Source organism: Mastacembelus armatus, chromosome 15 (genome assembly GCF_900324485.2).
Source record: "Mastacembelus armatus chromosome 15, fMasArm1.2, whole genome shotgun sequence".
NCBI lineage: Eukaryota > Metazoa > Chordata > Actinopteri > Synbranchiformes > Mastacembelidae > Mastacembelus > Mastacembelus armatus.
In genome coordinates, this window is record NC_046647.1 from 5,759,418 (window position 1) to 5,831,506 (window position 72,089).

Consider the following 72,089-nt stretch of genomic DNA (forward strand, 5'->3'; position numbering starts at 1 on the left):
AAATATCGATGAAGGAGGGATTCTCAAACCAGGAATGGGTATGTGGGCGATGGTAGAGTTTTAAAAAAGACAGAGGAAGGAGGGATTAGTGTTAGTAGCCCTGCAGGGAGGGAAGGGGTTAAGAAATCGGGGGACACACAAATTTACACAAGACATTGATTATAGCTGGTCCATACCTCACATGGTAAGAACAGACATCAAACAGACTCTTCCAAGCCTGTAAAACCACACAACTGGGGCGTTATCCGCCTCTTGATGTGCATGTGTGTGTGTGTGTGTGTGTGTGTGTGCATCTTGTCTGTGTATGTGTGTGTTGTTGGGCAGACCAGATATCTCTACGCTTCCCCAGTTACTCAAACAAGGGGATGGCTGCTAGGCAACCAAGCCACATCACATCACATCAGGAGAGAGCGAGAGACCTAGAGAGACATGAGAGGAGAGGGAGAGAGAGAGAGAGAGAGAGCTAGGAGGAGGGAGTTTGGAGGCAGAAAACTGTGCTGGCAGTATTACATAAGCCAGCAGCCCAGTCCCACTGCTCACATTAATGTGATTAGGCACTCGGAAGCGATGTCCATTAGTCACAAGTGACAAGGCAGGTGAAGATGCGGCATCCAGCAGAGATTTTTTTTTAAAACATTCTTATTTATAATGGACAGCATCATGAAATAAACACAGATCATGAGCCGATGAGTCGCCTACTGTACCATACTAACAGAACAATAGAACAGAGACTGATAATGCACCAGAGCAATTGTTTACAGACAGGGAAACTCTATGAAAACAAAGACACAAACATAGATAATAATTAAATATGTAATGATATGTGAATGTCCCTGTTAGAAAATATATGAGCTCTCAGCTGGAAAGGAGATGGTGCAACATCAAATCATCAAAGATACATCACACATAAACTGCTGATAGCCTATAGATAATACTGTATATTATGTCTACCTTTACATAACACATAACAGAACAGTACAATAGAACATACAGTCTAGCTCAAGATGTAGCCAGCACATCTCAGTGATTTATGAACCATGAATATATCCAGTGACTTGGGTTATTAAAAATATTACTACCATAGCTAATTAAAAGAAAAATATTACTTCTGTACTATTAACTCCATAGGAGAAGTACAATGATATAACACTTTTCCATGCAGCCTGAAGTCATGTTACCTTTTTTGCACTAATGGCACTAATATTAGTGCTGCTGTTTTCAAGTTCATGTTCAACACTAGCAGAAATGATGGCGTGTTGAGAATGGATGCTGGGAATGTTCACCTATAGTCTAAATGTTTTGAGAAAATTAGAGGGTGATAATACAATCACAACTTCTTTTTTGATTGAACAATATCAGTGAAAATGAAAAGTAACTTGACATGTGTTGTCACTGAAAACTTATATTTTTGATTATGAGAAGAAAGCTTGCTTGCTTGCAGAGTTCGATGGAAGAATTGATTGCATTCTTGTACTATTTCTTGCGCATAGCTAAGACTGCTTTTCACTGTATCATCCAACCCATCTAACCTAAACTTCTATTCCAGCCCAGACCCCTTAAAGCTCCCTGGGTATGACAGTGAAGGGCCGGATGGGACAGGAAGCTTCCAGCTCCAGGGCTGTAAGGAAACAGTCAGGGGCCTGGCTGGAGCCCCGAGACTGGAGGGCCTCACCCAGGCCACTCCATGCCTCGTGGGAGGTGCTGTGGAGCTGAACTGCATCGCGCATGATCTTCTCCCCAAGATGGACACGCCCGGTTTTCACCAGCAATCGGCCCTGGATAGACAGAGGGATAGAAGGTTGAAAATGAAGCAAAATGTAAGAATTCAATTTGTAAATGGAAAAAAATTGTATTGTCCCACCTACAGCTAAAACAGCAATAAAGATCACCTACAATATGACAGAAAATATGTTAAGTCAGCGTTCCAAGGACCCATTTACAACTCTGATATACATACAATAACTCAAAAGCACATTGTGATTAAGGTGATTTTTATAGCTGTAGAAGTGCTTGGTGATTAAACAGATGTGGTTTAAGTGGAGCAAAATGTTATGTCTTTAGAGATAATCTATTTTCTGAATTTTCTAAAACTTAATCAACTCCACTTAGAAAAGAATTTATAGACAGTTTACAGAATTAACAGTTGACCTATGGCGTGCTCTAATTTTCACAGTAGAGAATGGTGATATTACATTTCACTTCTGTAACTTGCCCCTAATATATTTTATCCAAAATATCTACCATTAAAACATTTTTCATGGTAGGATAAGAACAACTAAGCAGATGGTGGCTTTAAGAATAAAAAAAAAAATAATAATAGTAATGGATTGTAAAGCCTGCTGTCATGTGGACTGGTTTAGTATGAAAAAAAAATCAAAAAAGATAGCAACAGCAACTGTACTGCATTTATACAAAAGTCACGCTGGACTGGGATTGTAGAACTGAAAGCTGAAGGGGGAAAATCCACAAATCATGAGATATGGAGCAGTCCTCTTCAGAAAGATGATGCAATATGTTACGGATTGGCACAAACACACACACCTTCACACACAAGAGTGATGAAGCTGATGCTATGTTTAACCTGTCTGGATCAGAGAAGAGACTCCATGGTCAAAGGGACTATATAAGTCTATATGTATATGTAGACTTTACATCAATGATGATTAGTTGCCAGTGTTGCAGAATAACCTGAATCCTACTGACTTAGCCAGTCCATCACACTGCACTCATAACAAAAGCAAAGCAAGAAGGGAAAACTCAAACGCAGAAGAAAATGACGAATGATCTTCTTCTTCTTTTCCTTTCGGCTGCTCCCTTCAGGGGTCACCACAGCCAATCATCTGCCTCCATTTAACCCTATCCTCTGTATCCTCCTCACCCACACCAACTATCCTCATGTCCTCCTTCACTACATCCAAGAACCTCCTCTTTGGTCTTCCTCTGGACCTCCTTCCTGGCAGCTCTAACCTCAGCAGCCTTTTACCAATGTATTCACTGTCCCTCCTCTGAACATGTCCAAACCATCTCAATCTGGCTTCCCTGGCTTTTTCTCCAAAACATCTAACATGAGCTGTCCCTCTGATGTCCTCATTCCTGATCCTATCCATCCTCGTCACTCCCAGAGAGGACCTCAACATCTTCAGCTCTGCTACCTCCAGCTCTGCCTCCTGTCTTTTTCTCAGTGCCACTGTCTCTAAACCAGACAACATGGCTGGTCTCACCACTGTCTTGTCCACCTTTCCTTTCATTCTTGCTGACACTCTTTTGTCACACATCACACCTGACACTTTCCTCCACCTGTTCCAACCTGCTTGCACACGTCTCTTCACTTCTTTTCCACACTCTCCGTTGCTCTGGACTGTTGACCCTAGGTCCTTAAAATCCTCCACCTACTTCAACCCCTACTCCCTGTAACCTCACCATTCTACTTGAGTCCCTCTCATTTACACACATGTACTCTGTTTTACTGCGGCTAACCTTCATTCCTCTCCTTTCCAGAGCAAACCTCCACCTCTAGATTTTCCTCCACCTGCTCCCTGCTCTCACTACAGATGACAATGTCATCTGCAAACATCATGGTCCACAGAGATTCCTGTCAGCAAACAAGAAGGGGCTCAAAGCCGATCCTTGGTGCAGTCCCACCTCCACCTTGAACTCCTCTGTCACCCCTACAGCACACCTCACCACTGTCTTACAGCTCTCATACATGTCCTGCACCACTCGAACATACTTCTCTGCCACTCCAGACTTCCTCATACAAAACCACAGCTCCTCTCTCGGCACCCTGACACAAAGACACAATGCAGCTCCTTCTGGCCTTCTCTGTACTTCTCCATCAGCATTCTCAAAGCAAATATTGCATCTGTGGTTCTCTTTCTTGGCATGAAACCATATTGCTGCTCACAAATGCTCACTTCTGACCTCAGCCTAGCCTCCACTACTCTTTCCCATAACTTCATTGTGTGACTCATCAGCTTTATTCCTCTGTAGTTTCCACAACTCTGCATGTCTCCCTTGTTCTTAAAGATGGGCACCAGTACACTTCTTCTCCATTCCTCAGGCATCCTCTCACTCTCCAAGATCTTGTTAAGTAGCCCAGTCAAAAACTCTACTGCCACCTCTCCTAAACACTTCCATACCTCTACAGGTATGTCATCAGGACCAACTGCCTTTCCACTCTTCATCCTCTTCAACGCCTTCCTCACTTCATCCTTACTGATCTTTGCTACTTCCTGCTCCACAACAGTCACCTCTTCTACTCTGTGCTCTCTAACAAAGTATTTCTTCAAAGTATTCCTTCCATCTTTCTATCAGACTTGTGGCACTTGTCAACACATTTCCATCCCTGTCCTTAATCACCCTAACCTGCTGCACATCCTTCCAAGATAATAACAAATGACGGATGCCTTAAAACAGTTTGGATTGTAATTAGTTCACGTTTGCAATATTGCTCAATACTGATCACTACCCATCTCAAGCAAGTTTCAAAATGGAATTTAAGCAGTAGAGACAGAAGGCAGAAGATGATTAAAAAGGATCTAAAATGTTGGAAACTAATTGTGAATTTCAACTAAATTCAGTGACATTGGTACTTTGCTGTAGATGATTTTTCAAAGTGCTCCTGGAATGCTAGGCATGTTCCACCCAGGGCTCTGCCAGAAAGAGTGGTGGACATGCATCCAATTTCTACATTCACTGGTTGTTCAAATCATTGTATGGACATATATACTGTATATATGTTTTTCCATTTGTGGTAGAAAAAGCAGAGGAAGGAAGGACTGAAAAATGTATAACTGGCATTTCATGTATACATTTTTTCTGTCAGTGTTTGTCTAAAGAAAACTAAAGTGTATGTAAGAAGGAGAAGGATATTTTGGATGACATCTGTTGTCACCATGTTAAAGGTCAAGCAGAACCTTGTGTGTTTGTGTTCTGTGTGTTCAGAGCTCAGTTCAGTTGGGGTGTGGTGTGTTTGAGAGCCTAGGAGAAAAAGGGCGTCACGCAACTGACCAACAGAATGGAGTCAAGTTTGTTTCACACACAAGCATACTGCACACGCACCCACCCACACACGTGCAAGCTACACTGTCACATACACACACTCAAGGTGACAGCAGGCAGCCTCTCTTCCACAGTATCATCCGCTTCCTTACATTGACTATTACACACACACACCACACACACATAGAGTTGGCCTGAGGTCAGACAGACGAGTCTTGTTATTCCGTCTTTGCTCACAAGCTCCAGATTAATTGGGCTGAAATTCACATAGCTGTCTAGGGGCTCTGATGCAACTTTCAATGAGAGAACACACACACACACACACACACACACACACACACACACACACACACACACACACACACACACACACACACACACACACACACACTCTCTCTCTCTCTTCCTCTGTGTTTTCTTCACTGGTGCTGTGAGGAAAACACAGGAAGATTGAAACTCTGGAGTATGGTGAAAACCTGTCACAGGATATACACAGATTTTCCATCTTGTGTGTGGTGACTATCTGAGTGTGTATATGCATGCACAAGTGTGTGTGGGTGTACACTCAGTGTATGATGTATTCCTTGCAGCTAGTTTGGCCACTCGCTTCCACATCTTACTGTCAGTGCTCTTGTCTCTAGACTCAGAGAGGTTACATTATTCCAGTGTTTCCAGCATAAACACAGTCACCTACCACACTAAAACACACATACACACACACGCACACACACACACACACACACACACACACCATCTGTGCTGTGTGTCAGTTATGCTGGTAACCATGGAAAATTGATCGTTCTAGGTCAGCAGCTCAGTCAAATAAACGTTTCTCTATATAACATGGTCTGATATAAACACAGGAAAGGATAAACAGTAGCTGAAAAGAAAAAAGCACGTAACACCACAATACACACACACATAGGCTACACATAGACCATTGTTTGCAAACAAAACATTTACAGGAAAAGTTAAAGATTTTAGGAAATTAGTATTTGTTTATGAGAATGAGATGGGTTGAATGATCTGTGCTGTGTTCAGTGCATGTTGGAGGTGTAAGAAATGTAAGTAATGGTGCCAAATATAAACAATCAACATAGCTGACCATGAAAAACTCGTCTTATCATAGTTGTATGGCAGGGAGCATGTGGACATTAGCAGTGTCAATGGAGCTTCATAGAACATCAACAAGACACAGAAAGATAAGCTACACATAAAGATATAGGCTGTCACAAAATGTTTCATATCATCTGTTTACTCAGAGTATTACATATGATAAGGATTTCAAATATATTCACTAATATAGGGAAATTGGGGTGCAGTCAGAGAATTTGGTGAAGTCAGAGCTCCGACTTCTAGAGCTGTTCCATCATACTTTTTCACGAAGGAGGTTAGAAACATTGAAGTTGCCTGGAGTGTAGCATAAATAAAGAGCTGATTATGGGATGTAGTTAGCTTAGCTTGATGTCTGATGCACATGAAATCAATGTTCTAGCCTCACTCTAAGAGAAGAAAGCTTTTTTTTTCTAGAATGGCGCCTGTTAGGTGGCAGCCAGTTACAGCAGCTCCTGTTTGTTTTTGTTTTTGCAAGTTTTTTACTGAATTATCATCTGTTAATCCAAGTCAAGTCAAGATTTCTCTCTGATAACGAATGAAAGTGGATGAATTGGGATCTTCTAATTCCTGTGGAGAGACATATGGAGATTATGGAAACTGCGTCAGAAAATATAAGTTTCTGTGGCAACAGCATCTATACAAGGGAGCAACTGTTAGCTCTCAAGGGAACAAGTCTGCTTCTTGGTATAAAACCTGAAATCCCCCAAGACCTGAGCAGGCGTTGGAGGGGCTGCAGAGCAGGAGTGAAGCATCGAGATTTAAACCATTTCTCCCAGAAATTATTATGGGGAATGTGAGGTCACTCTGCAACAAAGTGGATGAACTTACTGCTTTAGCTAGCAGCCAGCGAGAGTACAGAGAGTGTAGCTTGCTTTGCTTCACCGAGACCTGACTGCATGAAAATATACTGGACAGCTCTAATGAACTGTTCTCACTAGTGTGAGTGGACAGAGGGAAACAGAGCAGCAAGAAAAGAGGAGGTGGTCTCTCTGTTTTTGTTAACTCTAAATGGTGCAACCCTGGACATGTAACAGTGAAGGACTGCATCTGCACTCCAGACATTGAGCTGTTGGTGGTTGGACTGAGGCCATACTACCTGCCCCGTGAGTTTTCACATGCCATTGTTGTGACTGTTTACATTCCTCCATCAGCTGCAGCACAGAGTGCATGTGACATCATCCACACAGTTGTCGCTGGTCTCCAGACAAAACACCCCAATGCTCTTATTGTAATTAATGGGGATTTTAACCATGTCAGTATTTCGGGAACTCTGACCAACTTCAAACAGTATGTGGACTGTGCAACACGAGAAAATAAGATTCTTGATCTCCTTTATGCCAATGTGAAGGAGGCATACAGCTCTTCAGCCCTCCCCCCCCCACTTGGTGGATCAGACCACAACTTAATATGTCTAGTACCAACATACAAGCCCGTAGTAAGACAACACTCAGATACCAAGAGGTATGTGAAGGTTTGGTCAAAGGATGCTGAGGAGGCCCTGCAGGAGTGCTTCAGGGTTACAAACTGGGACCTTTTCACGGACGCTCATGGTGAGGACATCGAAGGCATCTCTCACTGCATCACAGATTACATCCATTTCTGTGAGGACAATGTTGTTCCATCCAAAAATGTTCGTTGTTTCCCCAATAATAAGCCATGGATAAATAAGGACATTAAAGGCCTCCTCAACAAGAAGAAGAGGGCGTTCATGGCACGAGACAGGGAGGAACTCTGGGCTGTGCAGAAGGAACTCAAGAGGAAGCTGAGGGAGGCAAAGTAGCTCTATAGAGACAGAGTAGAGCACAAGTTGAGACAGAACAATATCAAAGAGGTGTGGAATGGGATGAAAATAATGACTGGCTATAAGAAGTTACACACTGCTGTGGAAGGAGACTCAAAGTTTGCTAATGAACTTAACCTGTTCTTTAATAGATTTGACACCACCTCTGCTTCTTACTCCGACCCAGTGTCCTCACACACCATCTCTTCTCCCTCCACCACCTTAGCTGATGCCTTGGGGTCTCTTCACATCCCTCCACCCAACATCTCTGCCAATGCTGCCTCCCCATTGCCCACTGATGCCATCTCCTCTATCAGCAGCCATACAACATTGAAGTATACCTCACCTCCAATACTTCTAATAATATTGTTGATTGGTGTAACAACAACTGTCTAAAGCTCAATATCAAGAAAACCAGAGAACTGGTGGTGGACTTTAGGAGGAGCAGGAACACCCCAGTCCCTGTCTCCATCCTTGGAGACGAAGTAGAGATTGTGGACTCCTACAAATACCTTGGAGTCCACATTAACAACAAACTGGACTGGTCAAATAATACAGATGCACTCTTCAAGAAAGGATAGAGCAGAATGTTCTCCCTCAGGAGACTCTGTTCCGTTGTGTGCTGGGGAGGTGGCATCAAGACTGGTGGCAAAATCAGTTTTTGGACTGGAACTGGGCAGTCTGGAGGCTGTGGCAGAGAGGAGGATGGTGGACAAAATAAACTCCATTCTAGACAATCCTGCCCACCCACTTCATGAGGAACTTAATAAAGTACTTCTTCTTCTTCTTCTTTTCAAATATAAAAAAATATTGATCTATTCTTATTGATTTCCAAGAAAGACAAACATAATAGATTTCCAGGGGATTTGAGAAAGTGTCTCATATCAGTACGAGAACAGAAAACAAGACATGGGTCATCCAATATCCACAAGGCTGGTGGTCTCCAGCTCCTTCTGTGTAGTGTGAGCATGAAGGGATGAATGAGGGAAATTCCAGTGTGGTTTGGATAAATCCATATATAAATGCAACCACATAGATAGTGACTGAGGGTGTAGGGGACTGAACAGACAGAAAAGGAAGTGAGTGAACAAATGTGTGTTCATGAACATTTAGATTGCTACCAAGGGTTTCTGGCAATACACTGATAACACTGGTATCTATTGGTTTTAATTACTCCCAACCATCTGTCTGCAGTTTTACCTCAGCTGATCCCATCAAGCTTGGCAGCACAGGTTTATTTCTTGTCGTGCCATTAAAACACAACTGAACTGAGCTGAGTTAAGCTGAGCGAGTGGGCAGTAGTTTTTCATCTATTTTTAAAGCTACAGTTTAAGCAAACTTTTGAAATACTGCAACAACACATCTGATAAAATGTATTAAAATCATCATGACTGAAGAGAATGAAGAAAACCTCTGGATGTCACAAATACACCAAACAGAGATTTGTTTATAGAATTGATTAGAATTGGGTAAATAAATTTTTGTTCTTCAGTTTCAGCTGATATTATTCATATTTCCTATTGTGCAGAGACAAAAAACGTACTTGGTAGCTGAAGAGCTGTGACTGGTCCAACACACCGAAAAATAAGAGCAAGGCAAAACAAAAAAGAATGCTTAGGTACAAGGTTAGGAAATTGTAGTCAAGAATGAGTCAGGTCCATAATGCAGTGTGGCAGCCAGAGGCCTTCTTGTCACACACTAACCCCTGTGGGCAAACATGTAATACACACATAGTGTACATGCAGGGTGACCTAGTGGCTTAATGCCCTGACACTGAACCAGGAAGAGAGCTGAACCTTTAATCTCATCAGTACTAATGTGTGGGTAGACTGGGACAGGTGAGCTGAGTCTGCTGTATTTACCTCAATGGGGTTGGCTTCAACTTTCCTTAAGCTCCTTATTAATCCCACAATGTACGAATTATTTCTTTTTCCTATTCCATATAAACAATAGTTTGAGATTTTGGGAACCAAGTGTATTGTCTTTGTTGTTCTGTTGTTCTTTGAGTTACATGAGAATATTAAAATTACTCTCACAAATGTCACAATTTCACAAATGTAAAATATGAATCACAGAACAGTCAGCAAGTTATTAGCTTAGCATAAAGACTGGAAACAGAATGTCTTCATTAAAACATTAATGTTTAAGGAGGTACAGTATAATGAGATAAATGGAGTCAGGATAGCTGCTCCTACTGTGTCTTTATGCCAAGTTAACCTAATTGTCTAAAAGCTGGAGCTTTATATTCAGCAAACAGTCACAAGAGTGGTATTGTAAACTATTGGTAAACTAGTTTTTAAAGTGGCTGCCACAGACCAGAGATGATGCAGATGACACTACTCTCTACATGAATTAAGTATTTACTGTATATCCATTGACAATTTTAAACCCAAGTGTAATTCAAATAGACATGTCATGGATGGTTTGATTGTTTACCTTCAGCTTGTTATTTATATCTTTGTAATCAAAATGAAGGTCTCTGTATTTGAACAGTGTGTAATAACTTAGCCATCAACTGCTCATAGGGAGAGTTTACACCACTTTAAAACACTTTCACTGAGCCACAGTGTGTTTTGTTTTTTGTCAGCATGATATGATGACCATGCCGACCTTTTACATGTTACACATCTCCATCAGAGTTTGCACCTGGATGGCATATTTCCATGGCAAACACATGTATGTGTGTGTACCTGTTGTTGTAGAGTGCGCCTCAATTAAAAAGTGCATTTTCTCCTGATACATAAAGATATAAACAATAAAACTAAAAAAAAGTAAAGTATAAAAGCGAACAGGGCAGCGCGGTGGATTAGTGGTTAGCACTGTTGCCTCACAGCAAGAAGATCCTGGGTTCGCAACCCGGCCTTTCTATGTGGAGTTTGCATGTTCTCCCTGTGCTTGTGTGGGTTTTCTCCAGGTACTCTGGTTTCCTCCCACAGTCCAAAAACATATATGTCAGGTTGATTGGTGACTCTAAATTGCCCATAGGAGTGAGTGTGAGTGTGTGAGGTTGTTTGTCTCTATGTGGCCCTGTGATGGACTGGTGACCTGTCCAGGGTGTACCCCTGCCTTTCACCCAAAGAGAGCTGGGATAGGCTCCAGCAGATCCCCATCACCCTGGTTAAGGAACAAGCAGGTATAGATGATAGATGGATGGATGGATAAAAGTGAACACACGAACACACACACATACACACACACACACACACACTTGCACATACAAACATTCTCATGTAAAGGTAGCAGCAAGAGGGGAAAACAGAAGGAAGAAGGACTGGAGCGTGAACTAGTGAGAAATAGCTAAACTGGGACCAATGAATCAAGAAAGAGGAGCTGCAGAAAAAAAGACAGAGGCGACAAAAAATAAGTGAGGCCAGATAAGCCATACATAGCAATGGAGGCACCAGCCAAATCCCAGTCATCTCTCTGTGTGCCCCCTTTCTTTTCATCCTCTTTTTCTTACACACTTGCTTTCTCTCCCTATGGTTATCAGAGGTCTAGCTCAATAGAATATATTTCCCTGGTTGCTAGGCAATCCCATAAAGCGGTGAGAACAAGCAAAGTGTTATAAATAATGTATTTGCATTATCTAATCAGCTGACAACCACCCCCAACCACACAGAGAGGACAGAAGAGCGAGATAGCAAGGGAGAGAGAGACAGAGAGAGAGAGAGAGAGAGAGACAGAGGCAGAAAGGGAGAGAGATGGAGGGGCATTTGATAATTGGAACGCGATTAATTCAATGAACACAAGTCCTCATCCTTGAGGATGCATGTGAAGCTGTGCATGAATATGCTTCTGCTGGAGAGGAGGAAAAGTAAAGTGTGTGCTGAGTGTGGGCTAAGTGTGTGTGTGTGTGTGTGTGTGTGTGTGGCTGACTCAGAGGAGGCTACACTACAGAACAGGAGGGATGTGGAGGATGGTGGGAATGGGTCAGATTCATTTCATGCCATTGCCGGAAGCAAAGCTCGGCCGTGTTTCAGGATGAGCTACCCATGAGAACACACATGCCATAAATTCATACACGTCAACCAAGACTTACCTTAGTGAGGTTAACAGCACAGACAGACAAATGAATAATAACATGATAAGCAAACAGAAAAGAGGCTTAGATTTACCCTGTGAAGTGTAAATCAAAATATCAAACTGTGAACTTTAAGCTTACCATTAGCACACACACACACACACACACACAGCATACCATTACCCTTTTACTGGTTTCCCTCACTACCACACCCTCACCCATCCAAAAATACCAGCAGCTGACCAGCACTGTGAGTCACTGTCTGATCACTGCACCCCATACACACACACACACATATACGCACACACACACACACACGCACACACGCACGCACGCACGCACGCACGCACGCACGCACGCACGCACACACACACACACACACACACACACACACATGCTCAAAAACCATGTGGACATGACTGATGGTAATATGTAGATGTGGAGTGAGTAAAGTGGTGTGTGGTAAATAGGGGAACACAGTGGTAGTGTGTTATTATAACCCACACCACGGGACTGGTGAGCTTCTGAGCAGTTATGGGTTTCCCTTACTCACATCTCCATTTTCCATCAACTGCAGCTACTGTGGAGAAATTACTACTCTCTTCTCTGATTGGCTTGGGTGTAGCTATGCAAAGGTGTCTTAAATTTCAGAAAAGCTCCTTTTGTTTCCTTGCTGTTTTTGCTCTTATTAGAGTAAATGTAAATTGTTGCTGTCTATTAAAATGCTCTGAAATCACACGGAAATTTGGTTATAGTATTAAAGGAATGAATCCAGACTTAGCAGTTTAGCTTAGAGTAAAGTCTGGAGACAGGGAAAACAAGTAGCTACATCAAACATTCAGTTTGGCTGGACCAGTTTTTGTAGCAGGCAAGGTCAATACAGCAATTTTCCCCTAAATGAATAAAATATAATAGAGTTATTTGAATATATTAAATACTTTCTCATATGTATGAATGTAAAATAATATATAAATAAAAATAGCACTTATTACATGTTGTTGGCATGGACAATTAGGAAACAATACTGTCTAATGGATCTACATACAGTGATTTTATATCAATGAAAAGTAAAACTATATGTATAAAAAAAAATTTACTTTTACTTTTACATTTTTTACTTACTATAAAATAAAAATGAGGGAAATATGACACAAATAAATAGCTAAAATAAATGTTGTATTCAGATTTCTGTAAAAAGGTCATTTTTGGGTTCCATTGGTCTACTGGGATGGATGGCCAGATACATCAAATATAATGGATATCTCTCTTGATTTGACTCTGGAATAATAACATGAATAAAATTTCATTTACAAAGATGTTTTAGAGATATTGGTAGATATTGTGCAAACTCTTCAACACTGAAAACAATAGAATTTCATTGTGAAGCCACACTATGGGTATATCTTTTCTATCTCAACCCCTAATAACTAAAAAACACCTGGAGAAAGATCTTAAGGACATTCAAGGAAAGTACAGTATGTACTTTTGCAGAATAAAAGCTCGAGTGTAAGGATATGAACCAAGAATATAATCAGAATTCCCCTTAAGGCAGAGCAGAATAAGTGGGCCACCGGCACACAACGTGTCCACAGCAGATACAGTATAAAAATAAATGCATGAAGCCAGAGCCACAGAGTAGCAGCAACTGTAGGCTGTACTCTGGCCGGCTGATGCAAGCTAGAAATATGGGCAGTGCTCCAAATTAAATGTCCCACACAATGTCCCACTTAGGCTCAATCACAATGCAAGGATGTAACAATTTACCACATGCTCTATTAGCATGTATGTAGCTCCATATAGAAGTCTGTACAGCAGTATTTTGTATGTGCCTACTACAACATGTGCCCTGATCTAAATACAACCATACAAAAAATGCAAAAGGAGTCCACATGTGCACCAAATCCATAGAGGGAGGCAGCCATACACACACAGTCATGCCTAACCACATCTATATCCGCACAAACTATACACACAGACTGAGAACACATCTGCCCTGTAAGAGACCCAGAGTAGGACACTGCCAGCTGGCTTTGTTTCAACTTTTCACCCCCTGGGATTGGTTCTCCCACAGGCCAAATATGGAAGAGCCATGTACCTCTGTCTGCCCCCAATGGGACTACACTATTATACACACACATACACACAGCCACACTAAAGTGCACAGTAGGAGCTAAAGCATTAGCCTTATGTGGTCACAAGGTGGTCAGTCAAAGAGCTATCAGGGAGCACATCTATGATCACTATGGAGACCACAGCCATTGTGTGTGCGTTTGCGTGAGTGTCAGGGAGTACAAGTCATGGATTTGATGAATATCCCTTTCTGATCTTTTCGCATTGACAACAGAGAAAGTTCAAAGGTCAGAGCAGCTGTGGTTAATCCTGTGGATCATCTGGAGGATAGACCGGGAGAGAGATTGAGCGAGGGAGTGGGTAAGAGAGGATCTTTATAGTGTGGAAGTGAGTGAGTGAGGATCTGCACAAATGAAATAAATGCGGGGAGTGATCAGGAGAGAGTATTTCTCATTTGCTGGTTATGGACTAAATTTGTTTCTATTTAGAAGTTTCCCAGCAACAAATTAATGTCTCAGACTATGACTGAGCTATAATGTGATAATACAAACTATAACAACCACAAACCCATACAGCACTGCATGCAGGGAAAAAGGATGATGATTATGAGCAGCTGACATCACTATTGCTAGCATTAAGGCTAGCAATAACTGCTGTTGAACTACGAATGAAAACAGCAGCTATAGCAACATTTATGTTTCTTATAATAGAAGCTACAACCTTTTGAAAAAGAAGAGATTTGTTCAGTTCAAAACAGTAGTGATTGTAAACAGCTGTCGTGGCTGCTACCAGCTTGCACTACATTTACAGTATAGCTGAGAGTTTGAGGAGAACACACTGCAAAGCCTTTGAAGAAGGAGAAATTATTATGCTCCACCACCAACACACCTAATTCACCCTAATGAGGTATTGATTAGATACTGATTAAACATGCCAGGCTGCATTAAAAATGTGATGAAGAATCCCATATATTGTGATATTGACTGTTGAGTCCTTTAAGAGCAAAAACATTATGTGTTTGTAATTTATTCATAAAAATGTTTAGTTTGTATTATTCAGTTTATAATAGCGTGTGAATAAAATTTTCAATGGTATTATAACCACGGTGCCATGACTTTAACAGGACAGTATGCCTGTTTACTTAACTGTGGCCATGAAGATGATATAAATAAATCATAGCAGTGGAATGTCATCGATTTCTTATTGTGCTGGGTTTGAATCTGTTGAGCTGCGATGACTTGGTGTGTACAGGCATAACGATCTTGTGAGACGATGTGCATGTGGAACTACGTGCTGATGGGTATGTGTATTCCAATTATGTCTTTACATGTTAAGGAGCAGTGACTGAATTGAATTTTGTGTAATTTAGTAGACTTGAGATAAATGTTTAAGTTCACATACATATAGAGCATGTGTGAGTCTGACTTGATTCTGAAGTACTTGTGTGTACCTATAGTAACATAACATAGTGTAACATAATTTAGTGAACTCCAGTAAAGAATTTAAAGTGTGTGTATAGATGCCCATGAGTCCACTTGTTTGTTAGAGTGCATACTTGAGTATATAAAAAAAGGAGAAAGGGTTTGTTCCTATGCAGGTTTACATGTACAAGGAATTTGTCTTGGTGTATACTTATGTTCAGCTTGCATCATACAATAATGGTAACTATAACTGTGTATTTGTGTGTGCGATGCTTAACAGAGCAGAATGTTAATTTAGCAGCATCAAAAAGAATTAACTGTTTCTCACCATGGACACCAGTATGTGCTCTCCTGTGGGGTGGATCGCCAGGGTATCGTCATACAGGCCTTTGGCTTCATCTAGTTGGCCCCGGAGCTCAGCAAGGCGACCCCGCTGCAGCAGTACTGAGTGCGAGTTGGGGAAGAGCGAGCTGGCCTCAGCTATGCAGAACTGAGCCTCTTTAAGACGACCATCCACCATGAACAACTCCCCTGCAGAAAGAGATGGGGAGAGTGAGAGGAGGGAGGAAGAAGTGTGAGGCAGGTGAGAGGTAAGCGCAATAGGTAGTTAGAATGAAAGAAGAAGGAGGTGAAAGAGGAGGAAAAGAAAGGGGAGGTATAGGAAAAAGAATAATGAAGATAAGGATAATGGAGCAAGTAAGAAAGTAAGAGAGGACACAGGAGTTAGGGTAGGAAAGATGTGGATGAAGAAAAGATGGACAGTCAGAGAAGAACAGTAGAGAGGAAAGATTAGTGACAGAGAAGACTTGACTGTGAGTTTAGGAACATCAACTATAATGTGCTCAAATACAAAACAGAACACTGCATTTGGATGGATGCGTACAAAGACACGCAGAGTATGAAAGAGAGAGTGGGAGCAATGTAGTGCCTGGAAAGTCATGAAAGTCTTGCCTAAATATGGCCATTGCATACTAAAGCTGTCTACCTCCTTTCTTTGCTTCTGCTGGAAAGATGAGAACAAACCTCTGACACACACACACACACACACACGCACGCGTGCACAATCACTCCTACAAGCACTGTATTGTCCAATAAGACCTCGAACACAGACCTGACCAGAGGACCTGCCCCCTGAGGCTGAAGCAGACCAATGCGTGGACGGCATGCTGGAGCAGGGAGCTGTCAATCATCGTCATGAGCAAATGCTGGGTCAACACCCAGAGAAACCCTGGGAAAAAAACCCTTCAGCTCTAAGCACTGACAGGCCTCTGTGTGTGCACACTGTAGAGAGATAGTCAACTGTGCTGTGCAAATGTATTGTACGCGCAGTGTGCTCCTGAGCACTGTGTGAACCTATGTGTGTATTTGGTAGCAGATGTTTTGTTTGTTTACCTGTGTCTCATAGATGAACAGATGGGAAATACTTAGTGCTGGCATGCTACCTCTCTGTGATAAAAAGAGCCAGCCTTGGGGTTCCATTTCATAGGTTCGTTTTGGGGAAAAACGATTCAGTAAGCAGTTATGTAAGGCCTTTTCCTGCACCTCACCTGAGCTCTCAGAAAAAATAGAACTATTAAAATGCATGTATACAGTCCATTTAATTTCAGTAATGTGTATTTGTGAGTCTATATACAGCTAAGTGTATTCATTTAAAAGCGCACTCTGTATGTTATTCAATGTGGCTGATGAGAATGTGAGATTGATAGAGGAAGTGACCGATGAGAAGAGGAATGCTGGGAAGGCAAGGGGTATGGCTGGCTTAGCCTTGAGTGAGGGGACACATGCCTGTTCTCTCTCTCTCTCTCTCATACACTCACACACACTCAGTTTAGCAAGCATTTTCTCAGCAGAGGAACAAGCACGGTTTGAAGCTGGGACATTGAAAATAACCTTCAAATTGCACAGGAACACAGGGGACGTGACCTCCTCAGCTCCTCTACTCATTTCATCCTGTACTACAACACACTGGTATGCTGGTTGCATCACTGCCTTCACTTGGTTGCTGTATGGATTCCCATATCTTATCCACTCCAGCTGAGTGGGGAGAGATGGAGTGTTGTTTGTTTGGAGAATCACAGTACTCCTCTGGTTTCCTTTCCTGCTAAACCTCTGCTCCCCTGTGAACTTCAATAGGCAGATTGAAGTCTGAAGGAGTGGAAGTCATAGCAGTATGCATTACTGCCAGTGATAACAGTGGTCACATGTATGTGGGTACAGCGTGCACTCCTACACAAGATATGCAGTATTTAATGGTATTGAAATGTCTCTGACCACTAAATTAACATTTGGTTGGTTGCCATTGTTTGTGATGGCAAGGTAATAGAAAATTGCGCAGTATTCACACAAAAGTATGTGGCTTAGAATAAGGTTGCAAATATGCCATCTCTGGCTGAAATTGCTTTGCTGTACATCTTTGTCTATCCAATTATGTCAGAACATAAAGTTATTAACTTTTTTATTTGTGGGTGACCCGGAGTGAATTTCTGTGACTGCAGTGCTCAAAATGAAAAAATACTCTCCTAATTTCAAGTGCATAAACAATATCTCACTCCCCAGAGAAACTGAAATTAACCTGTGTTCGAAAGCAGGTCAGTAAGCCATGCAAGACAGTCATAGTACTATCTGCACAGCACACTGAGGAAGATTTTTATTTCAAATTCTCTTAAGATATTTAGATTTTTATTTCAGTATATCAAAATTTGTATATACTGTGGTCTTTACCATGATATCAACTACAGTATATAGTATGCTCAATATGTGTGGTCTGAGAATAGATCCCTGAGGCACACCACATGTTCCCTCTCTACCTGCTGAGATAATACCACAACTTCCCTTTATGTCCCCTCAGAATAAATTGTGTGTGATCTTGAGTGGTTTGATGAGTTTCATTTAACACAATCCAGTAAAATTCAAATGCCTGCAAAAGTAATGACACTGGCGTCAGTCTCATTTGTACTTTTTAGTTCTAATTAGCAAATATTAGCATGGTGACATCCACCCTTTAGCATGTTAGCATGATTACATTAGCATTTAGCTGAATGCAACACTGTGTGTAAGTACAGTCTCACAGAGCAGCTTGGCTGTGGACTCTTAGTCTTAGATATTTATTGCTGTGTGCTTTAAAATAAAACTTAAGAACTGGTAAGCTTTAATTGTCTAAAGTCAATTCTGCACTTGTCAGTGGGATTATTATGTATAAAACTCAATTAACTAATGCAAAACAGTGGAATCTGATTACTGTCAATCACTATTTTCCATCAGAAGTTTTTTCCTAGCCAACTTTTTTTGTAGTTCACAGCCATTGAATATATTGGCAGAGATTCCCTGTTCTCACAGTTCAACAGCAGGTATTTGTCTGACTCTGCACCCAAAACAAGACAGATAAGAAATTACTTGTTGACAGATCAAACTTTTAATTGAATTTGAAAAATAGTGTGTATCGCTGCCATACCAGCCTGCAGCCAAATGCGTTCCAATGTGGTCCAGATGTAGGTAGGTCCTTGGCGACGGCCAGAGCTGATGTCCGACACCTCAGACAGTGCTGCTTCCAGACGAGAAGCTGCAACTGACGAAGGGCTCAGCGAACCTGACAAAAGTGAAGAGACAAGAACTATCACAGAATGATATATGTGATGTGATCCTTGTCACCACTGATAAAAATTATACCAGCAATTGCACAAATTATTGGACTATCTTGACAGATTGTACAACACCACATCTTTGGTTGGCATACTGAATAATCTTTCACACAATCTTTTAAAAAGTGAAACCATGCTAATGCATTTCAAAATCCTGCGCATAATAAGACTGATAATCTGTTCATTTTCAGGGCATCCAGAAAATAAATGTGAATTCATGAAAAAATTTATAGAGCCTCGATCCTGCTAGAAACAGAAGGTGAGTCAGATCATCGATATTTGAACAACACATGACAGGCAAACATAGTTTTAATCCAGAGTAGGTCAAATGCTTGGGGATTTAGTCTGACCTACACGTTCACTTTTCTCACTGGTGTTTACTCAACGCCAAAGAAAAATGAGACTGTGTTTAACATAAACTCATCAATCCAGCATGCTGCAAACCAAATATGTACAGAGACAGTTCCCTATTAAAAAGATTTTAACCAGTAAGAGAGCGGACCAGTGGAGGCGTCCTGGAAGTCAGGCAGGGTGAGGTGTATGGAGAGTTTCCTGGCTCCAGGGCTGACCTCTGGTCTCTCAGCCATTGGTATACTGCTGCTGTCATCTGTCTCACTGCAACACATATGCGCACACCAATGACAACAAGTGTAAGTAAGAAAAGCAAAAATAAATTAAAATATGATCTTCCCTTTTTAATCTGCTATCACTCTTGCTTCTTGAGTTTGTCTTCTGCATTATAACAAAGAAAGAGTAAGTTTTTCATGAAAATCATTATTTTCTTCCTCATTTAGTGTGAACCTCAAAGCATAAAATGAGTGCACAAGGATCTGGAAGCCACCCATTCAACAAAACCTGATCTGAAATGTTACAATTTTGATATTACATATTTATTATAAGAACTGTTTCTGTTGATGAATAATAGAAATGTTTATTACTGTATATCAGTTTTGATCAAAGGCAAAAACTCATTATCTCAAAACTACTCAGACTGCTGATTAAACCTTCCATGAGGGCATGAACAGTATAATATATAAAATAATTATAAACAATCCAAGAGCAGCAGCTTTGTCATAACAATAATAAACACTTGGTGAGATACAGCTCATTCTCCAGCACATGAAAGCAAAGTACTATTCACCTGGTGCGGCTGACGTCATAGCGGCTTTGCCAGTGCTGCAACATCTCTTCACAGGTCTGCAGGCCTGCAGCTGGGCCAAACAGGACCTCTTCAAGCTTCACCTTTGTGAAGAGCAAACTGTACCACAAAACACACACACACAGATACTTTACTAATCTGTGTTTAATCTTAATGTGTGAGTAAATTAGCCTAAAGGAACAATTAGTTAGTCAAACTGAAACACAATCAAGCTTGTTTTTATTGTCACTGATCACATTAGTTTATCCAGATAAAGTAGAACTGCAGGATTGGAAGATTTCAATCCCTCAGTACCCACTAATGAAAAAGTAGATCTCTGCAAACTACTCTATAGATTAGCAGCAGAAACTAGCTGATTCGCTTATAAAAATAAAGAAGCTTGTAAATACCCATTTATATACACTAATACAGTATCTTAGGGTAAGTGTGTGAGCTTTTACAGAAGCTGGGTGACTGCAGAGAACCCATCTCAGTGATTGTGGGTTAAGGGATGCATGGATCAATAACACTAACACAAATAACATGCTCTCAGAGTGTGGGTGTATGTGGGTGTGTATGTGTGTGTGCGCATGTGTGTGTGTTGTGGTGAATTGAAAAGCTGTTAAGTAGAGACCATAGAGTGTTTCCGCCTGGCCCTTTTAGTTGAAGACAACTGTTTAAGTGACACAAGAGTCTCTTGTGTATGTATGTGTGTGTGTGTGTGTGTGTGTGTGTGTTTGTCTGTAGTAATTGCCAGAAGGGGCTCTCAGAGGATGCAGTCTGTTATGGGCATCACTCATCCATCAGTGTGAGGCGAGAGGGAGCGTGAGAGAGACAGTGAGACTACGGTGTTCACTACATCTGATGCCTGCCTGACTAACTGTCCACTGACCCCCTGTTGGTGAAGTCTCCTCCAAGTCTACTCTGTGCTCTCCTGTTAGAGGATGCGAAGGGGCTTAGAAGGAAGAAGAAAGAGAAGGATGAAGAGGTGGATAGGGGGGAAGAGGAAGAGTGAGGCTCTATAGCAGAACGGAACGAGCTGATGTCAGGGGAAAAACTCTGGGTGAAATCTAGTTTAAAAAGAAAAAATGAAAGTGTTTGTGTGGGAGGAAAAGGGTTGGATTCTCTGACATGCCGATGGCAAGCGCTGCTTAGGGACGTTGTGTTAAGGATATGCTTGCCAGTAGGGGTCCATTGGAGTGTGTGTGTGTGTGTGTGTGTGTGCGTGTGTGTGTGTGTGTGTGTGTGTGTGTGTGTGTGTGTGTATCATCAACAGTGTGGCAAAGCGTTTAGAAGCATTGTGGCGATGTAAACCCATCATAGTGCTGAAAGGTGACAAAGTCTGGGTGTTTATTATATGCACAAAAAACACGTTCTCCCTGAACCATCAAAATTAAGTTGACTGTAAATTCTCATAATATACTACAATTATTCAAATAAATGGCAGCATCTCAATTAATGTCTAGTTGTGTCTCTCACTTCCTGCAGAAGTTTCACATTAAACATCTAACACAGAAAAACTGATTTGATTTAAAGGAAGAATTCATATGTTCAAAAAAATGTGTTTTAAAAACTGTTTAAATAGTGAAAAATGTGCATCACATGTGTCCTCTATTGTCATTTAGACATTACATAGACATTACATAATAGCTTGAATAAAGGGTTAATTAGTGTCACATAATTTCTTATTTATGGGAGGGCCCCAATTTTTTGTTTGTATATACAGGTATAGCCATTTTTTTTGTTCACAATAATATTTGACATATTTGACCTTGTAGGTGGAAATTCTGCATCATTATCTTGTTGCATGATGAAGGATCTCTCAATTAGTTTGGTTCCATCTTTCTTTAAATTGTCAGACAAAATGTTTCTGTAGACTTCTAAGTTCATTTTGCTGCATCATGGGTTACATCATCAAAGAAGATTAATGAGCCCGTCCCAGAAGAAGTCATGCAAGCCCAAGCCATGACATTACCTCCATTGTTTCACAGATGTGCTTATATGTTTGGGATCATGAGCAGATCCTTTCTTTCTCCGAACTTTAGCTTTTCCATCACTTTACTAAAGGTTCATCTTATTCTCAGCAGTCCATAAAAATTTGTTGCTAATGAGTGGTTCGCATCTTCGGGTGTAGCCGCTGTACTTTTGTTCATGAAGTCTTTTGGTAGATTTTAATACCTTTACTCCTGCCCTCTGGAGGTTGTTGCTGAAGTCACTAACAGTTGTTTTAGGACCTTTCTTAACAGCTCTCACAATGTTTCTGTCGTCAAAAGCTGCTGTTTTCCAAAGTCTGTCACTTAGTACACCAGTGGTTTCTTTCTTCAGGACCTTCCAAATGGTTGTACTGGCTATGGCCAATGTTTGTGCTATGGCTCTGGTTGATTTTTCATCTTCTCTCAGCTTCACAACTGCTTGTTTTTCACCCATAGACAGCTCTGTGGTTTTCATGTTGGTAACACCTCTAACTATAAATGCAGTCTGCACAGGCAAAACCGAATTTGAAACTGAGCGTAGACATTCAGCACTCTTTATTGTTTGAATAGTGAGTGTAATAGGACACACCTGGACAACAAAACACACCTGTCAGCCACATGTTCCAATACTTTTTGTCACATGAAAAATAGGTGGGTTCAAACAAATAATGCAATCTTCTAAGTTATGTATCAGACCTAGATGTAAATACTTGGAAATACAGTGGGTACGGAAAGTATTCAGACCCCTTTAAATTTTTCACTCTTTGTGTCATTGCAGCCATTTGCCTAAATCAAAAAAGTTCATTTTATTTCTCATTAATGTACACTCAGCACCCCATCTTGACAGAAAAAAACAGAAATGTAGAAATTTTTGCAAATTTATTAAAAAAGAAAAACGGAAATATCACATGGTCATAAGTATTCAGACCCTTTGCAGTGACACTCATATTTAACTCACATGCTGTCCATTTCTTCTGATCCTCCTTGAGATGGTTCTGCTCCTTCATTGGAGTCCAGCTGTGTTTAATTAAACTGATTGGACTTGATTAGGAAAGGCACACACCTGTCTATATAAGACCTTACAGCTCACAGTGCATGTCAGAGCAAATCAGAATCATGAGGTCGAAGGAACTGCCCAAGGAGCTCAGAGACAGAACTGTGGCAAGGCACAGATCTGGCCAAGGTTACAAAAGAATTTCTGCAGCACTCAAGGTTCCTAAGAGCACAGTGGCCCCCATAATCCTCAAATGGAAAAAGTTTGGGACGACCAGAACTCTTCCTAGACCTGGCCGTCCAGCCAAACTGAGCAATCGTGGGAGAAGAGCCTTGGTGAGAGAGGTAAAGAAGAACCCAAAGATCACTGTGGCTGAGCTCCAGAGATGCAGTAGGGAGATGGGAGAAAGTTCCACAAAGTCAACTATCACTGCAGCCCTCCACCAGTCAGGGCTTTATGGCAGAGTGGCCCCACGGAAGCCTCTCCTCAGTGCAAGACACATGAAAGCCTGCATAGAGTTTGCCAAAAAACACATGAAGGACTCCCAGACTATGAGAAATAAGATTCTCTGGTCTGATGAGACCAAGATTGAACTTTTTGGCGTTAATTCTAAGCGGTATGTGTGGAGAAAACCAGGCACTGCTCATCACCTGCCCAATACAATCCCAACAGTGAAACATGGTGGTGGGAGCATCATGTTGTGGGGGTGTTTTTCAGCTGCAGGGACAGGACGACTGGTTGCAATTGAAGGAAAGATGAATGCGGCCAAGTACAGAGATATCCTGGAAGAAAACCTCTTCCAGAGTGCTCAGGACCTCAGACTGGGCCGAAGGTTCACCTTTCAACAGGACAATGACCCTAAGCACACAGCTAAAATAACAAAGGAGTGGCTTCGGAACAACTCTGTGACCGTTCTTGACTGGCCCAGCCAGAGCCCTGACCTAAACCCAATTGAGCATCTCTGGAGAGACCTGAAAATGGCTGTCCACCAACGTTCACCATCCAACCTGACAGAACTGGAGAGGATCTGCAAGGAAGAATGGCAGAGGATCCCCAAATCCAGGTGTGAAAAACTTGTTGCATCATTCCCAAGAAGACTCATGGCTGTACTAGCTCAAAAGGGTGCTTCTACTCAATACTGAGCACAGGGTCTGAATACTTATGACCATGTGATATTTCAGTTTTTCTTTTTTAATAAATTTGCAAAAATTTCTACATTTCTGTCAAGATGGGGTGCTGAGTGTACATTAATGAGAAATAAAATGAACTTTTTTGATTTTGGCAAATGGCTGCAATGACTCAAAGAGTGAAAAATTTAAAGGGGTATGAATACTTTCCGTACCCACTGTAAAAGCTAAAATGTTGATCTCTTGTCTCATATTCATCTTTTGATATCCAATACTTTTGGAGGGAAATGTATATATACATATATGTGTGTGTGTGTGTGTGTGTGTGTGGATGCTATACTATATAGCAAGTAATATCAAACTGTACTAAGTCAGCCAAGGACAGAGTATTTTCAACTTTGTTATGCACCACTCGACTCACACAGTAGTTCTCCTACAAAGCTAGATTTTTATTAAGATTACAGCACTCAAAACTACACAGCAGATTGCAAAGGCTGTCATTTCCAGTCTCTTGGAAATGAACCTGGTGTATGCAAAGTGTAGCGCTTGAGGACGGATGGCTGTGAACAGTGTAGCTCAGTGTAAATGCTTGGTGGTGGCCAGGTAAGAGTAACTAATAATATTCCCTTGGAAAAGTGGTGTATCTACAGTATTACTCACTTTCCAACCCCAAATATCAGCATGTGTTCCCTCTCTGTCTCTGTATATGTTATCTATCTATCTATCTATCTATCTGTCTGTCTGTCTGTCTGTCTGTCTGTGTCTGTCTATCTATCTATCTATCTATCTATCTCTCTCTCTCTCTCTCTCTCTCTCTCTCTCTCTCTCTCTCTCTCTCTCTCTCTCTCTCTTTATTTATATATATATATATATATATATATATATATATATATATTTACTTGTGTGCATTGATGCAGATTAACACACACGTGGCTGTGCAGACAGCTTGCTTTGTGTAGCAAAGCATAAGCCAGGCATGCATGTGCACATTAATACACACATACAGATGCACAAATGTCACACTTGCTCATGCTGTAAGATCCTCGTTAGATGAATGCAGAATCAAAGGCTGGGATTAATCATTCTCTTTAATACAAACTGTGAGACCACGATCACTCTCTCTCTCCCTGTCTCTCACACACACAATCCTCTCCTCTCTCTCCTCAGCTCGCTCAATCTGTGGCAGAATCCCAATTCACATTGAAATACATGCCTGTTTACTGATTAAAATTTCAAAGAAAAGGGAGAAATAGAGATGTTAGATAAAAAAGATGAGAGGAAAGAAGTGAAAGAGAGGGTTAGAAAAAAAGAAGAGATGGCGAAAGAGAGAAGCCGGGGAAAAGGATGTGGGAGAAAAAGAGGAAGGAGAAATAATTCGGAATGCTACAGCATTCTGCTGTGGTGCAGAGAGGCAGTGCTAACAAGAATCACACACATTAAGGCGAGCGTGCGCACACACACACACACACACACACACACACACACACACACACACACACACACACACACGCACACACACACACACACACACACACACACAATGACACACAAGCATGCATGTACAAGATTACAATCTTATAAACACACATACATAAAGCGACCCTAAGACTCAAGTGCACACAGGCATACACACAAGCGTCGTGGAATGACCGGCACCGTGCACGACACAAGCTTTAATCTCTGATGCTCGCTCACACATCCAAAGCAAACGATTCAATGAGCTTGTTAAAGAGAAAACACCTCTCTCTCTCTCTCTCTCTCTCTCTCTCTCTCTCTCTGCCAGAAGCTTTTTTTATGCACATTTTTGAATTTGTACGTATGAGACCTTGATAAAAAAAACACTGAAAGGTATTATCACAAAAAAAGTTTCACTAAATTAAAACAACTGCAAGTGGAAAAAAGACTTATGATGCACATGCAGCATGGTACTTTAAAGTTCACTAAGAAAAAAAAGAAATGGCATCAATCCAAAACAAATCAATTATTCCCATTTTCTCTTACACATTTTTTAAAAGTTGGATATATTGGTGTCTCAGCTAAACCAGTCCCAAGGGTATTGCTACATCTTTGCTGGATTTAGCTCTATTTCTATTATCGTATTGCAGGTTTGGGTTTAGGGCAAAAGTACTGTTGATTATCAAACTTTAGAATCAAGAAAAGCCTTTACTATTACAGCTACAATGATGCATGATTTTCACAAAATCCCAAACCGTTCTTGACAACAGGTCAAAAGGTGCTTCTTGGTTGTATGATAGATAATTATTCAAGAAGACCATGGAGATGTCAGTCCCCAATTTGTTCTCTATGCTTTGAGAAAATAGCCAGTTGGCAAATATTTAGGAAACCTTTGTGCAACATTTACAGTTTTATAGTGATGATTTAAAGTGGTATTAAATGTTAATGGCTCATATTTAGGAAAATTTTGACTTTTCACAAAACAGCAGTTACAGAAGAACATTAACACAAATTTTAGAGTTGTTTCTCTGTCAGCTGATGTAAGTCCAATATCTCCTCTTCTTTTGGCTCTGTTTTGTTCTCCACCAGCTCCTGAGGGACAAATCTGACTCTTGAACTGCAAAATGTTCCATTATCCACTGTCAGACTGGACAAAACATTAAAGTAGAGTAAAACACCTAGAGCTAAAGGAGCTGAAAGATGCAAAAATGTTCCGAGGAGAGTTTGTCACTCATACTGTCAATTGCCATTTAATGTAAACATATTTATGTGCTTTAAGAGCCTGCAACCACATTGTTATTATTGACTTTACAACCTATTAGCAAGTATCTACATAATATTTCCATTAACATTTAAGTTGGTTATTGTTAGATATTATTATGCACAAATTGCTATAGCAGCAGATCACATGAGGTGGTTGTTATTTTGCTATACTCACACTAGGCTAGTCCTTAATTTTGATAGCAAAATGGAAGACTTAAAAAATATAGCTGTTGCTCCCAGGCTAGGTTTGGATCGAAAGCCATACGACAAGGTCAGGTTAGGGCAGAGCTGTCAGAGTACTCCTGTTGATATTTTGCTCCAGCTCTTAGCTGGTTCAGTTCAGGTATGTTTTACTGGCATGCCAATGTAATAAAACGATCATTTGAAATATGGATCATAAATCTTAGAGGTAGTAATACAGTTAATGGAAATCCACTAACACTTCGTTTTAATTCAGCTGTTCCATTCAGCAAACTAAACATAAAAAGATTTATGTCTCGCTTTCGCTCTCTTTCTCTCTGACTCGATGTTTCTCTACTGCTCCATATCAACAGTTTGGGAACAACAACTGATGCTGTCTGCTCTACCCGTATGACCTCATGGTTACCGAGGCGATGGGAATTCCTGGCGCAGACAGCAATGTCATTGGCTGAGCCCAGAACAGAGCTTTTAAATGGGTCAAAGCAGTCAAGTGTCTCTATGGAGGAGGTGTGTGCATCTAGACAGAGAGAGAACAGATTTCATCTTCCAATTGTACATACAGTACAGCTCAACAAAGCTTGTGTATTTATAAAGCCATCATCTTTCCTGCATCCGCCCACTCTGTCTCCATGTTTTTCTTCTCTATGCCAGGCTCTCGCATCCTTCCTTCCCTTTGTTGTTTCATAAATTTTCTTGTTTTTCTGCATCTTCTTCTTCTTTCTCTTTTTTTCTAATGTATGGATGTACCCCATCTGTCTGTGCTGGGACCGTGGAGGCCAACACTGACCCCAAATGGTTGCATTATGAAATGCTTTACTTTGAAGCACAGATCAAAAAGATGATGCAACATGCTTCCAATTTATGCTTAGTGTGATATAATTAGCCTGGATAATGTTGTCTGCATCCAAGACAACAGAGCTCCATCCACTGCTGATAAATATGTTTTTAAGTGAAGGATGAATGACTAGAATTGTTCCTGAGAGGTATCTTGAAACAGTTTTAGGCCTATACTGTTACTACTTCACCTTAAATAATTAAGAGTCATTTCAACCTATAGAAAAATGAATTAAAAAATTTATGTTGTTTCTTTATCATGAAATAAAATAAATCACCTTCATCAGCCATCATCATCATCATCATCCTGGATTAGAAAACCTTTGCAAATATTCAACTATTTATCTTATCCTGTTTGAGAAAATCTGTCTCTAACCATACATGAACTGTGTGTGTGTGTGTGTGTGTGTGTGTGTGAGACGCGCAAGCTTGGCCTCCAACACAGCGACCCTGAGACATCCTATCCCTATGGAGGAGAATACTAGAGTTTGGGCTGAGTCTTGCTATTCTTACAAACACACACACACTCACAAATACAGACATCAGCATATGAAATCGCAACAATTGATTGGCTCCTTATGCTCAATTCACCACCACTTCAGTCAGCATTATCTTTTGTGTGTGTGTGTGTGGTTGGGTAATGTAGAGGGTTTTACTTGAAGTTGTCGGGGTGCTGGCTGAGGGCCAGGCCCAGGGTGTCCAGTGCATGGCGGTGGTGTTTCTGGGCACTGAGCAGCAGGGTCAGCAGGTGGAGGGAGTGTAGGTCGTCCCCACGGAGAGATAAAGCTGCCTGCAGGGGCTCCATGGCTGCCGATACCTGCCAGACACACGCCGACTCTCAGGTACAACTTGTCTGTAATGTTTTATAATATATAATATCTGTTGTTGATTACTCCAAAATATACAGTACAGTATTGTCACTTATACCTGGCGAACAAGTGCCAGCTGGAGAGCCAGGCACATAGCAATCTTAGCATCCTGAGGGTCTAATGAATGGGCCCTGCAGAGGACAGTAATAGCAGCTTCTTAGGCACAGCAGTGATTTGAACAAAATGCATCGTACATTGGCATACTCAGAATGACAGTGCTAACATGCTAATATGTTCGCATACAATGCTGCTAACATATTCAGGATCATGGTTTAGCATGGTAACATTTGCTACTTAGCACTAACCACAGTACAGCTGAGACTGGTGGAAATTATTGAATTATAATTGAATCAGTGCATTTCCTGTATGTATGATGTGTGAAACCTATGCTGTAATGACTGGAAGAACTGGCACCTACTTGCTTAGGGCTTGTAATGCTTTTTTGTTGAATTCATTCCTATCTGCTTTCAGAGCAGCTGTAGGAAGTAGACAACATTAGTTTTAGTTTTTTTTTCTTAACAGTATACAGTTTATTTTGTATAAAATGGAATAATCACCATAATTCAACAAGTCTTCATAGAAATCAAAGGTCATTTATCTTTATTTTTTCTCCCATTCCATGTTTTCCATATATGGGAACATTTGTCCAAACATAACAATTCTGCTCACTAATGAACATGTTGCATCTTAAGTCTCATTTAAAAGGGGTCAGAACAACTAGTTGTGTGACTGGGGACTATGACTTAGCTGGGAACAATAACTTCCACCGGTTTTCTGGCAGCATCACTGTAACAACACTCCAGAAAAGTCACTGCACCCAGCCAAGAAACAGTCTGGCACAAAACTGCATGTAAAAGAACAATTTCTGTTAGCATCTTCTTCAGCTTTAGAGGTGCTAGAAGGCAGGTTATGGAAAGATCAGAGCCATAATTTTAAAAAAATCAAGGATTTGAGCTACTGCCCATAGAATCACATCAGACACTGCCACATACTGAGCCAGTCCTCCCTGACTCCTATTTAAGAGGTTTTGTGGCCAGCTGCCTTCATTTTTGAGAGACAACACTTGTTGCTTGTTAGAAAAATGTAAACAGGCCTTTTTAAGCATCTGCATCAATGAGTAATACAATCAATTTTCTGGTTAGGACAGTGATGGTATATGTGTCTGTTTGGTGGTTTGTGTTTGTGTATCTGTACCATCAGAGGCCTGTAGACTGCAGCAGAGACCCAGAGCCAGGTAAGCCCTGGGCAGAAATTCTCCAGCTTCCTCCCCCATAGACACCACACTCCGGGATAATGCTTCAGCTTCCTCAAACTGGAAACATATACATATACATATACAATACACTCATTTTGCATCTGTGGGGTTGTTTAGTTCTATGATATTTGCAAGTTGAAGCAGTGAATTACTCTGTCATACTCAAATGAATCCAAAACCTATAATATGAAACAAATAAATCTGTGAGGAGCACTGAGAGGTGCTGTACTGAAAGCAGAATCTGCAACAATCCTTCATACAAAGCGTGTGACAGCAAAAGTCACTGTAGCACTTAAAGGCAGCTGAGGTGCAACAGGGAATGGAGAATTAATGTCTGAGCCTAGTGTGAGTTTAGTCCAAGCAGATTCAGCTGAAGGACAATGCAGTTTGCTGAAGGACACACACACACACATACACACACATGCTCGCCCACACACACAGCAGTAGACTGCAGGCAGTGTGCGCCTGAGCCCAACAAAGAAACTGTGTCACTCGGTGTGAGGTATGGCTGGTGGCGGGCGGGCAGGTGGGTAGGTGGGCGTAGGAGGGTACTGTCTTTGACGGCACGCCAGTGCAACAGCAAGCCAACTGCTCTGACACCCTCTCTCTCCTCTACCTACCCTCCTCCTCCTCCTACCTTCATCCTCCTCCTCTTCTGTTCTCTCTCTGTCTCTGAATCCAGTCCTTGTGAGTTCAAAGCATGCGCACAATAGCCAGTCATTTAAAAACACAGCTTGTCCATGCACATCTTAGCAGGATTATGTGGTTTTTTTCCTCCCTTGAACGATGTAAAGGGAGAGAGCATGCTGTTGTTGTTGGATAAAAAACTTGCATCTGCAAAACTGCTCTTCAGGAATTTAGAAAAGCAGCTTTGCTTTCAGATCACCAATTGTGCACTTCACTCCACAGACACACAAAGTGTCTTTGGATCTTTAATGATTGATATACATCTGTAAGAGCACCATAAGAAAACCATGAGGGCATGAAGAAGTTTTTGGTCTTGGTCTGTGAGCTTGTGGGTTGATGCAAAAAGCAAAAAGAAAATGTTGCTGGCTAGATAACAGTAAAGACAGTACAGTGGAGCTGATGGTGAATAATTATGGCCCTTTTATGTAATTCCCCACTGCACTATGGCCATAGTGTCCCATTGTGATTAAGGCTGTAAGCTCCTTAGTGTCTATGGCCTGCCATGATCTCCAGCCACTGACAGATGTGCTCTCTCCATTCGGCCCTGTTAGCTCCTCTTTTCTAATCTGAGGCCCCCTTTTTCTTTCTCTGTCTGTCTAGCTTACCCTCACTCATTCTCTCTCTCTCTCTATCTGCCAATGTGACTTTCTCCTGCACAGATCATAAAACAGCAGAATTGTCCAAGCAAGTGTCAATCCTAAAACCTTAGCTATACAGTGATGCTGCTCGATAACTTTCATGCATTTCCAAACATACATTCATGCATCATGCACATTAAATATTCTATACACCTCCAGTGCATGCACTACACCATTCTATGATGTAACTTCAGCTTTATTTTGTCATCTAATTATTCATGGTAGCTAAAGCTGATGGGGCAGGTCAAACTAAATGAAAATAAACATGCATGGATTTAGATTGTCTATGATAACGAGTTTACATGCATTTTTCTCAAATCTTATTGGTTCCAGAGGAGAAGAGGAGAATGGATTTTTGCTACTATGTCTGCAATCCTGTGAAATTTGAAACTTTGTGTCTGGCTAAATGAGTATTTCAGTTTTTTAGCAACCCTTTCTCATTGTAACCTCTAAATTCAAGGTGCTGTGCAATGGCAGTATCTTGATCAAAATCCAAATTTTGAAAAGTGAAATGGATCACTAAATGATTACATTTCACTGTGAGGCATAAATGTTTGTGCCAAATTTTATTTAGTGTTATCTAGGCATTTCACTGAACGCTATATGAATGTCAACCTAATGTGTGTGCCATAAGCAAAATTATGGGATCATCAAATGTCTAGAATTTTGCAAACATTAGAAAAACGCTTGAAACAATTTTCTCTCAAAAAATAGTTTTTTCTTATTTTCTACCACAGCAATCATCTCATGGCCCCTTGTGTGGCCTAAACCCTCAAGCTAAGAACCACTGTTTTAAGGGTAGACTGTCACGTGTGGCTGTATGTGGAGGTGCGGGAGAGAAGGCTGGACCCAAATGCAGAGCAAACAGGGATTTATTTCCTTCTGGAGAACGCCAGGGCAAAAAACACAAACTCCAAAAACCGGATGAGACGGCTGAAACTTAAAATACTTCCACAGGAATAGCATCCCCTCGTCTAACTACTGACTGCAACAAATGCTTCTGCAGGGAACAAAGGAAGAAGGGAGGTATAAATAGGGAGAACTCAAATGGTGATTAGAACACAGGTGAACATAACGGGGACAGGTGAAACTCATGAACACAAATTACAAACATAAAGCTGCAAGAGACCAGAACAGGGGAAACAGGAAGACCACACAAAATAAGAGTCCTCTGGCAGGAAGTCCCCAGAGGGACTCATGACATAGACACAGGATTACGTGTGTGAGATTGTTGCTGTCAGTCCAAAATATTACAAAAAAAGTCTACTTTATAATAACACAAACTTTCTAAGCCTAAATTTTTAAGTCATAACCCATTCAGTGACCTTGTACCACCAGTAGTCCCACTGGGGCAACAAGCCAGAAAAAGGTGGCTCAACTGTGAGGGAAGCACAGGAGTGAAACAAAAAGATGCATGTAGCTGTACTTCAGGCTTCCAGGCATGAAGTACAGCTACATGTGTATGCATGTTATAGTTTCTGTCTACAAGTTTACAAGTTTGTGAAGATGTTGCTTATTTATTCACCCAGTGCAGCTGACCAATGCAGACTTTAGCAGCCAACAGGGGTAATGAAGGGTCCTGTGGCCTCATCCTGGCACACTCTTTAAATACAGACACAGCACCAACCCCCTGGAAAACACACACACACACACACACACACACACACACACACAAATGTCAATGACAAGTTCTGATAAATGTGCACATGACAGCAGGTTATCATGCAGCCTCAAATGACACAGATCACTTCGAGTGTATCAAATGCATGTCATCTCTCCTTATGCAGCCGTAATAGACCTATTTAGCCACACAGTCACTTAATACATGTAGGTCAATCATTAATGGACCACATGCACATGGACATGTGCTCACACACATGCACACACATACATCAGGATGGCCATAATTAGAAGCGGATCTGACGACACTGAGGCGGCCCCTTCTCCTTCTATGGAGCAGCCTATTTCTAGAGCGCTCCATTGATCTGCAGCGTCACTTTATCCTGAAATTCAGATCAATTTTTCTGTCACACAAATGGGCACACAAACACACACCCACACATACACTTAGAGGTATTCTGGCTCCTGAGAACTCCCATTTGAACATTTAGCAGCAAATGGATTCAATTGTATTTGTCAACAATTTATTTTTTATAACTATAAATTACTAGCAATATCTAAATTGTTCATACTGAGTAAAACTCAGTTGTGAATGTTAGTTGTTGCACATGTGGACATGAGAGTGAGGAAGGAGTGTCATGAGGTACATGACAGAAACATGACAGAAGGCATATGTCTCCTTTGGGTGTGGTGTTATGTGCTGCTGGTATATAAGGATAAATGAACTCACCTTCCCTGCCGCCATGAGTGACAGGCCCAGCTGGTGCCAGAGGTGGAACTCGTTGAATGAAAACTTCATGGCTCGTTCCAGACACTGGAGAAGTAACACACATACAGACACACAAATATGCTTCAGTTAGGTCGTTGTGTACAAGTGTATAAGCAGATGTTCCAACAGAGTAAACCTGCACTGGGCAAAAAATAAATTAAAAAAAGAATTATATATATATATATATATATATATATTTTTTTTTTTTTTTTTTTTTTCTTGGAAAATGTAGCCAAGAAGAGTAGCCACTCCATTTAGTGACTATGTAAAAGAGTAAAATGAGTGAATATGTTTAATGTGCCTAACTGTATGTGTGTATATATATATATATATATACACATACAGTTATACACATATATATATATATATATATATGTATATATATACACATACAGTTATACACACATATATATATATATATATATATATATATATATATATATATATATATATATATACACATACAGTTAGGCACATTAAACATATTCACTCATTTTACTCTTTTACATAGTCACTAAATGGAGTGGCTACTCTTCTTGGCTACATTTTCCTAATTAGTCACCACTCACCACCCACTCTGCACTGTTTCAGGACATAATGATGTGAGTGATGTGTGTGTGGACGAGCAGAGGATGGCGTGGAGCGCCGATCAGTCAGATGTTGTCAGTCATGCTGAAGTAAGCTAAACGAGGATGAAGGTCTGGCTGAGGTTTTGATTTAATAATGTGCACTTACTACAAAGGCTGCTGACCATTTCACATGCAGTCAAAGATGTCATGCTGTACAGCGCTCAACATACAGTATCGGCCTCTGTGTGGTCTGATTAGCTGACAGTGTGGGCTTAGACCTGCCTGATTTGAAAAAGGAATGAAGCTGTGTATGAATTATTATGATGAAATAAAACTTGTCAGGGCTGTTATGATGCCATATGAAGCTGCTGCTGTCTTTGCTGCAGTGCTCATCCTTATCAACCCTGCTACAACAAGCACTAGGCCATTACAAATCCCAACTTAACCACTGTTTAGAGTCTTGATGTATTTTGCCATAACTGCATAGTCAAGAACAGACAGGGGGAAAGAACTGGGTACACTGACTCAACTATGGATGTAGTTGAGTAGGGTCATCCACTGATTGCACAGTTCATCCAGCTCTTCGTCCATTTGTTAAAGTGTCCTTGGGAAAAACACTAATGCATGGTGGCTGGTGGTCATCACTGACTGAATGTGCGTGAATGAGAGTCGAATTGTAATGCTATGTAACTAATATATTTTACTGAGGAGTTGGTGGAGACCGAAACCAAACTAAAAGGGGAATGAATATTGCACATGCAGCACATTAATCAGTCCTACTGTTGCTCTGTACCCACTGGAGCTGTAAAATGTGGGTAAATGTCCAACATATTAACTTTGTAAGGTGAGAATATCTCCAAAAAGTATGTCTGCTCAGTTAATAAAGGATTGTTTCATTTCCTTATCAATTAAACCCCAATTATTTCATAATATGCTTTCCACTTAATTTTAAAGGCCAAAAAAACATTTAATTGTTCAAAAAGTCCATCCATCCATCCATCATCTATACCTGCTTATTCCTAACCAGGGTCACAGGGATCTGCTGGAGCCTATCCCAGCTCTCTCTGGGTGAAAGGCAGGGGTCCACCCTGGACAGGTCCCCAGTCCATCACAGGGCCACATAGAGACAAACAACCTCACACACTCACACTCACTCCTATGGGCAATTTAGAGTCACCAATCAACCTGACATACATGTTTTTGGACTGTGGGAGGAAACCAGAGTACCTGGAGAAAACCCACACAAGCACAGGGAGAACATGCAAACTCCACACAGAAAGGCCCCTGATGGGTTTTAAACCAGGAACCTTCTTGCCGTGAGGCAACAGTGCTAACCACTAATCCACCATGCTGCCCATGTCAAAAAGTCAATGACACATGTGGACATGAGAGTGAGGAAGGAGTGCCATGAGGTACATGACAGAAACATGACAGAAGTTCAATGAAAAAGGCCACAAAGATCTTTACATTGTGTCATTTAACCTAGCTATATGAGATAAATATTATTTCTAGCACTGACACTAAAATTATTGTGCTTTTCTAAGTCTTTAGGCTAGAAAATAGTCAATACTTCCCTTTAATTGTAAATTTGCGAGGATTAAAAGGTGTTACAGTGGGTGTAGTGAAAAGGATGAGGATAACGTAGGACCCATATGCAGAACCCAGTTCTGTATTAGCCTGAACTCACCAGGCTCAGGCACAAACAAATTAAACTCACCACTCTGAGTCAGGCAACAAACATAACTGAACTAATCCTCCAGCGAGGAACAAAGGAAAGGAGGAAGCATAAACACAGTGGACAAACCTAACTTGAGGCCACCCCCCCAACCCCAGAGGCACTTGTAAAGAGTCAAACAAAACGGAGTAGGAATTTAGCACATAAAAAATAAAGACAAAAGGAAGGGAGCAATAGACAGTGAGCAGGCTGCTGACAGATGAAGAGACTGAGAGAAAGTGAAAAAAGCACATAATGCCCCCACTCAAAATGGTATGAAAATATAAGCTCCCACTTCAAAGCTCCCACTAACATATTTCTCACAGGTTTGCTCTCCTCCCCTCAGGCCTCCAGAATAGAGTGTGCATGTGTGTGAATGTTTGAGTCAGCACACCTCGGACAGCATAGCATATTGCCGCCTCCTGGCCATCCCGATGGTGAGCAGGTCGTAGACAGAGGTGGCATCCTGCAGGCTGGCCTGGCGAGCCTCAGCCTGATCTGGCAGACAACTTATCACTGCGTCGCCACTGGCCTGGATCAACAGAGACACTAAGTGAAAAAGACCATGAGGAGAAAGAAAAGGAGGAAGACTATGGATGCTAAAGGTCGTTGTGTTGGTGGTCTCAACTACAGGGATCTCTGAGAATTGTGCTAACACTGTAGGGAGCAGAATGCCTGAGAACGGTGTGTGTGTATCTCACCATGGACTCTGTGATGAGCAGCAGCAATACGGCCTCTTCCACCACGTCCTGAGGGCAGAAGCAACTGCAAGGACACAAGAATCAGGAAATAGTTTGAAGAATGGAAAGTCTCTCTCTCTCTCTCTCTCTCTCTCTCTCCCTCTCTCTCTCACACAGAGGTTTTCCAGAGGTAGACTGCCAGATTGTTCACAGTGTCCAGTTTCTGTCTCACCTGTGGTGCTGTAACATAACCCTGACCACCCTAGGTGTATCACTACACAGCACTATCTCAGATGTCACACACACATGCGCACACACAAACATACTTGCATTTCAATCTTTGTGAGGACACTCATTGACTTCTCTAGACCCGTACCCTAACCTTAACCATCACAGCTAAAAGCTTAACCTTACCTTAACCCGAACCTAAACCTAATTCTAACTTTAACCCTTAAACCAAGTGTTAACCCTAAAATAGGAGTCCCAAAATGGTCCTCGCAGCATTAGAAATACAAGCACACGTACATACAAACTGGTTTCTCCATTCCTTCCACCTCTACCTCTTCTATCCCTCTTATTCATCACTGTCTTAGCCTCTCTTCCCTCTCTGGTCCTATTAAAGGACACATTTTCCATACACAATTGTGGTCTTTTAGAAGAGGTAACTGATGACAAGAGCCATGAACAATACTGAAGGATCTGTTCCTCAGGATGAATTCTCCTGTTCCTCCTCTCCTTCTGATCTCAGACATGGATTTAGATCTTCACTTATGATAGTGTGGGCAGGATTAGTCATGTGGCAGTGACTAAGTATGGCTCACAGGGCCTGAGCAACACAGGATCCCTGCAAAGAGGGAAATGCAGGGAGAAGGCAGCAAAGCAGTGATATGGTTTAGGGGTCTGATGCAGATAACCAGTGTCACATCAGGACTGTGCAGGGAATGGTCATGCTTTCCGAATATTACTATATGTTACCTTAAATGACTTCAGGTCATGTTATGCTATGCTACATTATATTATCATATGTTATGCTATGTTGATATGCTGTGCTTCTCTATGCTTTGTGTATTATGGTATGTTCTTGGTCTGTTGCTGTGTCATTTGAGTAACTCAGCTGTGGGTCAGAATTGGTTTAGCTGAAGTGGAACTTTCAGGGGTTTAATTGATAAAGTGATGTGAGCCTTTATATTGCCCCTTATGATGTTAAACCCCAATTAAACCTGGCATTTAACATGTTCAAACTAAGCCTAAGCAAAAATCTCTTCTTCAGAGTCACACAAGTTGAGTTGCAGATTACACTGATAACAGAGGGAAGATGTGTGAAATCAAAGGTGTGCTATGGGATTCCTCATTTCTGGATGAACCAGTGCAAACTGCTGCCTGTAGGAGCAGCCTGCTTGCAGGTTTGTTACATAACACCAATTTACTTTCCATATAAAAGTCTGTTCTTTGACTTTGTACAGACGTGGGTCAGATTCACACCTCCCCGATGATGACTCATAGTCTTTCAGTACAAAATAACCCAAGAATCACAAAGAAACTTAAAACCAAGTTCCAAGATTAGTGATTGCTGAAAGGATGTTAACTAGGAGAAAAGTGATTAACCCGGGCTGAAAGTAAACCTCTGACAGAGGAAAGTGACACCTACAGAGATAACTGCTTTGTGCAAAATAGTTAGCTGATAGTGGAGTAACAAAGCACAATCACAGGAGACATTAACCTTCATAAATGTTAAGCAATTGCACTTAGCACAGAGACCACAGGACAGACTGGGCAGTAGAAACAATAGGATTAAGAATAAAACATAAAACAGCTCAAAAACAAAAGAGACTGAAACAAAAATGAGAAAAAACCGATACAAACCAATCAGTGGTGTAACGCTGTGGTGGTTTAACAGTGGGGTAGACGGCATCTTTGGAGGCGGCAGCTCCCTCTCTGTGGAGCCAGGCGGAGGGTGGGGGACCCAGCGGGGGCCAGTAGCTGTCCTCACTCACTGAGCTCAGCAGCACTTGTGCCAACTTCCTTGCAGCAGACTTCGAAGAAACCACAATGAAACCATTAATGAAAGTAGTACTAATTCCAGTAGTACTAACTGAACAGCAGACAGTGATAGTTAATGACCAAGATACAACCACTACTTTTATACAATTGTGTGAGTGTGTGTGTGTGTAAGACACTGACCTTCCTGAAACTCTGAGACCCTCGTGACTCCACCACCCTGAGCACCCTACGTAGCTGGTGAGCACCCTGTGCAAGATGACTAACACACACACACACACACCCACCCACAAAGACACACACAGTCGTCATTGTCATTGGGAGTGTGTAATAAATAAAGTGCACAAAATAAATACAGAAAAGAAAAAGCAGGCAAAACATGAATAACAAGAGAAGTAATGACTAGAGCTATACAACAGAAACTTCAGAGAGTATTTACTACGAGTATTAGTTTTAGCTATTTAACCTAATAAATTGGCAAGCAAGTGTATGTGACAGTCCATCCCTCTATCCATCCATTATCTATACCCGCTTACTCCTTAACCAGGGTCACAGGGATCTGCTGGAGCCTATCCCAGCTCTCTTTGGGTGAAGGACAGGGGTCCACCCTGGACAGGTCCCCAGTCCATCACAGGGCCACATAGAGACAAACAACCTCACACACTCACACTCACTCCTATGGGCAATTTAGAGTCACCAATCAACCTGACATACATGTTTTTGGACTGTGGGAGGAAACCAGAGTACCTGGAGAAAACCCACACAAGCACAGGGAGAACATGCAGACTCCACACAGAAAGGCCGGGTTGCTGTGACAGTCCAAGATTTGTTTAATACTCCTGTACTTTTGTTAGAGCAACACTGACACCTGCTGGTCACAAACTGAAACATGTCTCTGCTGCACTGAGGTCAGTGAAGGCCACTATAGCATGCACTGTGACATCAAAATAAATGCAGGCAGATAAACTATGACTTCTGCTCTATGATTATAACCAATAATATATCCAGCAACCAACTTTATATCAAACATTTATTTAAAATGATGCTTTCTTTTACAACTGTCACAGCAATTTTCTATGATGTGGTGGGCCACTCATAGTGTTGGCTGATAATCTTTAACTCTTCACGGTCAAGTCAAAATGATTTTAAAAAACCCTTTTAACAGGACAAAACAATGATTTAGTGTAAGCATGGCATGCATGTAGGATTATTAAACCTACCCCCTCTGCAACAGACAAAGGTAAGCACTCTGTAATGCAGCCTGCAGGAAGTAGCCCAGCTCGACGTCCACAGGCGTAGGGAGTGGACTGGCTTTGGCTGTTTTGGTGTGTGGTGTGGTCACTATCTGGAAATACACACAACGATTAATAAGAAAAAGTAAACAGAAATAAATATCTGTGAGCCTTCAGTCCCTGGCTTTATCTTTTGAGTGTTGCTGCAGTATATCCTCACTGTCATAGCAAAGCAGTTGTCTTTGAGCGAACACACAGATAAGATCATTATGTCATTGCTACCTAAGAGCAACGGTATTTGGATATTTCACTTAAGTAAAGTTAGATGTATAAATAATACATTAAAAGTACTGCATACAAAATCTTACACAAGTACAGATGTACAGGCAGCAAAAACCTGCGTTATACTACATGTACAAAAATTCACCTTATCGAGCTCCTGCAGGTAGGCTAGAGCTGCGTCACAGGCCCTGAGGTAACAGGACAGACTCTCCTCCTCCCTCTCTGACAGACGAACCCGAGACACTGCCGAAACTGTCTGGTGGTCCAGAGACAGACCTGAAACACAAGGAGAGACCATGGTCATGAACTCTACTACCTCTTACTACTCTGGCACTACATCCCATATCGCTTTCAGTTTGGACATGTTACTGTTTTTAAAAAAAAATGCTGCTATTTTCTCACATGACAACCAGTGAATGACTTACAAAAATAGAAGCTAAACTAAGCCAAACCTTTAGTGGATTTACCATGTTAAAAACAACTCTTTTGAACCCATGGACATGCTGGTAATACAGCCCTGAAAGCAGGATGTGCTTGTTTTCCCACATTGTGCTGTGCAGATGGGTGCACTGCATGAACACACATGAAACAGGGAGGCTGTGGTCCAGATGCCTGCTCTGATGTCTGTTAGTGGACTTATTGGTACAAATAAACGGATGGAGCAGGGACTTTTCTAGACCGCGGGAGGCCTGAGATGGACAGCAGCCTCAGGCGAGACGCCAGGCCTAATCAAATAAGTAGACAGCTGCCAATAGACAAGACATCATGATCCAAATATTCACATTTGAATTCATTCCCATAACAGTACATAGGCTACCCAAAAATCATGGGAAGGAGCTTTATAACCCCCACAGGAGCTGATCTGTTTTCTCATGTAGCTTCTGCGTCATTATGACAACCCACTGTTATTATGATTTAGTGGTTTTCAAAACAACCAAAGGAAATCAAAATCTGACAGATACTGTAACAAAGCTCTCTTCAGCTTCATGAGCCTGAGGTCATGTCCGATTATCAGGAAATGGGAAATACACTGACTGATGATGATGATGATGATGATGATGATGATGATGATGATGATGATGATGAGTGTATTTTCTAAAGACTATATTTCTACCTTATACTTCTATTTTCTGGCTGTGACCTTTGACCTTTCATAAAGTTGGTATTCAGTGTGTCAACATAGAAAGACTCAAGATGGTATCTGACTGGAAAAACAGCACACTGACCCCAGACAAATCTGCTGCAACAAAAATGCATTTTTAGACTTTGGACAGATTGTGTACATGTGAGTAATTGTGACTGAGTGTGTGACTAACGCTGAATGTTTCCTTGATATATGACTCACAAGCACCTTAACTACCAGCTGATGTTAGGACTCAAATACACTTGGAGATTACACATATAATGACCTACCCAATCAAAATGATGTTTTCCAGCCATATTACAATCATTTCCCCAGATTGCATTTCATCAGCCCCACCCTCACTGCTGTTTCCACTTCCAAACCCCATACAAGGACACAGTGATTTTAAGGATGTAATGACTTTTAGCAAATGGATTAGGAATGGGATCATTAAGGAAAAGCATGCAAGGCTCAGTTGAGTCTTGCCTGGTGTGTTTTTCAGGGAAACATGCCAGTGCCCCCACTGCAGTAAGACCCAGGCTTAAGAGGTGAGAGGTCTGCTGTAAATCTAAACTGTACACCACTATAGAAATCCCACTGACAGCTAACAGGATAACAGCTGACACACCATACCTTTATTAAGCAGGTGATCTTTTGTTTGTTTGTTTTGATTGGGTGGAGTTCAGACTACTGTGCAGGTGACCGCTCTATGAATTGAGGTACATGTCATAGTCAGTGTTTTCTTGTGTCTATGTACTAAAACTGCTTAAAAACCATAACCAAAAAAAGCACTGTTCTCATCTACCCTACAGTATTTGTACAGGAAATGACAATGGCAGATGGCAACTTTGCTGAAATATTATCTAAGCCACTTTTTGGAGTAACTGTGACATAACTAACTGTAACTGTAACATAGCTATAACATATACAGCCGGTAGGGTTTTTAGGATTACTGTACAAATTTCACTATTCATATATATTTTCTCTTTCAAATAACTCTGTTAAACATTGAGGTTCATTAACAACATGTCTGCTGGTGTTACTGCTTTATTTGGCCAGTCTGACTTCTTTATAGTGATCTTGCTGCAGTCCTCACTAGTTAGTATGGTGATCACATTTGGTACTGAATTTGTAATAAGCCAGAATTTCCCTTTAAGTCTAGAGAGGCCTCAGGTACCTTTAATCACAAAAGCCTCAGCGAGCAGACGCAGGTGGTAGGTAGGCTGGTCATCTTGTGTCAGCTCCTCCAGTCCCACCCTGGCACACATTCCCTGGGCATCCCGGTAACGCCCCTGAACATAGTGCACTTTGGCCATCAGCAGCAGAGCTTCATTCAAGTACCTGGGCTGGAGGACAGGAAGGAATAAATGGTTGGCAGGATTAAAGCAGAAGTGTGCCCTGTGCAGTAATGGTTTCAGTATTTTCTTTATTTGGTAAAATAAAAAAAAAACTAAGCTGGACAGAGGCAGGGGGGAATCTAGAATAGGCCTTATGTCAGATCAGACGGACTGTTAAACGGCCTCGGCTCAGTATGGTGTTGAGGTGGACTTTGGCCTTGCACAGTCTGGGTTGGTTCTTGTCCATTAGAGGTGTGGAGCTCCGTAACAGGTCTATGTTTTCTTGCAGACACTCCTCAAGCAGCGCCTCAGCCATGAGCAGTGTCCCGTAATCATCTAGGGAGTAGGATTGAAAAAGTTAAAAGTGAGCTGAGTTTGCTGGAGTAAGTCTGAGCACAGGTTCACAGGTCACTTGTCTTTGTAGCCAAAACAAACCTCAATTTTAGTCCATTAAAAACAACATTTCCCACCAGCTCAGGGACAGCAGTTCAAATATGCTTTGGTCCTGAGGTCTGCTTAGAAGCTACAGTTTCCATTTCCCTCATGGTTTCCTTAAAATAGCTTTGTAATCACATGATAAGCACTCTACATCCACCTACACTAAATCAAAATATCAAAGTTTACTCATATGGTAAACTGACCCTGTTCTGACTGTACCTTACATTCAGACAGTGTCCAGTATTAAATCTCCATTTTTGCATACACACACATTCAATTAAGGTCTTCCTGTTTAGCTTTTCCATTCAGTGTGTGAGCAATGTTTATGTCATGATACACTTGAGATATCTGCCAGTTGTTTTTATCAGTACAGCCAAGGCTAAACCAGTGAGTGGAAGGTGAGGAATAAGCAGCAGGACGCATCCCAGCCCGTAACAGCTATTTAATGACTTCGCACAAGCTGGAGCATAGACTTTGGAAAGAGACCGTGTTGCAAGAAAGCAACCAGAACATGCAATATTCTTGTTTCAGTGCAACGAGACTAGTAGTAAAACAAACAAAATTAGAGATCACGCAAGCTGTTTCCAAGAATCATTTCATAATCTCATTGTAGCAGAGAACAGGCAGTTATAAGTGGAAGTGGACAAACAGCAGCATTTGAGATACAGATTTCCAAATGGGAATAAAGCTGCTGTAATCAATATACACATTGATAACATGGCTGTTTGTGAATGGTGTCATTCATTGTGACAAACACAAAGACAGTGATTACCTTAAAAAAAATCAGCCTACCTAGTGAAAATAGGATATTTCTGAAACATACAGTACCAGTCAAAAGTCTGGACCCAGTTTTCATTCGCTCCAATAGTGTCTAGAGCTTTGACTGACAGTGTGTCCCTCAAGGGTTGGTGGAGACCAATAATAGAGCAAAAAGGAGAATGACTCTTAGACTTAAATGCTAAAATGCTCTGTCACTGCTGATTGTGTAAATGAATAACCGTTTGCTAACATGTTAGCCATATCACCTTAAAAAGTGATGGAACAGGATGTCCATTCTGTGTTTAAAGCTTTTTTCTACTGTCCCATGAGGCCATAAATAGCAGGTTCAAAAGCCGTCAAAACACAACTAACCTGCATGTCTTGCAGCCACACTGCATCCTGCAACTGCACTCTACACACAATCTTCCTAAATTTCATATTCCCCAGTGTGAAGCTACAACAAGCTGTTTCGCAGCTTTAACAATACTACAAAAAATGACTGTGGGGAAATATTGAAGCATTTATAAATGTATGCATTTTTAAAGTGCCTGAGTAGAAAAAGCGTCACATTAGTCTATTACAGCTTAGTCACTACATCGCCCAGCTTCATGCTAACCAAAGTAATTGTACTTTACTTTACCTCGTACGAGTACACCACTGTCTATCTTCTAGGGTGGCATTTACAGCTAAGTTTAGCTCCCAATTACTTCACCTGCCATAAAGTTCCTCCCTCCTAATTTAAAACTACCACGCCGTGCACACCCACTGTCACTTTAACACTTCAGTGCATGTGCAGGCAGGGAGAAACTGCTGGTCTGCACTGCCACGTATAACAGGCTCCATAACACATTTAGTCACGTCACCTGAACTGATATTTACACTATCAAGGTGAGAGGTGGAGGCAGATGAATTAGCCACACACTAAACACTAAAGCAATGCTTTATGAGGCACAGAGGTATAAGTGTGTTTCTTTGCGCACATGAAAAGTGTGGAATGACCTCAAGGGCAAAGGCAGCCAAGGATCGGTTCCCTGGAAAACCAAGTTATGTATAAGACATAGCAGGAGCCACTGTCACTGTGTTAACAAGATTTAGAGTCAAATTATACCTTTGTACTTCTCCTTCATTGCACGTGGAAACTTCCATGTGAACTTTTATTGCCAGAGCCATTCATGACCCCTGATCTGACCCAATGGGATGATGGTAGAAATTTACTGTTGCTGAAGAATTATTATGCAGAGAAAATGTTTCAGTACAGTAAAACACTATCTGGCTGATAGTTCAAAGTCCAATTTCTGCAGAGTAGGCTACAGTCCTGAAAATGTAATGTTCAGTAATGTGAGTCTTTAAATCACCTATATATACCTTTTGCAATCATTTGAGCAAATCTGCAAATGAGTGGTGAGACATAGAAAGAACTATTTGATCCCATGCAATGAACACATTTTTAAACACTTCTATCGAGGATTTTCTTGAAAGTAACAAACATCTTCAAACTTCCTGAAACATAGGTAACTCCCCTAAACTAAAGTTGAGCTTGAACAACTTATTTTCCACAACCAGGCATTTATTATCGGAACTGTTTCATTTCAGCCTGGCTTTTCTTATTTATTCTGGTTATTTTGTAGTGTGCAGAACAGTGAGCGCTGCGAACAAGAAGGAGAGACCTTAGGTCAAACCCTCCAGGTGGAAACCACTCACCGTCCTCGTGGATCCGCGCAGCATGCATCTGGTCGATGAGCCCCGGCATCTTGTCCCACTGACATTCGGCCCGGTAGCGCTCCAGTTCCGTTTCCAGCCGGACTTGGGTGAAGGAGACCCGGGATGCCATCGCCGCTCTGTCCCGGTGTTGACTGTACTCCCCGGACACGATGGGAGTAACAGCAGACTACCAGGAGAAATAAATATGTAATCTTTGCGTGTGGAGGAGGGGTGGAGGGTGGAGTGAGGGTTATAACAGGCACACAAGGTCATCAATAAGAAAACTCAGCGCGCAACTATAAATACTTAAAACCATTTATTATATTTTGAATGTGGGAATGGGGTGTCATTCCTAATGTGTAACTTCTTTATCATCATTAAGTTTTATGCATTTTGACAAGGAATTTCCTGCACTTCCCAGAACGTGAACTTATTTTTTCACCTCTTAACCTTTTATCATCTTGCAGCACTTTACAGTGCATATTTACTACAGTGCACGCTATTTTGTATAAAGTTATACGGTGGACGACAAGGGCAAACGCGCTGCCACAGCCAAAACGCCTGCAAAAGAGAAACGCTGCAAGAAACAAACGCTGCAAGAAAGAAACGCTGCAAGAAAGAAACGCTGCAAAAGAGAAACGCTGCAAGAAAGAAACGCTGCAAAAGAGAAACGCTGCAAGAAAGAAACGCTGCAAAAGAGAAACGCTGCAAGAAAGAAACGCTGCAAGAAAGAAACGCTGCAAAAGAGAAACGCTGCAAGAAACAAACGCTGCAAAAGAGAAACGCTGCAAGAAACAAACGCTGCAAAAGAGAAACGCTGCAAGAAAGAAACGCTGCAAGAAAGAAACACTGCAAGAAAGAAACGCTGCAAAAGAGAAACGCTGCAAGAAAGAAACGCTGCAAGAAAGAAACGCTGCAAAAGAGAAACGCTGCAAGAAAGAAACGCTGCAAGAAAGAAACGCTGCAAAAGAGAAACGCTGCAAGAAACAAACGCTGCAAAAGAGAAACGCTGCAAGAAAGAAACGCTGCAAGAAAGAAACGCTGCAAAAGAGAAACGCTGCAAGAAACAAACGCTGCAAAAGAGAAACGCTGCAAGAAAGAAACGCTGCAAGAAAGAAACACTGCAAGAAAGAAACGCTGCAAAAGAGAAACGCTGCAAGAAAGAAACGCTGCAAGAAAGAAACGCTGCAAAAGAGAAACGCTGCAAGAAAGAAACGCTGCAAGAAAGAAACGCTGCAAAAGAGAAACGCTGCAAGAAACAAACGCTGCAAAAGAGAAACGCTGCAAGAAAGAAACGCTGCAAGAAAGAAACGCTGCAAAAGAGAAACGCTGCAAGAAACAAACACTGCAAAAGAGAAACGCTGCAAGAAAGAAACGCTGCAAAAGAGAAACGCTGCAAGAAACAAACGCTGCAAAAGAGAAACGCTGCAAGAAACAAACGCTGCAAAAGAGAAACGCTGCAAGAAACAAACGCTGCAAAAGAGAAACGCTGCAAGAAACAAACGCTGCAAAAGAGAAACACTGCAAAAGAGAAACGCTGCAAGAAACAAACGCTGCAAAAGAGAAACGCTGCAAGAAACAAACGCTGCAAAAGAGAAACACTGCAAAAGAGAAACGCTGCAAGAAACAAACGCTGCAAAAGAGAAACGCTGCAAGAAACAAACGCTGCAAAAGAGAAACGCTGCAAGAAACAAACGCTGCAAAAGAGAAACGCTGCAAGAAACAAACGCTGCAAAAGAGAAACGCTGCAAGAAACAAACACTGCAAAAGAGAAACGCTGCAAGAAACAAACGCTGCAAAAGAGAAACGCTGCAAAACAAACGCTGCAAAGAGAAACGCTGCAAGAAACAAACGCTGCAAAAGAGAAACGCTGCAACAAAACAAACGCTGCAAAAGAGAAACGCTGCAAGAAACAAACGCTGCAAAAGAGAAACGCTGCAACAAAACAAACGCTGCAAAAGAGAAACGCTGCAAGAAACAAACGCTGCAAAAGAGAAACGCTGCAAGAATAATACATGGAAAACGGACCTTTCTCTTTTGCGGGTGTTTTGGCCGTTGCAGCGCGTTTGCCCTTGTCGGCCACCATAAAGTGACACTATCTGGACGATCATTTGGGATTACATTTACGGACTCCTTCCTGTCAGTAAAGGCTTCTTCCTGATACGAGTGTGGCATTTGAGAGGCCTTGATCTGTAGTAGCGTGAAGGAAGAGTTTCTAATCTTTTCCGTTAACACTTTAACTGGATCAGGCAGCTTAAGAAAGAGCGATGCAAAAAGAGCTGCTCTCTGGTGTGCAGCCCAGCTGAGGCAGACATACGTGCATATAAAGTGGTGTTGTCATCTTTTAGTAGCGTTTTAGTATTGTCACTTACTAAGTAATATTTGTGTGCTATCTCAAGGTGATGAATGCACGGCATCAAACACAAACGGTGGAGAAAACTACAATCTTTCATTCAGTTCACACTTTAATTGGGGAGAAACTGTCAACATGCACCAGCAGCTGAGCAAGTTTGCATTTGACGTATGAACCACAGCACAGGATGAAAATACAGGGGGAGCCAGGTGTCACTTTCTACTGTCTACTGAGATTCTCTACCAGCTACTTTACGACATTGAACAGAACCTCAAGCCTCCTGAACAGAGATTTTGCGGCGTCATTTTCTCTTTGGAAACCTGACATTTACTTGACTTCTTATCGGGAAACGTCTCCTCACAGCGTGCGCTCCTGTGCAGGATACACCTGACGGCGGAGCGCCTGCTTCATGCCCCCTGCTCACGTAAAGACTCAAAACTTTCTTCTCTCAAGATACATCACTCCTACTAAAAATACGTTTCCGTCTAACTAAACGTTCCATAAATCGCAAGGTTTGTCAAACAACTCAAAACGTTAGCTTCTATCAAACTTTATTTACGACACATTTTATTACCTAGCTAAGGAACGGTGTTATGAAGCTATATCAACTGCTATAAGACGCCATGAAGCCGTGTTTATTGAGTGACTACGGACGGTTGTGCAGGAACTTCTCTCGCTTCGGCTGTATACTCTCTGGTGACGTTAGCCAATCATAATGCGCTGTCGTGTCCTATGAGGGGCTACGGTAAGCCACTTGGTCCATAAATGTTGTGAGCAAGCCCAATCGCCAGCTACCGAATAATATAAGACGTAACGGAGCAAGGTGATACAAAAATACTTCATTAGGTATGAGCCTTTTTAATATTGATATCATAGTAAGTCTTGTAGCAGCTTACAAGTTAAACAGGTTTAGTCATTTTAATGTAAGTCAGTCTAGAATTTAGTCTTGTTTGCCAGTTTTATAGCTTTTAGCTAACTAACATTACAGCATGGTTCCGTTAATTTCGGCCACAGCTGAATACAGCAGGAAATTATTATCATATTAGCTTATAGGCGTGTTTTGTGATTTATTTTAATGAATGATTTAATTAATGACATTAAACGTATGATGCACAAAATGAATGGGTATTTAATGTATATATATCGTGATTTTAATGCATGGTTTTGTCATTGTTATATTGTAGGTGTCGTTAGTTGATCAATATTGCCAGCCAAAATTGAATCTAAACTGACGTAGGTCTAATACGATCTTAACAGCTGAAAAAAGAAAAACATGATAAGATAGCAGATTGAGGGTTCTGTTTACAGTACTAGGACATGTCAGTAAACAGTGTGAGTGAATAGTGATAAGACTTATTAGGATTTAAATATGGAAACCAAGTGTGTATCAGGATATGTGATAATGCACGCTGGGTCAATGAAAGTAAGAATCTATGACTGTAGATTTCTTTTTACAGTCTCTAACTGTCTGTGTCCCTGTCTACATCCCTGTCTGCATCACCGTCTGCATCCCTGTCTTTCTGCTTGTGTGTCTGTGTCCCTGCCTGTCTGTGTGCGTCCCTGCCTGTCTGTCTGCGTCCTTATCTGTGTGCCTAGCAGAATGAGGACTGGCAGGTGTAGTATGCACTGGGGCAGTCTTCTTCTCCTCCTGGCCCACTGTCTGCTCTGTGTTCACTGTCACGTGGATCATCATCAGCAGCCGCCAGTTGTAGAGAGTGCTGCTCACTTATCGGGCCATGGCCGGTTAGACAAAAACATGGTCCAGGACAAAGAGTGAGTGATATCCCCTCATTCAAAAGGGTTTTTTGCGCATATTAGTGAACTAGTAAACACAGTGAACAGCATTAATCATACACCAAGTCTAATCAAAAGCCTCTTTTTCTCCCAGTCACATCATGGAGCATTTGGAGGGAGTGATAGACAAGCCAGAAAAAGACATGACACCACAGGAACTTCAGCTGCACTATTTCAAGATGCACGATTATGATGGAAACAACCTCTTGGATGGGCTGGAACTAGCCACAGCCATCACACATGTACACAGAGAGGTAGGTGTGTGTGGTTGTGTATGTGTTTACTTTTGTCCTTAGTCCTAAGGTGTGAACATAGTTGTTTACTTGACGTTTCAGTTCGCTGTTTGTTACTGGCTGTTTAAAGGGGGAGTACAGAGGTCATGTGTGTGACCAGTTTAATGCACATTTGACAAAAATCTTTTACATTCTCCTGTTTTTCTAGAACAATAAATTGCTTGTACTATTGTGGAAAACCCACCTAGCAGCTACTTTATTGCATTTTTGTTTTTTTAAATTTCACCATAGAGTGTGGTCCTATGTTTCCGGGGGTAAATGAGACTCCTAATGTCAATAGGCAGTAACAGTATATATCTAAAAAAAACTACAAGACCCAGAAATCATACAAAATACTGTAACATCAGCAAACTACAAATCCCATGGTTGTAGTTGACTGATCTGTTTTTGTTTTTTGCAGTATAAAGCAATTATGTTTGTGTGAATTAACAGGTACATTAATTGATTGTTTTGAACAAAACTGAAAAATACCTCGCTCGTTCTCTCAAGTTGATTTTCTGTTTATTGATTAATCACCATATTTTAGTTGTAAAGTAAATATTCTCCTAATGACTGACCTCTGTTGTTGCCAAACATGTTATGAGATAATGTATTTCCATAAGTTTTGTTGTTGCGTTCTTTCTCAGGAGAGAGGAGAAGGCAGCCAGCCTATGAAAGAGGAGGAACTTATTGCTCTCATTGATGATGTTCTGAGGGACGATGACAAAAACAATGATGGCTATATAGATTACGCAGAGTTTGCCAAATCCCTGGAGTAGAGTGTCTCTGTGTTTCTTCATGTCGACAGCAACAGTGAGGGGAGCGTACGTGGAGCCAAACAGAGGAGCAGCATCACATTTGGAAGATCTTTGTTTAATCTTCTCCTTGACTCTCACAGGTGATCATTCAGGGTTGTTAATTTTTGAAGCCTTGAATAATTTCCTTCTTTCTAAGTTTATGACAATTCTTTTTTTCCCAGAACTGGTTATGCCAGCAAATTAATAAGTAACAAAAGGATGACCCCCTTTTTTAGTTTGATTCTGGTGTATGTTTACAGTTCACTGAAGGACACTGCTTTTTCTCTTTCTTTTGTAGATTCTGTGAAACCCATTTCCCCCAGTATCACTAACAAAACATTTTTAGTGGTATGTAGTCATGCAGTTACCTAGATCTCTCATACCCTGGAAGAATAAAACCTATAAATCTACCTATAAATCTTAAAGTGTGTCTTCTAGCGGTGCTACACCTACTTCACTCTGACATGTAAACAAAGTGTCATCACCTTACGCTTCCCCACCTCAAACACTGTAAATGGTTGACTTTACATCGTTAAGCACACTGTTTGATACCTTACATAGTGGACCAAATGATTCCTTTCACTTGTTCTGTGGTTGAGGATGAGGAACAGAACAGAAAGTGGCCTTCCTCAGATCTCTAGGATGTGTAGGTAGAGTGTAGAAAATTTGTTGAAATTATGAGGTTTGGTTCTTTGAGGGAAGCCCACGATCACTGGCAGGAAAAGACAAAACTGAATGTTCCCAACAGCATATTGATGCCTCATGTTTCTTTTGAGGTAATTTTTGCTGTTATTTTCATGATTATTGCAAGAACAATAGGAGCACGATTGTCCTCACTGTAGTCAGACAGCCAGTAGATACCTTGACATTAGTCTATTGTTATAAAAAGATTGTGAATTCTCATCTTTGCTGTAGGTTGCTGGTGTTTTATCACTGAATAAGCTGATCTGGTTGGTTGGTAAAGCACATTGGCTGATGCTGCTGCCATTACAGTTTTTCAAAAGCTGACTTTGCTTCACGGGTTTCCAGTAAAGCACTTGAACACAACAAATTTGTTTCAAATATTACAGTCGCTGCCTTTAAAACAGATCTGAATAAAATGTATCAGGTCTGATTGTGTGTCAGCATTTACTGAATCTATCAATGATTTCATATGGATGAATTCTATATTTTTGCCATCCAATGCTGATTCTTCAATCAATTCAGGTTGATGTTAAAAAACTGAAAAGTGTAACAGAAGCAACTGTGTTGTCTCTACAATGTGAAACATTAAAAAAGCCAAAATCTGCATGGTCTCTTGTTTTGGAGTGGCTGTTTCAATTTATGGAATGCAATCAAAATAACCATTGACTAGATTACTTCAGGAGCTTGCAGACATCACATAACCTCCATCAATGCATAGAGGTAGAGCTAATGTTTTGTGAAGCTGGCTTGAACATTTTTTACACGGTAACCTTGGTATGCACCTCCCTCTGCTGATAAGTGCAACAGGATGCAACTGGAACTTCCATGAAAAACTGGTATTTAGACCTTGAGTTAATGGTCAAACTGCTGTTTTAAGCTCATAAATGCAAATACATGTGAACAAAGATACCTGACATCAAATCAGTGCATTTAAAGGTGATTGCAGGATATGAAACGTGTTCCAGGAGTTGAATCTACAGACTAACTGGAAAATGCAGTGTAAACTGAATGTGTGACTGTATAGAACAAGGTGCAAATGAAAAGGGCTTGTTTTAATGCATTTTATTTTGAAACATACATTATGTTTTTGTGGTTACATCTTAGCTCCAGTGGGAGGCAGGGTCCAGAGGCTGCATGGAGGCCAGCGAGAACATGGGTGGGGTAAGGTTGCTCCTCAGAGGGCTGTACCAGTTGTCATGCTGGGGCTGCTGGGAGCTCGGCTGCGGGGGGACGCTGGGGCAGGGGCACTGGCCTACCGTGCCTGGGTGACGGGTGTATGCCCCAGAGGGGAGCATGGGGGAGAGGCGGGGGATGTGTGCCAGAGTCTGGGTGTAGTACTGTTGAGCCATGGTGGATGGCTGCACATGCATGCCTCCCAGCAGTGCCCTGTGGCCTGGCATCATACCCACTGGGAGAACCTTGTGGGACGCCCGCTCCTGCTTACGCTGTTTGGCTCTCCTGTTCTGAAACCAAACCTGCTGAGACAAGGATTGGAAGAAAGGACAAATTAGTGGGTGCAAGTACAACACCAATTCCAAAAAAGTTGTGATGCTGTGTCATATTTACATAAAAACAGAATGCAACGATTTGCAAATCTAAAACCCACATTTTACTCAACACATCAAATGTTTAAACTGAGAAAATGTACAATTTCAGGAAGAAATAAGGTAATTTTGAAATTGATGGCAGCAAAATGTCTCAAAAAGTTGGGACAGAGGCAACAAAGGCTGGAAGAACATCTTGCAACTAAATGGCCACAGGTTAGTAACATGATTGAGTATAAAAAGAGCATCTTGGACAGTCAGAGTCTCTCAGAATTAAAGATGGACAGAGCTTCAGTCTAAAAAGCTGCATATACAAATTGTCTAACAATTTCAGAATAATGTTCCTCAGTGTAACATTGCAAAGACTTTAAATATATCATCATATACATTCAGAGAATAGGGGGAAATCTCTGTGTGCAAGGGACAAGACTGAAACACAATACTGGATGCCCATGATCTTCAGGCCCTCAGATGGCACTGCATTAAAAACAGGCATGATTCTGTGATGGACATCAATGCAGTTCAGGAATACTTTCAGAAATCACTGTCTGTAAACACAGTTCACCGTGCAATCCAAAAATGCAAGTTAAAGCTCTATTGTGCAAAGAAGAAGCCATATGAACATGATCCAGCAGCTGTCTTCTGTGGGCCAAAGCTCATGTAAAGTGGTCTGTGGCAAAGTGGAAAACTGTTCTGTGGTCTGACAAATTAAAATTTGACATTTTTTTGGCAGCCACGGGTACCGCGTCCTCCAGACTAAAGAGGACATGGACCTTCTGGCTTGTTATCAGCACTCAGTTCTCTGATGGTATGGGGGTGCATTAGCTCCTATGTAATGGGCAGCTTGCACATTTGGAAAGGCACCATCAGTGCTGAAAGATATAGTCAGGTTTTAGAGTGGCATGCGCTCCCATCCTGTAAAAAATAGGTTTCACGTCACTGCTGTCAAAAGATGAAAATGTAATTTAAAGGCTGTCCCACCTGTATGCGAGCCTCATTGAGCTTGGTAATGCGGGCCAGCTCCTCTCTGTAGTAGATGTCAGGGTACTGGTTTTGTCCAAAGGCCACCTCCAGCTGTTCCAGCTGTTTGTGGCTGAAGGTGGTGCGGTGGCGTCTCCTGGCTGGGGAAGGGTAGACCCTGCTCTGTCTGCTGTGACCAGCAGCCACGGAGATCTCACACAGTGACCCCTTCCTCACTGACTCACCTATATCTGTTTTCAGGATGAAGAATAAGAAGGTGGAGGTGGTATGTCATTGCTAAAAAGACTTTGACTTTACAGCTCCTGTTCCTTCACTACCCTTTGTTTCCCAGGTTGTCATGAAACAAGAAAAAAAAAGTGGCCTAAAGCTGTAAGAGCACATTTCACCAATGACTGTCTCAAAAAAGAGGGATTACACTGATTTTCTGGTTCCCACTGCCACCAGGCAACCTGAGAGCAGGAGAGCTTTAGCTGTCAAAGACAAGCTCGTGAGAAAGAGATACCAGAAACTGGGGGATTTGACCAAGATTATTAGCACAATCACTGACAAAGTGACTAATCTGTCAAATTGGTGGCCTGAGCTGACCTCGCTTGTTCACCTCATGGTGGCTGGAGAAGACATAGTGGCATCTACTACCAGGCTTTACAATTACATGACTAATGAAATTTCTTTTTTTCTCTGTTATTTTTTACTAAATCTGCTCAATTGTTTCAAACTTTCAAAATGAATTTTTCCATCAAGAATTTAATTGGACCATGTAGTCCAAAATAGTCTAATAATTTAAATATAATAAAGCCCAGTTCAACAAAAAAATATGCTCTGACCCATTGGCTTTTAGGGCCAAAAGTTGGCCCCAAAGCAGTTTATTATTATTAAAGAAACTCCATGAATATTTTCAAGTTTAAAAATCTCATCTCAACATCTGTAACATTCTGTAACATTGTTAGTCTTTGTTGTCTAAACTAAAGTAACTTAACTTTCTAATAATAACGTGGTCTTGTTTGGACTCACCTGCAGTGGAGCTGACAGTAGCCATATCAGAGTAAACCTCTGCACAGTCCTGGTGGCTCCTCACTGTGTCCCCTGCTACTTTTACCTGGGCCATCACTGCAGCTCTTCTCGCTAACAGGGTGATCAGCAGCATCTGATCCCCCGCACACACACAACCCACCTTAAAGTCACCTGCAGTGCCCATGTCCCACCCACCTGGTTTATCTTTACCTTTCTGGGTGTCTGCCTCAGGAGCACACAGTAGAGTAGCTACTGGGACCACAGATTTGTTCTGGTTTTACATATTTTCTTTACATCACATCCATATTAGGTACATCTGGACTAATTTTTTAAGAATATTTTTCTACTTATGTATTTTGGTAAAATTTTTGAGGACTTTTTGCTTTTAATGGAATATTTTAACTTTGTGGTGTTATTGCGGTACATTTATCTAAGTGAAGGACTGATAACAGATTGTTGTTTGCTCTTGAACTCATAAGAAGCTGCAGTTCGAGCAGACCCGATGATGAGCTGCAGCTGCCACTGTGACCTCCAGGTGGCACTCAGGCTGTGTCTCACAGACGAACTGGAGCTGAGTAATAAAATCCTGCACACACAAAAGAAGAATCCCCATCAGACCACAGCTTGATACAGAGGTTAAATGTGGGGACCACCCACCTGAGTACACTCACCAGTTTTCCACAAACACAAGCCTTCTCAGATCAGCGCTCGTGTTTGGTTGGCTGTATGTTAACTGACAATACACCCCATTGGCTGGATTAACTCAGTTGAACTCCTGCATAACCTCCCGGGAACCCAGCTGCTATCAGCAGTTCCCATGATGCTAAACTGAGTCCAGGGCCACTGTTGAAGAATGGCCCACTCATACTGAGCTGAACAGCAGGAGGAGACCCAGTAATGTCCTACTCAGCCCTGAGTCATGACAGTGCAGGATGGGATGCATACTGCATAGCTGAAAAGCACCAGCTGGATTCAAAAAGGCAGTAATTCATCATGTGCTGTATTTTTTGAACACCACAATTTCCTTGTGTGTGTGTGTATATACTGGATATCGCTATAGTTACATAGTTAATTGTTTACTTGGAAAACTCTGCATATGTTTGGCACATGCAACCCACTGAATAACCCACTGCAGGGTTGCCTGTTACATATGAATTTTCTGCTTAAATTAATCTTGAAATGAACATTACTGTAGATTCCTTGAGAAAGTTACTCACTTTATTCTGGGCTTTCTATGAAGCAGCATCTAATTTGATTCCTTGTGACAAGTCGTCCACAAGGGCTAAGTCCTGTGTTTCCTGGAAGAGATTCCATCCTACCCGTACGTGTGTGTGTGTGTGTGTGTGTGTGTGTGTGTGTGTGTGTGTGTGTGTGTGTGTGTGCGCGCGCGCGCGCACGCGTGCATGTTTGCTGTAAAGTCCTCAACAGATCCCATATGCACCTCCTATGTTTCCTCAGACAATTCAGCCACAAACACCCCCTAGTAATTTTCTGTCTTCCACTATACTACTTGACCCCTTAATTAATACAATGTATAAGAAAACACCTAATTCAGTCTTAAATTTACATATCCATCCATCCATCCATCCATCCATCCATGTTCTATACCCACTTATTCCTTAACCAGGGTCACAGGGATCTGATGGAGCCGATCCCAGCTCTCTTTAGGGTTGAAGGCAGGGGTACACCCTGGACAGGTCTAAATTTACATACCCTCTCACAAATGTTTAACATAAGAGTCACTGTTTCTGATTTTAAAAAAAAAAACAATTTGGAAAAGGTTTATCTCATCTCATTGGGAGATATTTGCACTTGTTTGTGGGAAATGGGAAACAACTGTGTAGTTGGATTAATGTATAGAATTTTTCTGTGGCAAAATTAAGACCATATTTTGCAAAAACCCCAGACTTCCTGACTCAAAGAGGACATTACCATATGTCCTCTTCTTTGCCCCAGATGTCAGCCCACAGAAATTCAGTTGAAGGCATAGACTGAACACTTGGCATCAGAGAAGCTGTTTTGTTCTATAGCTCACAAATTAATACAGTTTGGATTTACTATCGCTCACATCAGATGTGGTCTTTATGCTGTAGGCAGCATTTTTCTGCAAAAAAGCATTGATAAACCAATAATAGCTGACCAGCACCAAACAGGAATTGTGTATCACAAGTCACATTGCACAGTCATTTGATTCATTGTTGATGTAAAAATGTTTGTTGGTGCAGCTTTACTTTATTTTTTTTTCTCTATGTCTGATCAGTAGCATTTACACCTCATACCATGGAGATTTTCTTCAGCCAATTTGTGCCATTTATCTTTAAAACGCTCAGTTACAGAGGTGCAGATACCCTGGCTGGGCATTACATCAACAACTGTGGGAAGTACAAAAAAGCAATAACTTTGGCAAAATGATGGGACTTCACTAGAAGGCAACATAAACAGTCATGACAAGCTGCAGATGATGTGGAACTGGACACAGGTGTCTGAAAAAGCCTGTGCACACTATGGCAGCTGATGCCAGTGCATCTTATTTTATCTGTAAACAATTTTTGTTTCCGTGCACTATATCATACATGTCTCTGCAGCAAATATACTACCATTTAACATTTCCACTACACTCACTGAACAATCCCTAATGACCTATAGAAACATTTGCATATTGCACACAAACCAACAGCACACAAAGAATAAACTTTTCCCCTTTCCTTTTCCCTCAGGTTTGTCTTTCTATTACCAGAGATCCTGGAATCTTCTGGAAGCATGTGTTATTGTGGATGGTGTCTACAGTAAGTACTGAACTGGACAGGAGGTGTCTCGAAGGACACTGAAGCATTGCATCACTACACGGAGCTAATTTCTTTTAGGAATAATAAGTCAACAGCAAGTTGTCAAGGGTTCGTCAGTGGCATCTCGGGTTCTTATCATTGCAGAGCTCCTTAGAGGTCAAAGGTTGCAGCAGTCACTATGTACTACTGGAATATCATTAAGCTCTGAAAAAATATTTTCTTGCATATTGTGATTTAACACTTTCATGTATAGTGGTCATTATAGTGGACAGCTGTTTAAAAGCAGTTTTTTTGTATGTGCATGGGTTGAGATTGTGTAACTCCATATCACCCACTACAGTGGACACTAGTGTGGCATCCAATATTCTGTGACCCACTGGTCAGACATTGTAAGAAAAAGTTGGTCAACGAAAGCCAGAAACCCTCAGTAGCTCAGGAGTAGTAGGGATTCTGCTTTGCACTGAACAGTGTGAGAATCTGTTAAAATATATAAACACATAAGTAACAAAATGTTTGCTTTCATGTATATATTTTTCTGTTTTGTGAAGTTGTTTCTTCAAAACAGTGTTTGAAGTCTTTGAAAAAGTCATGTTCAAAAAACATATATGATGATCAGGTTTTTCTTTTTATGTCCAAAGAGTAATAAAGACAAAAAAAGAACTCCTGACTGTAACTTCAATAATTTATACATGATAGGGTGAAATGTAAAAAATACTGTAGATTCAGAAGAAGAGGGGATGACACTTGTTTGACTTCTCTTCTCGACATCATATTTTTCTGTCTCCTGCATATTTATAAGCTTTAAACATCAGATGCAGAGTATAGACATACCTACACAATTAGATACAGTACACACATGTACACACACACACAACCCCCCAACTCTCCTTCAGTGTACTCGTAAGGAAACATCATGCAAGTCATACTACACTAGGTGCTCAGTTTCAAACATCACACACACACACACACACATACACACACACACACACACACCCCAAGTGCACACAGGCCTCTGTGTGGTTGTGGCCATGTCCAGTATGGACACATAGAGGAAATTCTTCCCTCCCAGTTTCCCGGGACTGAACTGGGAGTGACCTGGTTGGCAGACACACAGCCCCGATGGAAGGAATGTAACTCAACTCCCCCCGCCTCACCCTCAACACCCTATCAACCCCCCACCCCCCAACACACACACACACACACACCACATCCCCCACCCCCATCCATCCAGCAGGCCAGCTGTGTAAGGACAGAAGAACATACAGCGCAGTAGGGGGAGAAGGGTGTCCTTTATCTTATAACAATCCATGAAATACTCCAATATACTGAATACTCAGCTTTGACAAGTCAGGTGTGTGTTTGTTCTCTCTTTGACATCAGGTATCTGGGTGTCACTGAAAATGCCAGTACAGTTATACAGAACATGTTATTGTTTTGTCCTGCAACTGAAGGAAGTACTTCCAGTCCCACCAAAACAATAACCACAGCAGCAGAAACAACTGCAGCAGCAGTGAAACCAATAACTGTCGTAACAGGAGAAAAGCAGCAACAAGGAGGTGAAAAAGTGAAAGGAAGAACAAAAATAACAAAATGCATGAAATGAAGTCCACAATCAGCAAACACAAAGACAAACAAAAGCAACTACAAAACCATTCATAACTCCCTACAGCAATAAACAGCAGAAACAACAATGGAAACACAATAAATTTAGCACTAAGCTGAAAACAAAGCTAGTGCTCATGTCACTGTAGTTACTGCACACAGCACCTGGCTTTATTGGGGACGTTTTGGTACCGATTCCTTTCATTAGTTTTGTATTTGTAATCCTCCACAACACTAACTCCAGGTTACTGTTGTGTTACCCTGGAAAAGTAAAGTACAGCAGAAACATGACTCCAGATTAATGCTAATGATCAATGAAATAAAAGCCACCTGTTTGCTAACATGTTTGCACAAACCCCATTTTATAAACAAAAAAGCTTTAAAGTTTGAGCTGATAATTTTTCTAAATTAGCAAATGTATAAGAATGACTAGACTGATTGTGATAATACCTGCTGCTTGCTAAGATGTTAGTTATATTAACTTTGCAAACTAATATTTCAGATGGTGTGTTGTAAGAAAAGCACACTGTCTACTGACAGATGGCCAGCTCTGTAACAGGCCACCTTGAAATGTCCAGCAGTGTAAATGCTTGCCATGGGAATCCTTATCAGCAATGCCATCATCCCACATGACACAAATGAATCCCAAGAGCTGTGAGAAAAATACAGCTGATTTCGTTAAAACATATGGAGGACGTGCACGTCCTTCTGTTTGGCTAAACCTTATCTTTTTTCCCTTCCAAGTAGGAAGCTTATAGGAAAACTGTCTCTCAGTTTTCTGATCTTCGCACTCTCATTCGTGTGGACCTTCCCTGACTTGCTTTTTAAACACTTCCCAGCTTAAAAGATCCATTTTCCTGAGGGAGATTCACAGTCTGTTATACTTGGACAGCAGACGTGGTAATTGAAACTGAGTATGGCTGTCTCACTACAGTTACAACCTGAATCCTTCTGGTTAGAGGTCTGCCTGTTCGACCACTGGGACAGTCTGCAGGCTGAAGTGGGAACCATTGCGGCCATTATGACTCAGCAGATGGTGTGGTATGCAGCACCACCGTCTCAGTGTCCATGTGCCTGTGTTCTCTAATGACATTTAACTCATCTAGGCCATCATATTACTCTGCGCTTTGGGAATCTCATCTTTCCCAGATACAGATATAACTCCAAGAATGCCAGGTTTGAACAGTACAGGTTGTCCTGGGTGCTGCAGACATGTCCCTTTCAACAAGTTATTCAATTCAACTTTTAAAGTCCTAAAGTTAAGCCCAGACCTGTAAAAAGACTGTAAAAGTTTAGTGCTTTTTAACTGTAGCTTTAAATGTGACTCTACAAATAAAGATTTTTGCTGTTTCTGTCACACTTCCATGAAAATGTCAGCTTTATTGTAGAGTGACAGAGATAATGGTGGCGTGTGGCAGTCTGCCCTGCATGAGGTTTTCGAGGTTCAGCTGTTTGGCAGGGAGGGCTGGTGGATTTGCAGAGCTGTTGTCTGGATGCCTCCTCCTGCTCCAGACTCCCTTGGTGGTGTACTCTTTCCCCCCAATGCTCTTTTATTGGCTCCGCAGGCCTCCTGTGGTTCTCAAAGACAGCCCCTGAACTCAAGCATGATACTGAACCCCATCATCCCACCCCTGCCCTTATCTGCTACCACCAGGGAGGAAATGGCCAGGTGGAGGTAGAAAGTGACATGGAATAATTATCTTCTTTCTACAGCTCTCTTCACCTTGGCTTCCTCATGACACATCTCATAATACATGTCTTAACAGGGGCAACCACTTACTAAAGTTAGGGCAAAGGCGGAGTATAATTTACTGCCACAAAACATAGAGCAAAACCTTATATCAAATTATCTGCAGGATACTATTACTTAGCTGCAGATATAATTGACCATTTGCTAAAATGTAAGATCAGGCTGTTCTTTCCTTCAGTGGTTGCTTAGCTGGCACATTTGGACCCATGAAGCTAAAAGACAGAGGTTAGATGTATGTTTATTGTGCTTATTGTTCTTTAAATAGAAAGTTCTCTTTTAATATAAAAATAAATTGTTTTAAAGCGAGTTTTATCTATTAGCACTGCACAGCAAGAAGGTTCCCGGTTCAAAACCCATCAGGGGCCTTTCTGTGTGGAGTTTGCATGTTCTCCCTGTGCTTGTGTGGGTTTTCTCCAGGTGCTCTGGTTTCCTCCCACAGTCCAAAAACATGTATGTCAGGTTGATTGGTGACTCTAAATTGCCCATAGGAGTGAGTGTGAGTGTGTGAGGTTGTTTGTCTCTATGTGGCCCTGTGATGGACTGGTGACCTGTCCAGGGTGGACCCCTGTCTTTCACCCAAAGAGAGCTGGGATAGGCTCCAGCAGATCCCTGGGACCCTGGTTAAGGAATACGCAGGTATAGAGCTTATATTTGTAGTTAACATTAGAGCAGATAAAAACAAATCTGATCAATATCTTCCACTTTTGCTCTCGCCATTTGTGGGTTAGAAAGGGAAAAAGGCACCACCCGCAAAACTGTTAATAGATGACACAGTGCACAGCACTTCCACAGGAGCAGAAATCCAAAAGAGGTCAATTATACACAGGTTTCTCAACTGGTCCATTAATAATGTTTTTAAACAATCTTTGTTCTCTTATGAATTATTAATAATGAGATACAGGTTAGACGCACCACATCCTAAATAACCTCCACAACCCTCATGGTTTAGTGCTTTTCTGCTTGTGCAACCTTGCTTATGAACATCTATTTGCACTAATTGTTAAGCACTTCCTCTTGTGCAAGAACTTGCTTTTCATAGGAAGGGTGTGTCAGCATCTTGGTGGCCGTAGCCATGGTGACAGCAACTAGTCTGAAAGTGCATGTCTGTGATGCACTATATCATGGTCATCGTTGTTAAGCCCTGCGCTGACCCCAGGCATGCTACACTAGCCTGACTGAGCAGATGGCTGTTGATCATCAGTCAGTCTTGTACTGTAAGGCCACATACACAAAAACTGATTAGTGACTTTAGACATGCATGCTTCCAACGTTAACACACATGTAGGTTATATTTTGCCTGATAAACTCATATATGCTTTCTCAACACAGATCAGCCCTTGCATGCACACTGTATGACCTCTAGACTGATATAGGATTTCTGCTGGTATTACAGTGCATATTGTTGTCTAGCCTCCAAGCTATTCTTAGACCCACTATGAGTGAAAACACAAGGATGAAAGGTGAAAGTTTTTTGTTTTTTTTTATGGTTGCAGGTCAGATATGTGCTGACTAGTTACAGTGCGTTCAGAAAGTATTCAAACCCCTTTCACTTCAGTTATGTTGCAGCCTGATACTATAATTGCTCTTTTTCTCATTAATCTACACTCGGTGCCAAATAATCACAGAGTTAAAAATAGAATTTTAGAAAGGTCTGTAAATTTATAAAAAGATAAAACTTAAATATTACATTCACGTAAGTATCCAGATCTTTTAGTACTCAGTTGACGCACCTTTGACAGCAATTACAGCTTTGAGTCTTTTTGAGTATGACACAACAAGCTTTGCACACCTGGACTGGAGGATTTTCTACCATTCTTCTTTGCAACTGTTCTCAAGCTCGGTCAGGTTGGATGGGGACAGTTGGTGGACAGCCATTTTGAAGTGTCTCCAAAGATGTTTGACAGGGTTCAAGTCAGGGCTCTGGCTGGGCCACTCTAGACTTTCAGAGTTATCCCTGAGCCACTCCTGTGTTGTCCTGGCTGTGTGCTTAGGGTTGTTGACGTGTTGGAAGGTGAACCTTTGGCCCAGTCTGAGGTCCTGAACACTGGAAGACAGGTTTTCATTGAGGATATCTTGGTACCCTGCTACTGAAAAACACCCCCACAACTTGATGCTGCCACCACGATGCTTCACTGTTGGGACGGTATTGAGCAGCTGATGAGAGACGCATGGTTTAAGTTTGGTTTCATCAAACGAGAGAATCTTGTTCCTCAGTCTCAGATTTCTCCAGGTGCATTTTGCAAACTCCAAGTGGACTTTTCTGTGTTTATGGCTTCCGTCTATCCACTCTGCCATAAAGCCCAGATCGGTGGAGGGCAGCATTGAGGGTTGTCTTTCTGGAACTTTGTCCCATCTCCACACAGGATTTCTGGAGCTCAGTCAAAGTGACCATCAGATTCTTGGTCACCTCTCTGACTGAGGCCCTTCTTCTGTGATTGCTTGTGTTTGGCCAGACACCCAGCTCTTAGAAGAATCCTGGTTGTGCCAAACCTTTTCCATTTTAGTACTATAGAGGCCACTGTGCTCCTGGGAACCTTGACTGCAGCAGAAATGTTTCTGTAGCCTTCCCCAGCTCTGTGCCTATCAACAATCCTGTCTCTGAGCTCTGCAGGCAGTTCCTTTGACCTCATGGTTTGGTTTTTGCTCTGATATACATTTCCAGCTGTGAGGCCTTCTATAGAGAGGTGTCTGTCTTTCCAAATCATGTCCAATCAATTGAATTTACCACAGGAGGACTCCAATCAAGATGTAGAAACATCTCAGCACAGATCAAGAGAAATAGGAGGCACCTGAGCTAATTTTCACATGTTGCAAAAGGTCAGAATACTTATGTAAATGTGAAATTGCAGTTTTTCCTTTTTAATAAATTGACAGACCTTTCTAAAATTTTGTTTTCACTTCGTCATTATGTGGTACTGAGTGGAGGAGAAAATAATGAATTTAAAGAATTGTCATAACGAACAACATAACAAAATTGAAAAAAGTAAAGGGGGTCTGAATACTTTCTGAATGCACTATATACAACAACTCATCAACTTCAATATCTAATGAATAAGGATGGAAATATTATTATTATGTTTGTTTTTGTCAAGAAGTTGATGGTGTACAGCTTCCCAAATAAAAGGCAGACAGAACATTTTCCTGAACACAGTAGATTAAATAAGAAAAAAGAACATCTATTAATGACCCTGTCTCACCACTGACTGGAAGTTATGCCACTATACAGTACTTTTACACTGCAATTTTTACTCTACTCATATAAACCTGAATTTGCTGGAATGAGCTTCTAGCACTTTGGACTCCACAGTTTGACCAAAGCTGATCTGGCTGTGCCTCAGTTCCACTCAAGTGATTGGGAAATATTGTTCTCATAAATACATGCATGGTGGCTCCTAAATGAAAACTGCTGCATGTTTGTGACCCTGTGGCTAATGTGTATTGCTTCCATTCACTTACAATCACATACAGCCAGTAGAGCTGGGTATGTGTAGTGTGGATTAGTGCAGTTTTAGAAACATTATTCTGATTTAAATATCACAGGTATTCCCCAAACTGAGGGATGCTATGAACAAACTCTGGCTGACTTTTACAGAGGCGATATAAAAAAGGTAGGTTAGCCAAACTTTGTTCATAGCATCCCTCAGTTCGAGGTCCCCCTAGAGGCCTGGAACACTTCCGTTGCAGCGTTTCTCTCTTGCGTGTTTTGGCTGTTGCGGCGCGTTTGGCCTTGTCGGCCACCGTACATATGAATATTCAACATATGTCTATCTGCAGCCGGTCTCGGCTCCAGCAGTCAATTAACGAGCATGACTTCCCGTTTGTGGAGGTTTCTCATGGTGCCAGCAGCAGCCACACCCAAACAGCTGGAACGAGCACAGAAGCACACAGCTGGGAGGGAGAGTGGGAGATGAGTGTCAGCACAGCTCAACTAAAACCACCGACACCAAGAGAGGCTAGAAAATATACAGCATACAGGTTCAATATCTGTAATGTACTGTAAGTGTGACTGATTGGCCTCTTTTAACAACAGATTTGAGAGCACATTTCAAGTGATTCAGAACAGTTATGGCATAAAAAGGCTCAGTGTATGCACAAGTGTGTGTGTGAATGGGAACAATGCAGCCATTTATGGGTAGAATACCTCAGCCTTTAACAAGGGCCCTTAACATATTAACCATGTGACTTGCTTGAGCTGAGAAAATATCTTGTAACATCCCCAGCTCTGCTCTACTGCGATACACCCATACCCCCAAAACAGATATACTGTACGTCTGAGTGCCCTTGATAAAACCTTTTCACATTATTCCACGGCTGCATTTTCTAAAACTAAAATCAAGTTGTTGACCTTTATATGAAACGCAAAAAATGTTTCATAAAATGACATCAGGCTAAACATAAAGCTAGCATAGATTTAGAGATGAAGCATGTGTGAACGAGTGGGAGCAGCCCTGACTTCTGACCTATAGAGCATGAGCCTCACCGCCTTTGCCCCATTGAGGCTGTGATGTCACCCCGAGTACAGAACAGGCAGTGCTGAAAACGAAGGCCTGAAAAAAGAACTGAGAAACATGGTCCAGCAGAATAATTATATGAGAGAGGGAGTGAATCAGGAAATAGCTTTTGGTTTGGGAAACTCAAGAGTTTGAGGGAGTGCTGCCATGTGCTAAATGAAAACAGCATTCAAGAAAAAAGAGAAAGAAGGAGAGGAGTTCTTTTTTTTTTTTTTGCAGAGGGGTGGAAGGGTAGCTAGTGGTCAGTGGGGAGAATATCCATCAACCTCTCCTCCCTGATCTTTCCCTTCCTTTCCTCTACACAAATCCCGCTGTCCATCAACCTCTCCTGTTCTCCTCCTCCTCGTCTTTGCCTTTCTGTTCTGGCAGGCCCTCAGCTCTTTGCTCACACATTTTAATGGGTATCTTCCCAATCACGTTTTTATTGCAGGAAATGTCAGCACACCACATTGCGTGAGCCGAAGGAGTGCTCCATTCTTAGCTCGGCATCGCTGAGTGCCAGGGTGTGTTGTGCTTGCCAGTGTGTATGTGTGTTTGTGAGTGGGGTTAGGAAAGGGGGAGGTGCACTGGAGTGGCATTAGTGTCAGTTTGATGCCAGCGTTGCAGCCCTCCATAACCCCTCCTTCTTCTCTTGGTAACAATAGTGAAGACTGAAGGAGGCGGTGGAAGCCACTGTGAAAAAATACATGTTGTTGTCCCTGTGCCAGTGTGGAATGGCATAACTTCACAAGGATTTTACTCTGGACCCCTTCCCCCCTACACAAACACACACTTTATCACCACCATAACCAACACCCAACCTTTTTGAGAGCTTCAACTCCTCAACTCCCGTCTTATTTTATTTTTCCCACTGGCAGCCACCTAGGTTTTTCTCTGAAAATCAGGCCTGGGGTTGGGCCTGTGGTTTAATTGAAATAATATTTGCTCTATTCCGTTGCCTCCCCAGCTCTATTCTTCCTTAACAACGGACATTATTTTTAGCTTCTGCGCCAAGTTCTGTCATTTCCTGTTGCAGGGTTCGCTGTGCTCTCGACCACAAGCAGACTCTGCACTGTGCTTGGCTCCCACCATTGCACTGTTCCTCACACACCCAAGCCCAGCACATCCTGAGTGAACTGTCCGCATCTTTGCACGACTTCGACCATAGAGACAGGCCAAAAGACACTCGGACCGTGAGTCATCATTGCATTTACATTAGGAAGACACCTAAAATCATCTTGGCAAAAAAATGAATAACAAGCTGGTTAAATTTGTTCACATGTTCCCAATGCATATCAACAACTCTCCAAACATGACAACAAATCCTTTTCTCTCAACAAATAAATTACACCTAATTACCTGCACTTTCATTTTCCAGATCAAACATACAACACATTCAACAGGCTGCAGAATAGCTCCATGCATTCAAGGAGTGTGGTTCACAGCATGGCTGCAGCTACAGAGTGAGTGACTGACCTGTGCACGTTTACAGCAGATTCTCAGGGGATAAATACATTACAATAAAATGATGAGTGCCCATTTACTGGGTTACCCCTGTACATTTAGTATTCTATACATTTTGTTAGATCTTGACACAGGGAGCACTGTGGAGAAAAGGGTCTTATATTCAATGTTTCTTTTGCCAACAGTTTATCCTGGTTTTCTAAGCCTCTTCATTTGGGCTAAAACTGAAAGTGAGTGTGCTGCTAATGTCAGTAATTATGCCACATTGCACAGGAAAACTGTACACACACACACTTAGGATAAGCACAGATGGTCAAAGCTGGTCATGGTCAACCATAATGTTGGCTTTCAAAGTGTGATGGATGTTTACAGTGGACAATAATTTGATTGTTTGATCTAAAATTAGCCTGTTTGGATTCATTAGTATAAATGGCTACACTGCAGGTCTTGATGATTCGTCTTTCTATATTTCCCAACCTCCCCAGCATATTTATAGCTCTCAATTTATGTCCTCAAGCACATTATTTCTACTAAAGACTAAATTGGTAAAAACACAAATAATGCATGTACACTGTACTATATATAGTTTCATGCTTAAAAAAAAGGTAAATGCATTCCTAAAACAGCTGGGCAGGGCAGGTTTTAGCAAATGTTGCTCAAACAGGAGTAAATAGTGCCTTTGTTGGGGACTATTTCCATCTGGGAATTAAAACACATTTGGTGCTCTGTTGAGTATTTCTGGGTATTTCTGAACTTATACAGAGGATTGACTTAAAATAAACTACAGTGTGTACGTGTGTGTGTTCATGGTAAGAAATATGGGTAGGGCAGTGTGGTGCAATGATGTGTTTTTGGACAACAATAAGTTCTGTGATACAAAGTAATATACGTAATAAGTAATAATGTTATATCGGGTGGGACAGGGTGGTGGTGCAGTTGTTAGCAGTGTTGCCTCACAGCAAGAAGGTTAGGGGTTTGAATCCTGCTTGACTACGGAGTCTTGCTGTCTGAGGTTTGTTTGTTCTCCCACTGCCTGTGTGGGTTTTCTCCAGGTACTCCAGCTCCCTGCCACAGCCCAATGCAGGTTGGGGTTTGGCTACCTGGTGACTCTAAATTGACCATAGGTGTGAATGTAAGTCTGAGTGTTTGTCTGTCTGTATGTGTCAGCACTGTGATGGACTGGGGATCTGTCCTGGGTGTAGCCTGCCTTCTCGGCTAGTATCAGCTGGGATAGGCACTATCTCTCCATGACCCTGAATTGGACTAAGAGGTATACAGCAGGGGTCGGCAACCTAAGGCACACATGCCACAATTGGCATGCTGAGAGAAAACCCACGGCACACCAAGCACATTTGATCAGATGTACTCATTTTCTCGGACATATCCTTTTTTGGGGCCATAAAAAAGCATCCGACCGGAATTTCTAGATCACCCCAAAATGTCCGGGATTTTAATTATACAACAGTCAGACAGCATTTGTTATATGCAGTTACCAGGCAACTGACGTTTATCGTTAGGTTCCCGCCTCCTGGATGCAATTCAGTCACTCTTCATGCTAACATTGGCCAGACTCCATTTCAGTCATTACACTCAGCACCAATAATTACTCATAGAGTCACTGTTTACAGCAACACCTCTGCGCCCCGCCAAAAATAGAAAAAAAAAAAAAACCCTAGTAAAATGGCACAGCACTTCAAAATGGTTTCCTACCCCTGGTATCGAGAATGGATGGATGGATATATCAGGCTTCGTACAGTACTAACTTGAGGGATCAATTAACTAATCATTGATAATAAGGAAACTATGTAATATCACCAGACTGTTAAACCCTGTATAAACACTTAATGGCTCCAGATTCCTGCCTCACTGGATTTCTATTTAGCATCCACCTGACAAAATCGGAAAAGAAAAAGAAGTTTTGACAGAGGTTCACAGGTTCACATTCACAGATTCTCTTGAACAAGTTACCTAACAAGTAACAGCTCCAGTGAAGTTGCTCAATAACCTGTGGGGATATTTTCCTTTTGGGGGCATCCCGTGCTGGATATGAAGGCGAGCCTTGCTGAGAACAGAGCCAGCAGCGCCAGGGACATTTTGTAGTGAAACAAAGATTACAAGAAACAGCAGCTAAAACTCAGTTCAAAATTCCACTGAAGAAAAATATTGCATGGCTTGATAACAGAGGTTCTGTCTAAAGCAGAAGGAGTGAATGTGGTTTACAGAACATCCTGCATTTAAATAACTAGATAAGAATGAGGTGCTTCGCACAATCTCATAGTGGAGTCAAAATAGCCTTATAATACGCCCTAACAACATCCATAGTGGATGCACATAAGTTGGTCAAAGACCATCATTCATTACTTCAAAAGCTCATATTGTATGTCACTATCATTGGAGCAGTTACATGGGTCAAATTTGCCAAAACAATATAAATGTCAGCAGCTTATAAAAAGGTTATGGGGACATAAAACCAGATTTGCCAGAGAATATGTCAACACATTAATAAAACAAGTAAACCTCCTGCAACCTGGGTGGGTCGTGGTCGTATATCCGGTGCTCAGTGGTGTGACAACAGCTGTGTGAGTCACTGGGAAAGGGAGAGAGAGGCCAGTGTGACAGTTGAGTAGTGGTTCAGCTCTCCCGCCCTGCTCCTCCTAGAAGAGACCTTGGATCAAAAGCCTCTGGGATCCTTTGTGGTCATCCTTAGCTGATTCACTCTTCTGGGAAAACTGGCTCGGAAAGGAAACCACAAAACAGCCTTGTTTCTCACTGTCTTGTCTTGATTTTCTCTGATTCTCTTCTATCTTGGTGTTTCACTCCACATCTTGAAGACATCACAAAAGGACAGGCTGCACAGAAGATTTTTGCCTTTCCTCAGTGTGGTAACAGCCAGTTTGCTAATTATTAATCCAGTGTTTTCTGCTAGAATTGAGGCTTTAAAAGAGAAAGAGTCACATGGTTATTCGGCTAAAATCCATATTTTGGTGCTTCAGACTAATGAAACTAGGGTGGCTATGAGTAATGTGACAGGTGCTTCATAGTGACAAACCCACTGACAATTTCATCAACTTGGCTTTGATTTTACAACACTGGAACATTGAAAAACATTTTTTCATTCAAAATGTCAAATTTCTACTAGTCTAATTTCAGGTTCTGTGGCGTGGCAGATAAACGGGGTGCAGCTGAGCTCCAAAGAGGTTTGACTGGGTTTAATTGACATTTAAAAGTCTGTTATTTATATCTTGCTCTGTTTCAGAATTCATGTGACATCTGTGAACCAAGCAATCAAGCTAGCAATTCAGTGCTCAAAGTGTTTGTTTTGCAACTGTAATTTGACCTCAGTCTGGAGGAAACACTGTCTGCTAGCAGGGTTGTTAATGGACTGATTTATATGTATAGCACCATATGTGGTTTAGCATTATATATGATACCCATTTTTATGTTTTTCTTAAGCTGTAATGTACATGGTTCAACTGGGTCCAGTTAACACATAAGCAGGCACAGCTCAGTTTTTACTCTAACCTTTACTGAAGATCTAATACCCAGCGAAATGAAGTCGATTATTCATAATTCTATTAATTACATAGTGGCTAGTATTCCCAGTTCCAATGACCCAGGCAATACCCCACCATAAGAAAATACAGCTCTACCACATATCCCATAACTCCACCACAAGACCTATCTCAACCCTATGCTTGTCTGTACTGCTGCCTCTATAATGTTGTAGCAGCCACCACAGAGGCCGTAGCTCTAGCTCCAAGCCCCATAGCTCCTTCACCACACTGCTTCTGCCTGCATGGGGAATAAGGGATTAAATATAATACTCGCATGTCAAGTCTGCAATACAAGCGAGCAAGCAAGGAGGAAGGAATTTGTCAGAACTCCATAAACACATACATGGATTCAGCTCCTGATGCCAGCACTCAGAGAGAGGAGAACTTTCGATGGGGGAGGCTGAGGGTGAGAGTGAGCAGGACTGCCGAGCAAGCCCAGGGTTTACGCAGAGGCCAGCCAAACAGCAATGATACACTGCTCTGGAGGAGAAGGACACAGGGGAATGGGAGAGAAGAAACATGAGAGCAGAGAAGGAGAAGGGAAGGAAGAGAATAGATAGAACTCTCTAAACCACTGTAATCTGAAATGGAAATGTTCGGAATCATAAACTTTCCTTTAGATATATATATATATATATATATATATATATATATATATATATATATATATATATATATGCATGCATGTACTGTATATACATACAGTACTGTATATATATACTGTATATACAGAGTAATTGAGACAGGATACAAGACTAAGGCAGTAATGGAGAATGAGAACGTGTGGAGGAGGGGGGAGACAGAGGAATTAACAGGACATGCCCACTGAAATTTTCCAACGTCTCTGCCAGAGAACAAAAAAAAGAGGTCAGCCCAGATGCCGTTCGCTGACTGTTCACATGTGGTCCAACTTCTCTGGAGCTGAGGGGTGGAGAGACTGATGAAGAAAAACGGGTGTTGAAGAAGAAGGTTGATCATGGTCTGGATGAGGGATTGGCTTTAATCAGATTATGTGAAGCAAAACCTGGACCTCATTTGGGTAGCAGATGTTAGACAGGTGGGGAGTCAACTTTCCATGAGGTCTGAGAATTGGTAGGGGGTAAAGCTATCACTTACTGTAACCTGTCTGGAAGCTCCAGCCGTATCAGATCCAGTCAGAGCTGAGTTATTGATCAATAAATTTGACAAGTAGAAATGCAAGACAAAAGAGCTCGCTGGACTGATGGCTCTTCCTCATATGCCTCAACTCTTCTGCTCCATATGAGGGGTGAGATTGGTCTTGTTGCTCTTGGCTCAGTAGGTGG

At 41.6% G+C, this 72,089-nt stretch overlaps 3 protein-coding genes across 4 annotated transcripts; 1 reads left to right on the top strand and 2 right to left on the bottom strand.

The window, feature by feature from the left end:
* Window positions 1–1,353: 1,353 nt before the first annotated feature.
* On the bottom strand, window positions 1,354–45,915 carry ttc7a (tetratricopeptide repeat domain 7A). Its single transcript, XM_026309303.2, has 20 exons — window positions 45,704–45,915; window positions 42,978–43,141; window positions 42,646–42,814; window positions 40,491–40,621; window positions 40,052–40,176; window positions 39,015–39,093; window positions 38,697–38,866; window positions 36,855–36,918; window positions 36,548–36,685; window positions 33,832–33,915; window positions 33,007–33,111; window positions 30,096–30,213; window positions 29,320–29,377; window positions 28,960–29,032; window positions 28,689–28,849; window positions 20,189–20,305; window positions 19,550–19,662; window positions 18,861–18,995; window positions 15,738–15,940; window positions 1,354–1,775 (listed from the first exon to the last, which is right to left on the bottom strand). Exons 1-20 carry the CDS (start codon window positions 45,831–45,833, stop codon window positions 1,557–1,559), a joined length of 2,556 nt encoding a protein of 851 aa, XP_026165088.1. The 5' UTR covers window positions 45,834–45,915; the 3' UTR covers window positions 1,354–1,556.
* Window positions 45,916–48,790: 2,875 nt separating this feature from the next.
* Window positions 48,791–52,207, top strand: mcfd2 (multiple coagulation factor deficiency 2, ER cargo receptor complex subunit). 2 transcript variants are annotated; one of them, XM_026310277.2, is made up of 4 exons: window positions 48,791–48,902; window positions 49,656–49,829; window positions 49,945–50,104; window positions 50,770–52,207. In XM_026310277.2, the coding sequence occupies exons 2-4, from the start codon at window positions 49,657–49,659 to the stop codon at window positions 50,899–50,901; spliced, it is 465 nt and encodes a 154-aa protein (XP_026166062.1). In that variant the 5' UTR covers window positions 48,791–48,902; window position 49,656; the 3' UTR covers window positions 50,902–52,207. The 2 variants fall into 2 exon arrangements, with proteins under 2 accessions (XP_026166062.1, XP_026166063.1); XM_026310278.2 differs by having other exon boundaries at window positions 48,797–48,902; window positions 49,653–49,829.
* A 496-nt stretch (window positions 52,208–52,703) lies between these two features.
* Window positions 52,704–55,985, bottom strand: prop1 (PROP paired-like homeobox 1). Its single transcript, XM_026309744.1, has 3 exons — window positions 55,140–55,985; window positions 54,129–54,358; window positions 52,704–53,078 (listed from the first exon to the last, which is right to left on the bottom strand). Exons 1-3 carry the CDS (start codon window positions 55,321–55,323, stop codon window positions 52,704–52,706), a joined length of 789 nt encoding a protein of 262 aa, XP_026165529.1. The 5' UTR covers window positions 55,324–55,985.
* Between the last annotated feature and the right edge of the window lie 16,104 nt (window positions 55,986–72,089).

What these genes read in the sequence shown, in the direction of transcription:
- ttc7a (XM_026309303.2), bottom strand. Translation starts at nt 45,833, where the DNA reads ATGGCATCCCGGGTCTCCTTCACCCAAGTCCGGCTGGAAACGGAACTG. An exon ending in GGTCTCAGAGTTTCAGGAAG is followed by an intron (nt 38,867 to 39,014) that starts GTCAGTGTCTTA and finishes GTTTCTTCGAAG; the next exon opens with TCTGCTGCAAGGAAGTTGGC. An exon ending in AATATGCTATGCTGTCCGAG is followed by an intron (nt 33,916 to 36,547) that starts GTGTGCTGACTC and finishes TTACTTCTCCAG; the next exon opens with TGTCTGGAACGAGCCATGAA.
- mcfd2 (XM_026310277.2), top strand. Translation starts at nt 49,657, where the DNA reads ATGAGGACTGGCAGGTGTAGTATGCACTGGGGCAGTCTTCTTCTCCTC. An exon ending in AACATGGTCCAGGACAAAGA is followed by an intron (nt 49,830 to 49,944) that starts GTGAGTGATATC and finishes TTTTTCTCCCAG; the next exon opens with TCACATCATGGAGCATTTGG. An exon ending in TCACACATGTACACAGAGAG is followed by an intron (nt 50,105 to 50,769) that starts GTAGGTGTGTGT and finishes GTTCTTTCTCAG; the next exon opens with GAGAGAGGAGAAGGCAGCCA.
- prop1 (XM_026309744.1), bottom strand. Translation starts at nt 55,323, where the DNA reads ATGGGCACTGCAGGTGACTTTAAGGTGGGTTGTGTGTGTGCGGGGGAT. An exon ending in TACTGTCAGCTCCACTGCAG is followed by an intron (nt 54,359 to 55,139) that starts GTGAGTCCAAAC and finishes TCCTGAAAACAG; the next exon opens with ATATAGGTGAGTCAGTGAGG. An exon ending in TCAATGAGGCTCGCATACAG is followed by an intron (nt 53,079 to 54,128) that starts GTGGGACAGCCT and finishes TTGTCTCAGCAG; the next exon opens with GTTTGGTTTCAGAACAGGAG.